Source organism: Castor canadensis, chromosome 16 (genome assembly GCF_047511655.1).
Source record: "Castor canadensis chromosome 16, mCasCan1.hap1v2, whole genome shotgun sequence".
Lineage (NCBI taxonomy): Eukaryota > Metazoa > Chordata > Mammalia > Rodentia > Castoridae > Castor > Castor canadensis.
This window is the reverse complement of record NC_133401.1, coordinates 9921646-9979006: the sequence shown is the minus strand read 5'-3', so window position 1 is coordinate 9979006 and position 57361 is coordinate 9921646. Positions and strand designations below refer to the sequence as shown.

Below are 57361 nucleotides of genomic sequence, written 5' to 3'. Positions count from 1 at the left end.
CCCTGGTGAGAACCTCCCACTCTCTTGCAGGTGCAACTGATGCTTTGAGGGCCCCACATCTGTAACCCCACAGTGCTGAGTCCCCCTCGGCCTGTCCCTGGGGCCCCAGGAGGAGCTTGCTCTCTGCTGCCGGCCACCCCGCCTCGTCTATAATATAATCCTTGTCAACTTGACACAGTCTGTCATCTGCTGTGCTTTGGGTCCCAAGTCTGCCCTGGAGTGGGTGGGATTGCAGGAGAGAGCAGGGTGGTCAGGCCTGGGTCAGTCCAGACCTGGGACGGAGGCACAGCCTCAGACTGTGACTTGTAGTCAGGTGTGCGCAGACACCCACAGGAAGACAAGCCCGCAGCGTGGAGGGCTCTGCTCATTGCCAAACATTCAAATGCTTCCTACCCTTCTTGGTAAATAGCTCGTCTCTGAGCTGTGCCAGCTCCCAGGGATCTCCACACCCTCCTAATTCAGGCCTGACAACTAGGGGCCTTCTAGGACCCTGTGGGGTGGGGTGGGGACGATGGAGTGATCTGGTAGAGTCAAGGCCCTTGGATAATTAAATGCTTTTTTTGTTTATATTGGTGGCACTAGGGTTTGAACTTAGGACTTCACAATTGCAAAGCAGGCGCTCTGCTGCTTGAACCACTCTTCCAAACAATTTTGCTCCCGTTATTTTATTATTATTTTGCGGCACTGGATCTTGAACTCAGGGCCTACACCTTGAGCCACTCCACCAGCTCCCCCTTTTATTTGTGATGGGTGTTTCCAAGATAGGGTCTCAAGAACTATTTGCCCTGGCTGGCTTTGAATTTTGATCTTCCTGATCTCAACCTCATGAGTAGCTAGGATTACAGGCATGAGCCGCTAGGATTACAGGCATGAGCCACTGGGGCCTGACTTGCTCTGGTTAATTTGGAGATGAGGTCTCTCCAACTATTTGCTTGGGCTGGCCTTGAACTTTGATTCTCTTGATCTCAGTTTCCCAAGTAGCTAGGATTTCAGGCATGAGCCACCAGTGCCTGGCTGTTAAGTACTTTGAATTCCCTCCCTCAACACATAGAGGACACTTCAGTTCAAATTTGCATGTTTCTGTTCAAGCCTCAATCCCTCCCAACTCCCACTCTGTCCACAGAGATTGGGGCTCTTGATGGATAGCTGGCTTTGAGGACTCAAAAGAGACAGAAGGGTCTTGGGAGAACAGGGGAGTACAAGTCTTGGCGAATGTACTAGGGATCGTTGGAGGCAGGAAGGGGATTTGGGGAGATTCTGAGAGTTAAGGGACAAGGAAGAAGAAATAAGTGGAGATGCCAAGAGGGCATACACTAGGGGAGGGGCGAAAAGATGAGCTGTCAGTCTGGGCATGGTGGTACATATCTGTAATCCAGGCTACTCAGCAGGCAAAGGTAAGAGAATTGAGGTCCAAGGCCAGCCCAGGCAAAAGCTCAAGACCCTATCTGAGAAACAAAACTAAAAGCAAAAAAGGGCTGGGAGAGGGGCATGACTCAAGTGGAAGAGCCCTTGCCTAGTATGTGAGGTCCTGGGTTCAAACCCTAGCACCACACTAAAAAAAAAAAAAAAACACTCAAGTTTGGTTGGAAAAGTGCAGGGGTTGTGAAGCTCACTCAGCTAAGATTTATTGAGTGTCTACTATGTGACAAGCAGTGAATTTGCAAGGAGTGGCCCCTGCACTCCTGAAGCTGAGATATTCAGGGCTGTGTGAAGATGTGTGCAAAGAAAGGGCCAGCAGATATTAAGGCACCTGGGAGGTGGCAACAGCTCTGAAGTCACAGAGCTGACATGGAAGCCAAGGTTGATGTCAAGGACAGAGAGAGGTCAGGGCCAGGGAAGTGCTAAGGATGCTAGAAATGCCAGGGGACAGAGAGGTGCCCAAGGGGACCTCCAAAGGTCAGGGAGGGAACATGGAGTCAGGGATGGCTCAGAGAGGCCCCAAGGCAGACTGTCACTCCCTGAGTTGCACAGACACGGAGGAGTCAGTCACCCTCGTCCTCCGCAGGCCCCCAGGCTCCATGCGGTTCTTGGCCTTGTGCAGGAAGTGGACAAAACGCAGGCCAGGGCCGTACTGGTGGAAGACGTGTGACACCTGTCGCACAAGGAGGAAGTCCTTAGGAGGGCCCCACCACCCTGGGGTCCTCCTTCCTCCCTCTGTGAGACCAAACAACACCTGTCTGGGTTGGGGGCCCTGACAGCACGTCTCACCTGGACCCAGCGCCCCGGGGGGCCTCGCCCAGAGGTCCGGGGTGCCAAATGGTGCTGAGCAATGACCGTGCGACGGTCAGCCGCCAGCAGCCAGACGTGCAGCTCATAGACACACTCGTCCAGTCGGCTGTCCTCGAACCTGGAGGTGGGGTCCAGGCCTTCACTGTCACCGAAGTCACAACATCCCAGTCCCAACCAGTCCTCATTCAACAAACACATGCGCCCTGCACCCAGGCTCAGAGCCCCCGGGAGCTGGGTGGGGCTGGTCACCTGCCAATGACCTTGACCGCCCCAGGCCTTGTCCTCAGGGGGTCCAGAGTCCAATGAGGGGCAGACATGTCACCTGCAGTGGCAGGGGAGGCACAGGCAGAAGGGGGGAAATGGGGGAAGCCAGCTGGGGTGCTACCGACTCCTTAAAATAAGGAGGAATGAATCTGGAGAATAACAGAGAGGCCAGGCATCCAAAGAAGGGACAACCTGGGCAAAACCTGGCAGTTCAACCCCTTAACTAGGCAGAGGTGTGGGCGGGGCTAGAGATCGGAGCGGGCCAGAGATTGGGTTGGGGAGAGATGTGGGCGGGGCCAGAGGTGTGGGCGTGACCAGATTGGGTGGGGTCAGAGGTGTGGGCGAGGGTCAGAGGTTGGGTGGGGATTGAGATGTGGGCGTGTCCAGACAGTTGGGCGTGGTCAGATTTGTGGGCGGGCCAGGCCTGCAGCGGCTGCCCATCTTTGCCAGGAGCTCAGGACCCAAGACCGCAAGGCGCGGGCGGCTTGTGCTCTGGGCAGCCTCTGGTTGACCAAGGTCAAGCTGTGGGGCAGGGCACGCACCAGTCCATGACGGTGACATTGGGCTGCTCGTCATCCAGCAGCTCCTCCCACAGGCCTTCGGCTAGGAGGTTCACGCACTGCTGTTTCACTGTCCAGCTGCAGAAAGAAGGCAGAGACAAGGGGTCTGTGATTCTGAGACCTCCCGGGGAGCAGGAGACCTGGTCACAGGGCTCTGAGGGACAGCAGCTGCACCTCCAACACGGGTGCTGCTGCTCCCTGGGTGCCTGACATCTCAGCTCCATGAGCCTTTCAGAGGATGATGTACTCGAATGGGGAACAGATTGGGAAACTGAGGCTGAAGATAAAGACTCGCCCAGTGTCAAGCAGCAAAGACGTGACAGCCAGGATCCAAACCAGGGCGTATGTGATTGTGAGGCACTGAATTACAGCCTCTGGTTCAGGGCACAGAAGCAGGCCTGGGTTTCTTGGAGAACGTATGGGGGCCCTCCCCGGAAAGAGGTCAAGAATAATCAGGATAGGTGCTATTTACTGAATACTTTCTATGTGCCTCTATGCTGGGTGTTTTGCAAGCAGGACAGAAAATGGAGGCCCAGAGAGACCAAGCCAGTTTCTGGAAAGCCCCACAGCAAAGAAGGCGGGAGGAAGGGGTGAATGGCAGAGCGCCCGGGCCCTGCGCTCACCTGAGGTTTCCCTGGAGCTTCTCAGATCCAATGTACCATCCTCGGAAATTGCCTGGCGGTGGAGGATCGAAGCGTTAGAACCTGATTCTTCCTGGGGGACCCCCACCCTGTGGTCCCCAGCACTTACCCAGAGCCTCCAGGGGTTGCTGGGTGGGAGCTGTTGGGGGAGCTGGCTGGTAAATATTGATGCCTGAAACCACAGGTGAGCAGGGCCTCAGGCCAGCGCCTAGGTCTCCTCCCCTTCCCCCACCCGGGGCTACACTGGAAGGGCAGGACCTGAGCCAGGCCAGACCAGCCTGGCAGGGATGGGTGAGTCAGCCCGGGGGAGAAGAATGAAGCCAGGAAGAGGGGCAAAGAACCCAGGGAAACATCAGAGAAGAGAGAGCCAGAGATAGAGGGTGAGATAAAGAGAGGAGAGATGATAAGACGTAGAGACAGGTAGTTGCAGGGAAACTGAGGCACGGTGACAGAAAGGGAGGCAGAGAGGGATGCAGAGAATGGAGGAGGCAGACGAGGAAACCGGTCCGCACCCTCGGGGTTGGGCGAGCGCAGCAGGTTGCGGTAGAGCGGCCGCCGCAGGAGCAGCAGCTTCCAGGTGAGGCGCGGGGGCAGCTCCAGGCCCCCGCCCAGCGGCCCCCACTCCTCCAGCAGCAGCTGCCGGGCGTGGGCCTCGGACGGCGGCTCCGATTGCAGGGGCTCGGGAGGCTCCGGGGTAGCAGGAGACGGCGGCGACGGCGGGGCTGGCGGCGACGGGGGCAGCGGGGGCGGCAGCTCCGGTCCGTCGCCCTTCATCCCGCCACCCAGCGCGTCTGCCTCCCGCACCTTCTCCATCCCGCAGGTCCAGGCAACTGAGTCCCGGTTCTGCAGCGATCCGGGTTAACTGGGGCAGGAGGGGGCGGGGCGGCCCAGCCAGCGTCTAAGAGAGGGGTGTGTTGGGGGAAGGGCCTGGGCTCTGGGGCCTCCCACCTCCCACTAGGAGTCCTGAGCCCCACCAGACACAGCAGCTCAGTCCAGTTCCCCCAGCCTCCTCCCCCAGACCCAGAAGTCCAGGACCCCAGCCTCCTCCATCAGACCCGGGGGTCCAGGCCCCAGCCTCCTCCCCCACACTCAGGAGTCCAGGACCCCAGCCTCCTCCCCCAGACCCAGAAGTCCAGGACCCCAGCCTCCTCCCCCAGACCCGGGGTCCAGGCCCCAGCCTCCTCTCCCACACTCAGAAGTCCAGGACCCCAGCCTCCTCCCCCATCAGACCCCGGGGTCCAGACCCCAGCCTCCTCCATCAGACCTAGAAGTCCAGGACCCCAGCCTCCTCCATCAGACCCGGGGATCCAGACCCCAGCCTTCTCCCTCAGACCCAGGGGTCCAGGACCCCAGCCTCCTCCATCAGACCTGGGGGTCCAGACCCCAGCCTCCTCCCCCACACCCAGGAGTCCAGGACCCCGCCTCCTCCCCCACACCCAGGAGTCCAGGACCCCAGCCTCCTCCCCCACACCCAGGAGTCCAGGACCCCAGCCTCCTCCCTCAGACCCAGGAATCCAAGCCCCAGCCTCCTCCCTCAGACCCAGGGGTCCAGGCCTCATCTCCTCTTCACTCAAACCCAGGAATCCAGGACCCCAGCCTCCTCCATCAGACCCAGGGGTCCAGACCCCACCCCTCCTGCTTCCCACACAGCCTGTCCCAGTTTCCCAGGGCCAGCTGAGGACCCATGCAGTGGCCTGGGATGGTGGTGTGACAAATGACTTAATGCCAGGGCTCTGTGTCTCTAATGAGGCCTGTGGTTTTGTTAAGATGGGGCAGGGCAGAATTAAGAGGTTAATTAATTAAGACCCTCCTTCTTCCCCCCTCACTCTGGAGCGGGTTGTGGGGTTCAGTCTTCGCCACTTCCTCATCTGCCTTCCCTCACCTGGGACACACCCTGGGCACGGACATTTCTGTCCTGGAAAACAAGGTGGGGAGAGCAGAGAGAGCCCAGGAAGGAGAAGGGGGGAGCCACAGAGGTGGGGGACCCCAGGGTGGCCTGGAGGAAGTGGACTCCAACTGGGTTTTCTGGGTGTCTACGCCCCTTCCTGCTTCCTCCCTCAGAGGTCATGGGGAGTCTGGAGGGAGGGACGGGTTCATGGTGGAGGCAAGAGGCTGGGGTGTGGGGGAACCAGTAAAGCCAGATACCCCTGGCCACTTCCTGCCAGTGGCCACATCCCACAGCTGGCCAAGGCCAGCCCAGAGTTGCTCAGCGGTGACCCATAGCAGAAGTCACGGAGCATTCTGCTTGCCAGGCGATGCTCTGAGGGATCTCGGTTCACTGCATTCCCCCAACAAGGAGGGGGAGTGGGCCAGGCACAGTGACACACTTCTGTAATCTCAGCACTTGGGAGGCCGAGGCAGGAGGACTTCAAGTTCCAGGCCAGGCTAGCAAGACCCTGCCTCAAAAAGCAAAGAAAAGTCAGGTTGGCGGAGTGGCTCAAGTGGTAGAGCACCTGCCTAGCAAGCGTGAGGTTTGGGTTCAAACCCCAGTGCCACCAGAAAAAAATAAATAAAAGAATGTACTAAGAAGCTGGTAAGCAGTTCACACAGGTCACAGGTAAAATGACCGAAGGTTTCCTGGCTCCCCTTCGTTTCCATGGCACTTCCTGCCCCACATTCCCCTGACACACGAGCTGGGACTGTCACAGACACTGAGGAGCAGAACTTACACTCCAGTGACATTGATCATGTAATTGAGGCTGCCTGCACACCAGGTGTTGCTCCCAGATGTGATGGGGCAATTCCCTCATCTGCACCTCCACCCCAGGACGGAGGCACAGAGAGGTCTAGTAACTCACCTGAGGCCGCACAGCTGGAACGGGGTGAGTTGGAGACAGTCCCACAGAGAATCTCAGATGAGGTGCACAGGGACACAGAGTCACAGAGTCACACAGACTTGATTGTCTTGAACTCATTCAACCCAAGAACAACTGTGCAGGAAATGAAACTGGCAATGGCACCTCCAGGTTAGGGTCAGGGAACTGAGGCAGGAGAGGTGACATGACCGGCCCTGACAGAGTTGAGAAGTCACTGGAGATCTGGGGGCTGGGAGGGAAGAGGAGGGGCAAACCAACCAATGCCGCATCAGGCGTAATCCTGCCGAACACGGAAGTCCCAAGCAGATTTTCAGAAAAACACGAGCTGAGCCCATGGCACACCCATGACCAGAGACTCTCCCCGGGCCACCGCAATGCACAGCTCACACCCCGCTGCCCTCCCGCCCTGCCTCAGCCCTGTCATCGATGATGATGGCAGTGGTGATGGTGGTGATGAAGAGGAGGAGGAGGACAAGGGAGGAGTGTTTGGCAGAATCCAGGACAGGGAGTGGCCAGGAGCCACAAGTGACAGAAGGAAGCACATCTGAGAGTCTACTGATGCTTCCTTTTGAGATAGGGTCTCACTGTGCAGCCCAGGCTGGCCTGAACTCATGAACCTTCCTTCCTCAGCCCCCCAAGTGCTGGGATTACAGGCTTGCACCACCACACCTGGCCAAAGGCACTGAGAAATTTTTGTTTTGTTTTATTTTGTGTTGGTGCTGAGGATCCAGCCCACAGCCTCATCTGAGACATTAGGACTTTTGCTTGTGATATTCTCTCCACCTGGGATACCCGTCCTTCCCACCTGTGTCCCCACATTTAGTGGTTTCCAAATTTTGGGCCATGTCCAGTCCACCAGGGAGTTTAATAAAAAGTTGGACTCGCCAGGTACCAGTGGCTCACACCTGTAATCCCAGCTACTCAGGAGGCAGAGATCAGGAGGATCAGGGTTCAAAGCCAGCCCGGGCAAATAGTTTGTGAGACCCTATCTCAAAAAAACCCATCACAAAAAGGGCTTAAGGTATAGGCCCTGAGTTCAAGCCCCAGTACTGAAAAAACAAACAAAAAACCTCCTCTAACTGTATATTTTAAGTGGGTAAATTTTATGATATGTAAATTATACCTTGATAAGAAACAAAAAGAATGCAGCAATTTTCTCTACCTTCTAATGAGGCAATATATCTAAAATTTAGAAGTGAAAAAAACAAAAGCAAAAAAACCAAGGTATAGAACAGTGGGACTCAGGGTTGGGAGTGGTGGTACACACCTATACTCCCAGCTACTCAGGAGGTGGAGGTAGGAAAATCCTGGTTCACCAGTCCCAGGCAGAAATTGAGACCCTGGACTGGTGGAGTAGCTCAAGTGGTAAGTGCCTGTCTCAGCAAGCATGAGGCCCTGAGTTCAAACTCCAGTCATGCCGAAAATAGATAATATATAAAAATACAAATATTCAAAAACATATATAAATTACAAAATAAATATAAACAAAGGAAGGATTTGTCAGGCTGTTGGAAGGGGACCTGTGCTGGCATTCCGTTACTATGACAACTACCTGAAAACAATCAAGTTTGAAGCAGGACACCATGGCTCATGCCTGTGATCCCAGCTACTCTAGAGGCTAAGATCAGGAGGATTGCAGTTCAAGGCTAGCCTGGGAAAAATATCACAAGACCCCATCTCAACAGGAAAACCTGGATGTTATGGTGCACGCCTGGCATCCCAGCTATGGTGGGAAGCATAAATAGGAAGATTAAGGTTTAGGCAAAATAGACTGGTGGCGTGGCTCAAGTGGTAGAGCACCTGTCTAGCAAGCGTGCAGCTCTGAGTTCAAATCCCATTGCCAAAGAAATAAAAAGTAGTCTCAGTGACCAACACCTGCACAATGGGGTGTAACAGTGAATGATCACACAGGGTCCCTGTCCCAAGGCCTTGCAGGCTGGAGGGGAAAGGGATGGAATCAAAAAGTCAATGAGTCGTATCAGGACAGTTGTCACTGAGCATCCACCAGGGTCCCTAGCTTAGCTGCTACCTGCAGAGACCTTTTTTTTTTCTAAATAAAATACTATGGCCAGGTTCCAAGGATTAGGATACATCTTTTGGGGGCCACTGTCTGCCCACTACAGATAGGGACCCTTAAGGGGATGGGGACATGCCTTGGGGAGGCAGGAGGGTGGGTCAGTCCCACAGCTTGGTGACCATCTTCCATAGGTAGGTGGAGAGCAGTCAGGGCCTCCCCGCCTGGAACCTCCCCTCCCATGGTGAGGGCCCTTCTTGCACTCATCATGACATGGCTGAGACCATGGTCTGTCCCCTTGGTCACCATTCAGCTCAGCCTGCCTCACCAGGGCAGGGCAGGGCAGGGCCTGGGCAACTTTGTTTATTGTTTGTCCCCAGCTCAGGGCTGACAGGGACTGTGGCTCTGCTTGCTGGGCAGGGAGGGCCAGGCCAGCCCCACAGCAGGAGGTGGAGACGGTTGTGCAGGGAATAACTGCTCTGCTGAGATACCATTATCATCCCATGAGCCAGCACGTCACAAGGTCCCGTCCTGCTGGAGGCGGTGCACAGGGCTGTCCACACAGGTCCTGGTCCTCCACTGGGTGGCAGGGATTGGGGGGAGACAGGGTGGAGTGGTGCTTGGTGGGGTGGAGGTGGCAGGTCAGTTTCGCCCCGCAGGAGGGACAGAGAGGCGGGGATGAGATGGGGTAGGAAGGGAGAGAGGCAGGAGGAGGGGTTCAGAGAGAGCCAGAACCAGAGAGTCAAAGCTATAAGTAGTATTGTGGCATACGCCTATAATCCCAGCACTCAGGAGGCTGGGGCAGGAGGATAGGGGGTTCAAGTCCAGTCTAGACTATATAGTGAGACCCTGTCACAAACATCATGCACACCCAAAGATAAAGAAAGAGAGAGCAAGGAGAGAGAAACAGAGGGCCAGAAAACAAAAAGAGAGACAGAGATAGAGGCATAGAGACAGAAAGTGACAGTCACAGAGTGGGGTGGGGTTGTCCAGAGAAGGACCCAGAGGGTCTGAGCTACCCAGAAGGCATCTCGCAGGGCAGAGAATAGCTGAGCATCTGGTGACAGCTGAGGAAGTGTCCATATGCTGGACAAATACATGTGCCAAACCCTTGGTGCGTCCATGGCGTCACTGTGGCTTTGTTCAGAACTCCTGAACTGTGGCTTTGTTCGGCTCCCTGGATGTCCAGCCACCACACAGCTTCAGCCAAGCATGGCTCACGTGCTTGAAGGAATACTACACAGCCACTAACAGGAGTGTTAAGCACCAACAGAGAACAACCACCAAGATACATCGATAGGTGGGAAGAAGCAAGCTGTGGAAGGCGGTGCACACAGCTGGACGCTGGTGGTGGCTCACACCTATAAACCTAACTACTTAGAGGCTGAGATCAGGAGGATCATGGTTTGAGGCCAGCCTGGGGAAACAGTTCTCAAGAACCCATCTCCAAAATAACCAGAGCAAAATGGACTGGAGGTGTGGCTCAAGCAGTAGAGCTCTTGCTTTGCAAGTGTGAAGCCCTGAGTTCAAACCCCAGTCCCACCAAAAAAAAAAATGTACATAATGCTAACATTTGCACAAAGCTGAACACATACCTACGTGTGCATGCTGGTACATTATGGTATTTCCTGGGCATGCGCAGTTTTTTGAAAGAAGGCTGCAGAAACTTGTACCAGCGCTGGCTCGCGGAGGGGGTGGGAGAGGAGAGGGTTAGGGAGGGAGGGAGGGAGGGAGAGGGAGTCTGGCTTTTCAGTTTTTTTCCCCTTTTACGTTTTGTGCCCTGGGCTTGAGCTACCTGTTCAAATAATGGAAAAGATTAAACAGTAGAATGAAAGATCCGTGCAGACAAAGGAGTCAGAGACAGAGAGGAGGGGGAGAAGGAGGGAGGGCAGAGGGGGGAGAGGCGATGAGCACTGTGCAACTCAGCGGTCCTCAGACTTCTGAAGGTGACTTTGGTCTCCTGGGGAAGGGCTCTGAGCTGTCCCCAGCCCTGGCTCCTCTCGACCCTGCACCCCCAGAGCACCAGCCCCCCCTTAACATCTGGTTCTTGGGGCCTGGGCCTGCTGGAAAGACCCACTCCCTCTCCTACCCCACCCTAGGGAGGAAAGAGGTTGACATTTTTCTGTCCACACTTGTGGATCAGTGTGGTGGGGTGATTTTGTGCAGGGATGCCAGGACAAATCCCTAAATGCAAATCCTGCCTCTACTGCTTTCTTGCTGGGTGACATCTTTGGTCTTCACTGTCCCTCCCATCTGTGGAATGAGACAAGGAAGGGGCTTCCTGCAAGGGCTGCTGGGAGGGCTGTACCATGTCCTAGCCCCTGGCCCCTATAAGCCAGTGAGAGTTTTCACTTAGTGACATCTGAACTCATAGGTCCCAAGAAGACTTACCTTGGGGGCCACCACTTAACCCACTTCAAGGGTTAAAACTAGGAGTTGGTGGCTCACACAAGAGGTCTCAGCTACTCGGGAGGTGGAGGTAGGAAGATCCCGAGTTCTAGCCCAGTCTGGGCTACATAGTGAGACTCTGTCTCAAAAATATAATAAAAGGGCCAGGCGTGGTGGTGCTCACCTGTGATCACAGCTACAAGGGAGGCATAGGTAGGAGGACTGTGGTCTGAGGTCCAGGCATAACCACAAGACCTGGAGGATGGCCCAAGTGGTAGAGTGCCTGTCTAGCAAGCTTGAGTACTGGGTTTACCCAGTACTCAAAAAAAAAAAAAAAAAAAAAGAAAGAAAGAAAAGAAAAGAAAAAGAAAAAAAGAAAAGAAAAACAGAGTTTTCTCAAAAAAAAAAAATTGAGCAACACAGTGCTCAATTTGGTCAAGGCCACAGCACCCTGTGCTCCACGGGGTTGCACCTGCCACACTTGCAGGGGTCTCACACATGCTTACTGATGTCACCTGCCTGGCCTGCTGTGGGCATTTGCATTGCAATTCCCGGGCCAGTCTGAGGGCCAGCACACGGAATGTCAACGAGGGACCCAAGACTTGGAGCCCAGCTAGGCTGTGACCCCGGGAAAGTTCCTTTCCCTCTGTGGCCCTCACTTTCCATATCTGTGAAATGGGTCTGCCAGATAAGGTTTGCAGGAGGTGGGTGTGAAGTTTGGGGTTCACAATGACTTACTGTGGCAGACGGACTGTGGGGTGGCTCCCCAGGTCTGTTCTCTTCTCAATCGTGGCTGCAGATTAGAATCATCTGCATGGTTCTTATCTTAGTACCCGTGACCAGACACCAGCCCACAACCCTGGAGGCTTTGCATGGCCCCCAATGCCAGTGTCCTCCAAGGCAGGGAGTGTCCTCTCCTGTGGTTCCCGTTCTCCCCCATGCTAATATGTAAATGACTTTTTTTTTTTTTGGCAGTACTGGGGTTTAGGGCTTCACACTTGCTAGGCAAGGTGCTCTACCACTTGAGAACTTTTTTTGTGGTAGGTTTTTCAAGATAGGGTCTCGAGAACTATTTCCGCCCAGGTTGGCTTCAAACCGTGATCCTCCTGATCTCTGCGTCCTGAGTAGCTAGGATTACAGGCGTGAGCCACTGACGCCTGGCCATCTTTCTTTACATGCTCCTTTGGAGTTCTGTTTCAGAAGACCTCAGCCACATGGTCACCAGGTACTTTCCTCTGTCAACTCTTCTGTTAATCACTGTGACAAAATACCTGAGAAAACAACTTAGGGGAGGAACAATATTTTGGGTTATGTTTTCAGTCTGTGGTCACTTGATGTTGCTTCCAGGCCCGTGCGTGGTGAGGCAGAGCACTATAGCATTGCTGGGAAGCAGAGACAGAGAGGAAGGGTCTAGGGACAAAGTACACCCTTGAAAGGTGCCAGCCCCTCCCTGCAGTGACTTACTTCCTCCAGCCGGGCCCCACCTTCTAACAGTCCAGCCAGCTACTAACTCAGATAGATTAGTCTGTTGATGAAGTTGGAGTCTTCAGGATTCAATCACCTCTCAAAAGCCCATGGGGGGACCAAGCTTTTAACACATGCGCCTGCAGGGCACTTTTTTTTTGTTTTGTTTTTTGTTTTTGCAGGACTGGAGTTTGAACACAGGGCCTACAACTTTGATCCACTCCACCAGCCTTTTTTTGTGATGGGTTTTTCCAAGATAGGGTCTTGAGAACTATTTGCTCCAGCTGCCTTTGAACCATGACCCTCCTGATCTCTGCCTCCTGAGTAGCTAGGATTACAGGCGTGAGCCATCAGCACCCGGCTTATTTCATCTTAATTAAAAATTAAATAGTCATATGGTTCCTGACCCATCCTAATAGCACAGGTCCAGGTTACCTTTTTGTTTGGTAGAATTAGGTAAGGACTCCGTTTTCTTTCTCTCCATAAAAGGAGTCAATTTCCCCAGTGATATTACTCAACAATTTCTTTCTTCTTGTTGCTGTTGTTGAGATAGGGCCTCACTAGGTAGCCTAGGCTGGCCTTGAACTCCTGATCCTCCTGCCTCAGTTCCCAAGTGCGGGGATTCCACAAGTGAACCACCATGTCTGCCCGTCTTCATCCTTGTATGGAAGCCCCTGCACACGTCTGGGCTGCCTCTGGGCGCTCTGTCGTCATTTAGTCAGAAGTTAGGTGAAGCCGAGCAAATCCGACGAACTACACAGGGCTAGAGCAGCACAATTTCATTGAATTTTTTTAGACACGGCTGCCCAGAATAAAGACTACATTTCCCAGTGTGCCTTGCCTCTGGACATGGCTATGGGACTAAGCAACCTCTGGGTTGAGTCCTTAAAGGGGAACGCCCTCCTTTCCTGTGTCCCTTGCACATGTGAGAGGCCAGTCTCAGGATGAACAAGGCTGGGATTCAGTGACTCGAAGGGCTGAATCCTCACAGCTTGGTGTTTTGCACAGAGCAATGTTTTGTCTCAGGGATTGCCACAATGGATCAGTCATCAGAATCCTCAGAGGGCTCGTTAAAATACAGATTCCGGCCACTTATGGTGGTGCATGCCAGTAATCCCAGCACTCAGGAGGCTGAGGCAGGAAGATCGTGAGTTTGAGGCCGTCTTGGGCTACATAGTATCACCCTGTCTCAAAAAAACAAAGTCTAGGTATGGTGGGTCATACCTGTAATCCCAGTATGTGGGGGTGGGGGTGGGGGTGTGGGGTGTGGAAATCTGGAGGACCATGATTTGAGGCTACAGGGGCAAAAAGTTAATGAGACCCCAACTCAACAAGCAAGCTGGGCATGGTGGTGGGTTTATGTGATCCCATCTATGTGGAAGGCAGAGGTAGGAAGAGTGTGATCTGAGGTTGGCCCAGGTCAAAAAAAAAAAACCCAAAAACCCAGGATTGGTAGAATGGCTCAAGTGATAAAGTACCTGCCTAGCAAATGTGAGGCCCTGAGTTCAAACCCCAGCACCACCAAGGGAAAAAAAAAAAGTAAGACCTTATCTGAAAACTAACAGAAACAAACAAGGGCTGGGGTAGTAGCTCAGGTAGAGCTGGCAAGGGTGGAGTCCTGAGTTCAAGCCCCAGTATTGCATCCAGATTGCTGGGCCCGTCCAGGTTCTGATTCAGCCTGGGTAGGAGCCAGGTCCTCAGGCCGCTGCTGGGCGGAGAAAGCACTTGGAACCACTGCTCTGACATGTTTTGATCACTCACTTTGGGTCCCAGCCCATCCCCCAACTTGCAGGCGATGCCCCTGCCTCACTGTGGGCGCTCTGGGCCCCAGCACTACCACAGCAAGTAGTAGTGCTGCTGCTGGCTGAGTTCATATTGGTTCCTGGGAGAGGGCCAGGTCCCAGGAACAAAGTGGACAAAGTGGGTCCCCAGCAAGGAAGTGAGACCGTAACCAGTCTGTAGAGCAAGGCTGTGGCGGGAAGCCAGGAGAGGCCTGGGGTAGCAGCATGGACCCTTTCGGCCCCTCCAGTCACAGGGGTGGCAGCAGCCAGCTGCCTCCACTGATCAATGAGTGCCCAGCATTCTTGAGCCCCTCCAGCCTTCCCTTCCCCCCCAAAAAAAAATGGGCAGTGGCTGTCCCATGGGGTCTCTAGGGCACAGGTGACAGTGGTAGAAGGCAAAGCAGTGGGAGGACAGGCCTCCAGGAGCAGCTCCTGCTGGGCCACCCACAACCATTCCTTCCAACTGCAGCGACAGTGTCTGAAGGTGCTGGACACGTGTGCACAGGCAACACCTCCTGTTAGGTAATTTCTTTACCTGAAGTGGGTGAGCCCAGCAAGACCACAGGGCACTCTGGTGGTCAGCCATGGGGCTCTGGAATGTTCTGCTGCTTACCGCTACCTGGTTTTGGGTCCCCGTCACACCAGCTCCTAATGAGTGGGGTGGTGTTATGCTGGCCCTATTTTCTGGAACTTAAACAGGGTAGGAATCACCTGCTCTTTCAATGTTTGGTAATCTCACTTGTTGGTGTTTAAACCTCCAGCTTTTCTTGGGGGGCAGTACTGGAATTTGAACTCGGGGCCTTGCTTGAGCTAGGCAGGGGCTCTACCACTTGGGCCACAACCCAGCCCTGTTTGCTTTATTTTTCAGATAGGCTCTCAGGTTTTTGCCTGGGGCCAGCCTCAGACCGTCATCTTCCAATTTCTGCTTCCCAAGTCTCTGTGATTACAGGTATGTGCCACCATCTCCAACAAGCCTAAGCTTTTTTTTTTTCTTCTTCTTCTTTGTCAGTTCTGGCCTCTTTCTTTCCAGAGCATGTGCACTTTACCTAGTTCTTGAACATACTCCCATAAGCGTTGTGTGATGTCTGAGTCCTTGACCATTCACGAGGCACTTGTCACGGCTCTACCCACGTGCCCTGACTCTAAGGAGGCCAAGACTGCTGAGTGAGGGCCCCATGGCAGTGGAGGAGAGGCTATGTGGACTGACCCGAGCCTCTGCCCTCACTCAGGAACAGGTCCTGGTACCAGGCGCAGTCAGCCCTGGAGGTGCAGCTCTGCCCGAGCTGGGGGAGGATGCAAGGTCACCTCCGCCCTCTGCTGGCGGGCAGTTCAAGCAGGCAGCTCCAGCTCCCCAGCCTTTAGGCCCCAAAGAGCACACTGACCAGTTTGCTCAAGCCCATGTACAACTCACCAGGGGCCCATTCCTACCCACTGAATACGCTTGGGGCAAACCAGCTTAAAGTTTCCAGGACATCAGTTAGTCACCACGAATCGAATCATGGATTCTGGCCAGCAGGCTGCTTCCAGGGCTGGGGTCTGCCTGTCCCCTCCAGGGAGTGTGTGTGGGGTATCTGCCCACAGAAGCCTGGGTCCCCAGGCTGCAGCCCTCTTAATTCCACCCCCCCCAAGATGGCCAGGCAGAGGCCTATACACACACACAAAACAAGAAAGAGTTTTAATTGTAAAACTAACTTGGGGGTGTGGGAGGGGAATCACAGGACAGGAACCTGACACTCTGGCAGTGGCTTCTGTCCCCAGGCCACCCCACAGGGCAGGGGTTACCTGTCCCCAGGCGGGGGCAGAGGCTAGTGTTATAAAATGACAATATAAATAGACTTGTAGAAAACGGAGGAGTCCGGTGCAGTAGTCACTTGCTGCGGAGGCTTGTGGGGGTGGGGCTGACTGGTCCCCTTCCAGCAGCAGAAAGGGAGCATGGGCTCCCGGGAAGGCCACTCTTCAGACATTCATGACTGACCCCCACAATGGCTCAGGGGGCGGGGGCTGGGTGCCAGGCAGGTCTCAGAGATCGCTACTTGCATGCTGAGCAGAGTAAGCTGGACTTGTTCTGCACGTGCACACACGCACACACACACACACTCTCACACCCCTCTCCCAGTGTTCTCTCTGCCCCCAGTGACCCCTGCTGCAGGTTTCCAGTGCTGGTGGCTGCCTTCCTCCCTGGGGAGAGAGCACCAGGAGGGCCTGTCCTGGAGAGTGGGGTTCTGGGAGCCTCTCTTGCTCCCACAGGTCCCTGCGGTGTTTGAAGTCCAGAATCAAAACCAGAGCTCAGTAGTAGGGTCCACAGAGCCCCAGGGAGGAGTGACTGGCGGCTGGCAGGACGGGCTGGCTCCTACTGGCCTCCGGCAGGGCAGGACAACCCCAGGGGCTCTTTGGTTCAGGGCCAGGGCGCGGGCCTCATCTGTTGCGGTGCTGGCGCATGAGTGGCACAATGCTGGCAGGCGGCCCCGCCTTGGCTAAGAATGGGTGCTTCAGCAGCTCGGCCGCTGTGGCCCGCTGGGCGGGGTCACGTACCAGCAGGCGGTCCAGGAAGCCCTTCAGAGATGGCGACACCTGCAGGGAGGAGGCAGGGTCAGGGTCTGTGGTGCCAGCCCCTGGGCTGCTGGCACTTACTGCCTGGGGAGGGGAAAGGAGTCTCGGGGATCCACAGCTTGGCTGAGGGGTGCACGCTCCTCCCACCGGAGTCCACCAGAAGGCTCACGCCGGCTGGCCTGCCTCTGGAGGGTAGGGTGCAGGGCCCGTGGCTCTGCTGTTTCTGCGGTGTGGTGTCAGCGCAAGGCTGCGTACACAGACACCCGCGCTGGGGGCCGGGGACCAAGCACCCAGGGCTAGGAGCACTAATGCCACAGGACTGTCCACGCCAGGCCCTGTGTGCCGCCCGGCCATGTGCCTGCATACATGCACGCGCTGTCTCCCTGCCAGAGGGCCCACCTTGTGCAGGTTTTTCAGCCGGGGTGGCAGGTTGTCTCGAATCATCTTCATGGCTTTGAGGGGTGGCTCATTGAAGTAGGGGGGCTCCCCGTCCACCATCTCGATCACCATTACCCCCAGCGACCAGATGTCCACCTGGGGTGGAGGAAAGGATGGCAGGGCTGGGCTGCAAAGTGACAGCCAGGCCTCCAGAAAGCCCAGAAGAGGGACGGCCCCAGTTCTACCTCTGCCTCTTCACTCCTGGAATCCTGGACCAGAACACTTATGGATGGTAGCTAGCCACACCCCACTGCATTCTTCCTCCAGGAAGCCCTCAGAAGAGTGCTATTCACCAAGCACCCAGCCGCCAGCTCCCTGCTAACCATACCCAGGCATCTGCTGGCATCTCCCTCCCTTCCTGAGTTCCCAGAGGTGGGTTCAGGATGCCCGATCAGCAGATGGGACACAGGGATTGGCTCAGGCAGGCACACATGACCTAAGATGAGCCAATCAGAGCTAGTCACAGGCTTCCCTCAAACCATCAGGGAACCTAGTGGAGTTCACTGCCCCTGTAAGGGACCAAGATAACCCTGAGGAAATCAAGGCCAGGGCAGATGGCTGTCTGAAGCCAATTTACTGGAAGTTCACAGTTGTAGGGACTGAGCACCTTCCCGGTTTGGTTTGTGCTTGCTTCCTGTGACTCACAGGCAGTCCTTACTAAGATGTCCCTTCCTCTTCCAGTGGGCTGCTCCCGAGTCCTCCAGAATGTGCTTCTCAGGGTGCCTTACTCCTCAGCAGGCACTGGTTAAGTCCCCGTGCCAGGTAAGTAACAGCAGTAAGTAAAGCAGGACAGAGGGGGCAACTGGGATGGGTGGGGACTGTGGCCAGAACAAGGGCACACCACTGCTCAGCACCACTGACTGGTGGGGGGACATTTGGCCTCCTGTGCCAGACCTGGTTTCCAACAGAGGGTGGACACCGACATTTACGCATAAGCTCTCATTTTAAAATGTCACAGCAGCCAGAAGCCTGCCCACGTGCAGCCTCTGCACCATCCTTCTGGGCGGACTAATGGGCACTTCTGTTGAGCATTCTTTTCCCACTGCCAAGCCCCCAGCCTGGCTCAGAACTAGTAGTCAATCAACAACGAGCAAATAAATAGTGCACACACATGCACACCCTACCTCCTCTTCTTCGAAACCATCCCCCAGGTGCTCCCCCGTCAGCAAGACAGCTGGGCTACCACATGGCTCACCTCTGGTCCATAGGGAAGGCGGGAGATGAGTTCAGGGGCCATCCAATAGGGTGTGCCGACAAGTGACTTCCTCCGTGGCACCTCCTTGCTTACTTGGGCGCAGAACCCAAAGTCGGACAGCTTCACCTGAGGTTGGGGCAGAGGCAGCAGGTCAGAGACGCCAGGGCGTGTCTAACGGCTTGGCCTCTGCCACTCTGGCTCCATCCTGCAGCCCAGACACCAGGGCTGAGCTCTGCAGCTGGACTGATGGGTGATCCTGCTGCCTGGCAGGGGCCACCAGGTGCCCTGGGCCTCTTGGGAGAAGTGACTGGAGGCCTGCAGGTGCCACAAGGTGGGAAGGGGCTGAGACAGGCCTGCTCTAAGAGCTGCCGTCCTAGGCCCATTTCCCTGGAGGGAGTGTGTCTTCAGTTTGCAGGTTTGAGAAACAATGGACCTACCTAGTATGTGTGTGTGTTCCAGAACCAGGGATCAGGGATTTACACCATGCTCGGAACTGTGGAGGGCCCTTTCAGACTCTCACCCCCAGAAAACACCCACACACCACAACTTCAGGAAGCTCTGGCTGTCCCCTAACATCTGCATACAGCCTGGGCTCTCTCCTGGGCTCCACTGATGGGGGGGTGTGGGCGGGACACTAAAAAGGAGGAGTGTAGTCACTGACTTCTGCAGAAATGCAGTGGGCTCAGGGCTCTCTCCACAGAGGGTCTCAAGCTGCAGAGCACACACTGTGTCCCTGCTGTCTCTCAGGCTGGGCCAGGAGACATCCTGGAGTTGATGCATGAGTTTTTTTTGGGTGGGAATTTGAATTCAGGGCTTTGCACTTGCGCTGTACCACTTGAGCCACACCTCCAGTCTCCATTTTGCTCTGGTTATTTTGGAGATGGGGTCTCTCAAACTATTTTCCCAGGCTGGTCTTAAACCATGACCCTCCTGATCTCAGCATCCCAAGTACCTAGGATGACAGGCACAGCACCCGATACATGACCTTTCTAGTTTATGGCTCCAGGCCTCCCTCCCAGCACTTAGTCCTCCATGAATATTGCTCAGCTCCCTGAACCTAGGGCTGACCCAGTGGGCACTTCGGGCTGTCATTAGTGCTATCTGTTGTTGCCATTTAAGTATGCAGGGGCCTGGCGGAGTGGCTCAAGTGGTACAGCACCTGCCTAGCAAGCATGAGGCCCTGAGTTCAAGCACCAATGCCACTAAAAAAAAAAAAAAAAACAAAAGTATGGAGGGAACAATGTCAGCCAGTTTTCGGTCACTGTAACAAAATACCGGAAGCAATCAGCCAACAGAGAAGAAAAGGGGTAGGCATGGTTAGCATAAAGATCATGGCCCCATGAGTACAGATGCAAGCCCAGCTCAGGCATGACCCCAGATTCAGAACACCAGTCCAAAAGAGGGGAGACAGCCTACCCTGACTGCTTGGCTGGGAAGCATTGCTGAGGCTGTGGTCCAGGGCTAGTCAGCGCCCAGCTCTGTGCTGACAGGACAGCCCCACCGACCTGGGTCCCCATGGTGACTGCTCTTCCCGTCCCTGGACAGGGCTCAGCGCCTGCCTTCCCAGCAGAGGGGCCCGCCTGCTCACCCTGCCATCGTGGGTCAGGAGGATGGAGTCACTCTTGATGTCCCTGTGGATGACGCCCTGGGCGTGAAGCACCGACAAGGCCTGCAGCACAGCCAGGCACACGGCAGCGATCTGCTCCTCATTCATCCTGTGCGGTGGAGGAAGTGACTGGACAGAAGGATGTGGCCCTGCCTTGGGGTGGGGAGGGCGTCCAAGGAGCGGGTGCCCTGCCTTGGGGTGTCAGTATCAACCCTGGGGTCTGGCAGCACTGCTCACACGAGGCCCTGCCTGGGCGGCCTGGGGGCCTTGGTCCTGTACTAGGGGAGGTGGAGGGGCCCGATTCCAGCGGGATGGAGCCACCTGCAGTACCTGGTGTGGGTGACGATGTCAGTGAGGGCGCCTCCCTCCAGGAACTCCATCACCACCCAGAGCTCGTCCCCCACCAGGTAGCTATTGTACATCTCCACCACGTTCTCGTGCCGGTAGTCCCTCATAATGACCACCTGGGGGAGGAGCAGAGCCCGGCCTTGGCCTTCACACCCAGCCCAGTGGCCTCCCACCAGCCCCCCTCAAGCCCCTCGCTCCTGCTCCTAGGGCTGCTCCCTGCTACTAAAGTCAAGCAGCCCTCACACCCAGCTTGAGGCCTGGCACCTCCGTTCCGGGGTGCAACCTTTACCCCACACACCACCACACTTTCCCATCCCAACCTCTGACTGGTCCTGGCTGGTCTCTGAGGGACCCTGATGATCAGCTGATGCTGGGAGAGAAGGGAAGAGCGTCTAACACAGGGGTGAGACCAGAGGGACAAGCGGTTAAAATAAAAGGTGTGTGTGTATGTGTGTTAGAATGATGAAGAAATCCAGAAATCCAGGAGCAAGGACTGGCAAGGGAAAGGCCTGCAGGCTTTGGGGACACAGCCTCTGGGGACCAGTAAGCATGGAAAGGGAGCCAGCCCTGCCTAGCTTCCAGTCCAACCTCTGCAGCCTCCTGCATTGGAGCCAAAAGATAATTCTCGTAACAGGAGGCTGTCAAGAGCCGGAGCTGGAAACTGGACAAACCCAAATGCCTAGCTGGAGGCTGGATGGAAAAGGGCCTCAAAGTTTGGCAAAGGGGCCAGGGCTCTTATCCTGAGGGCCCAGGAGGTGCTGTGAGGGTCTGAAAAGCAGGGATGGGGACATGACAGGCCTGAATGTTGAAGACTCTTTGGCTGTGGTGTGGGGAATGTCCAGAGGATGGCCAAGAGGGGACCTGGGACAGGAGCCTGAGGGTGAGAGGATGAGGCCTCATGGAGGCAAGGGCCAGGGGCGGTCAGCATCAGAGTTCCAGTACGGAGTTTGGGACCTGGAGGGAGACAGGTTTGGAGGGGAGACTCTGCAAGGCCAGGTGAGAGTCGGTGGGGGAGGCTGCGATGGCACTGGGATGGGGGCAGAGGAGTGGGTACTGGGAGGACAGAGGCAGGAACCTTCTGCTGGGCCGACCTGGCCCAGGCAGTGAGAGGGCCCAGGGTTGGGCTGTAGCCGCCTGCTCCCACCCTCACCCACCTCATTGAAGAGCAGCTCGCGCCGCTGCTGCTTGCGCAGGTCCATTTTCTTCACGGCCACCAACTTGCCTGAGCTGCGTACGGTGGCAATGCACACGATGCCTGTGGAGCCCTCGCCGATCTTGATGAAGTTGTCCAGGTAGGAGCGAGGGTCCCCTGGGTCCACCACCAGCTGCAGGGCAGCCCGGAACTGCTCATGGGACACTCGCTGGGGCTCTCGCTGGGGTGAGCGGGGCCCAGGAGGTCCAGTCGCAGGGGGCACGGCAGGGGAGGCAAGGGCATGGGCTGGAGGGGCCAGCTGGGGCTCCGAGGCATGGGGGCCCAGCACACCAGGGCTGGGGGTTCCACGGGCTCTGGCAGGAGGCCGGGAGGACTGGGGGGCAGCCAGGCCCCCTGCTGATGGCCCATTAGGAGCCATGTCGTGAGTCTCCCCCTGAAACAGAGGAAAGAGGCAGCCGTGAGGTAGGGTCGCCCACTCTCTCCCTGAGCTGAGGGACAGACACATGGGTGGTCAGGATGAGCGATGACAGGCACTGGGCCAGGGCAGGTAAGTGGGGGAGGGGGGTACAATGGGCAGGGGATAGTGGGGTCCTGAGGTGGGAGCAGGTTACCTGGGCCCCCCGGGGTGGGTGGTCCGTGTCGGCCCGTGGGTATGTGTTAAAGGGCCTGCCAGCTGCCAGTTTCGCTCCGCTGGCCAGACCGGCAGGTTGGGGGGTGCCGACGTCAGGCCCGGAGAGGGGACGTTTGTCCCTGGAGGACTCCTGGGACCCTGTTGGGCCCTCCTTGGAAGACTTGGGCCTCTTCTCCGGCCCCACCCGCCGCCTGTCACCGCTGCCACCACCCGCCTCATTGCGACTGGTGGCCCGGCCTCGGCCTCCAGCCTTCTCTGGGGACCCTCTGGCCGTGGGGGCCCGCTCCTCTGGCATCCCATTTTCCTGGCGGGGGCGGCCGGGGGGCGGCGGGCTGTCTCTCCGTAGGGAGTTGGAGCGTGTCACCGACATATTCTCAAACTCGTCGAGCAGCAGTGTGAGGGCCCCATCCTTGGCACCTTTGCTGCCCCGCACGATGGTCTGGGGTCCAGGGCATGGCAGGGTGGGGGCCAGGCAAGGAGGGGACACAGTACGGGCATCCAACACAGAGACAGGACAACACAACACACACACAGAGACAAGACAGAGACGGAATGAAGAAATGCTATGGTGGTGATGGGTGGGCAGGTGGGGAGAACTGGGGGCCCCACAGCCCCCCGGCACTCAACCACGGGTGAAGGAAGTTCCGCAGCCAGGCTGGTGGACCACACTGGGGCTGGCTGGCACCCCTGAGAAGCACCCTGTCTTTCCCTGGCTCCACAGACTGAGGGAGAGCCCTGGTCTGTGGGAGGGAGAGGCCAACCCAGCCTGTAATCAGCCCTGGAGAGCCACAAATTACAGGCCTCTAGGGCTAGGGCTGGCGGCCCTTCTTCCCCTGCAGGCTGCCAGGGTCGTTAACCCCAACACTGTGCTCTCTGCTCCCCTGGAGGCTGAGGGTCAGGTGCAGAGAGAGTGAGAAAGGCCTGGCCTTAAGGAAGAGGGCAAGAGGCCCTGGGAGCCACGTGCAAATGTGATGCTTCCCCACGCTTGCTGGCTGCATCCTGGCCTCCGAGTCATGGCCTTCTTACTGTTCCTCAAACACACCAGACACGTGCCCCCCACTCAGGGCCTACGCACTACTGTTCCCATGGCCTGGAACTTCTCTCTTCCCCCAATGTCCCCATGGTTCCCTCCCTCCCTTTCCTCCTTAGGTCTTCGCTCAAAAGTAGGCTTGGCTGACAATCTTGCCCCCACCCCAGTCTACCTGCCAGCCCCGAGGTGGGGGTGAAGCTTAGTGGTAGAGGCTTGCCCAGTGGTGTGAGGCCCTGGGTTCCATCTCCAGAACTGGGGTGCGGGTGACAAGCCAGCCCCTGACTCCCTGCTTCCTTTCCCCCAGGCATGTACCCCAGCTAACAGAGTATGTGTGGGTCTGTCCATTGCTCTGCTTGGAGAACAGTGATCCTTCCAGTCCTGCTACATCTCAGCCCCTAAAGCAGAGGCTGGCACACAGAAGGGACTGAACCAGTGGGGAAAGGACTGGGAAAGGAGAATGGGCCCTGATTGCTACCAGAAGCTGGCACACAGGGCCATGGGCCCAAGGCTGCGTCTGACATGCAGAGAACCACACTCCACAAAAAGCGCCTGTAGGCCCCAGAGCCCCCGCTGGCCTGCTGCTGCCCTGCTCTCTGGGGCACTGCCTGCCCGCTGTAAGTGTGGTACTGCCCAGGGAGCCCAGGAGAGCAGTGAACACCTGTTCAGGCTTTGGTGTTACAAGGGTCAAAAGGGCCCTGGGAAGATTGAGGAGTCCCAGCCAAGGGTAGAAAACCCAAGGGTCCCCGGGGTCTAAGGCAAGGACCAGCCCAAGAGGCCCCTTTGTGTGACTTAAGATAAGGGTCACTTCCTCCTGGGGGATGCTGTAGAGGGCTCCTGCTGGTGAGTGGACAGGACTAGATTTCTGGAGACAAGTCTGTGAGCACAACCTGTAGCCAGTGGCCCAGGGCTAAGCATGGAATGCAGTGAGGGTATACAGATGGTATACAGAAAAGCCTGTAACCACTTCAGTTGGTATATGGAGTGAAATGCCAAACTTACAGCCTTGGACATGAAGACTTGCTTTGATGTGTGGCACAGAAGCCAAAGAACTCAGTACCCCGTGGACACTGAAACACCTCAATGGGCCCAGAATGAGACCGGGTACTGTGGCTATGTATGGTCACCTCGCTAACCCTGGGCCTCCTCCTGGCCAGGTCTGGGACCAGAAGAGGATGTCATTTGCAGGCTTTCCTGACTCCACCCACCAGGGACAAACTTGGTAACGCCAGGTTTGGCCCTTACCAGGTTTGGCCTTCTGGCTGCAGGCCACACCCAGGCATGGGAACCAATGTCACAACTCTCACAACTTCATACATGTGCGTGTGTGTGTGTGTGTACAAGCTGGGCCCTTGGGTTGGCATGGGCAGGCGTGTGGTGACGCACCTTGGGGGCCCCAGGCTGGATGGAGGTAATGCAGGCAGGGTCGACCAGGGGCTTGGGCCGCCGAGCCGACTCCTCGATCAGGCTCTGCCACTGGCGGGGCAGCCCTGTGAACTTCTGCTCATGCTGGTCGAAGCCAGTGTGCACACGGTGCTCAAAGTTGGAGGGCGCTGAGATCTCCACTCGCTTCTTCCTCTTCCCGAACATGGCTCTGGGGCCTGGGCTCCTGGTGGGTGCCTGCAGGAAGGAAGCACTATTGGTGGCGGGTCAGCAGTCGGTGGACACTCACCCAAACCTGCCCAACTGCCCTGGTCCCTGCAGCCTCCCCTCCCACCTGGACCACCAGGGGGCAGCAACTTCCTCTTGCTTCCACAGCCCTGGCCTGCTCAGAGCACTTGTGGCTCTTCCTCATTTAGGGTCATGGTCAGAGTCCTCCTTCTAGCCCAAGAAACCCCACACAGACCATGTTCCCACCCCTGTCTCGTCTCTCCTTCACATCACATCAGTTTTCATACCTCAGGGGCTTTGAATGGGCTGATTCTTCTGCCCAGAACACCGTTCCCCAGGGCTCCCTCCCTCTTTCCCCTCCTTTAGTTCTGAGTGGCTGGTGAATCCTTTCCCAGCCACTCCAGTTAGAGCAGCCCATGCCGTCCCGTCCTGTCCAGTCCTGCCAGGCCCCCACTGACTCACTTTCTTTTCAGAGCAATTATGTGGTTGGTTCTCCTGTTCACTAATCTGGCGCCCCCTTCCCCACTAGGCCAGTGCCAGGCCAGGCCCACCACTAGTCTCTCCCTGGACAAGGCACACTAAATGCTCAGGGAAGAGCTCAGCATGCCACCCGGCTTCAACCAATGGCTACTGCCATGTGGGCACCAGGTGCCCTCACCCACCTTCAGGGCCTGGACCTGCAATCGGGCACTTAGAACAGTACCAGCATCAAGGCTGAGGGGAAGCTGAGGGTGGCACCTGCTGGGAGCCAGGTGGCCAGAGCATAACTCCCTTCGCCACCCTGTGATCCTTCATGCCACAGAACAGCCCCACAAGATCGCTGTGAGGGATGATGGCGCAAATGCAGGTCTGCCAGGTGGGTGGCTATAATTATCAGAATGGTCCCTTTGGTGTCCTGCAGTATCCCACACAGCCTAGTCACACACACCTGGTCTGAGGTTGGCTGGGCTAGAAGTGCCCTTGGGCAGGTGACGTCTCCTCTTGGGGTCTTGGGTCACTCATCTGCAAAATGGGAGAAAGACCTGCTCATTCCTTCATTCACTGACTCACCAACAGGCCTCTGTTGGCCGGTGTCAGGAATACAGGGTGATCATCCAGATAGCTTTTGACCTCCTGGGGTATCCATGGGGCAGGGTGGGGGTGGGGGATGCAGAAAGACCTGTCCTAGATGGTGACAACCCAGAGTGGTCAGGGACCTGCAAATGGCAAGGGGTGGGGGGAGGCTAAGGGAGGTGTCCCAGGAGAAGGGCACAGAGGTGAGGTCTAAAGGACAGGAGAGGTGCTGTTGGGACTTCTGTCTTGTTCCCAGAGAGCACCCCAGTGTCTGGCACAGTGCTGGGGACAGGCTAGGCCCAGCCATGATGACAAGTGGCTGCCATCCTGAGAGAGCTGGTTGGAGGGGGAGGGGGGCAGCCGAGCCCAGAGATGGAAAGCCAGCCAGGGAGCCAACTGGGGAAACCGGTTTGGCAACTGGAGTCCAGTGGGAGGCAGGTGAGGGCCCAGCAGTCATCCTGTCTAAACTGGTCCCAGGAGGCCCTGAGTGGTCAGAGCCACCTGCCCAGGACTCTCCCCTAGCTGGCCCAGATTCTCTGCTTGCCCAGGCCAGATGCCCAGATGTGGGCTGGGGCAGCCAGGCAGGAAAGGTACCTCTGGCTTCTGCCCCAGCCAGGAGCCCTCTCTCAGGGTCTCCCTCAACTCAGGTTCTTCCCATGCCTGACCAGTCCTGGGAGCCTCAACTTGACCTATCTCCTAGTCTTCAGTTCCAGCTCCCAGGGCTGTCCCCAATAGTCCCCTACCTCCCCAGTGTCCTCTGCATGGCCTCACTCTGGGCCAAACATCCTGTGGCCTCCTGCCATCTGTGTCCAGTCTGTCCTTACTTTGAACTGTTGGTGATGCCTGTCACTCCCCACCACCACTCCCAGGTAGCTCCCAGGCTTCTGCAAGAGCAGGGCTAGTCATAGGATCCCTTAGTAAACCCAGGGTGGGAGGGCAGATCCTAAGGTGGGAGGAGCTCAGGATAGAGATGGGCAGGGCTGTATAGACAGCCTGCCCACCCATAGTGTAGAGTCCCCACCCATCACCCCCAGTCTTGCCTGCTGGCTGAAGCCACGGGTGACCCTGCAGGGAAGGGGAAGAGGGGCACACCTCCGGATATCTGCCCTGGCCACCCCTTTCCTCTGGGCACTGCATGGAGGGCAGGACAAACAGAGGAACTGGCCATGTTTATAATGACCAGGCAGGGGCCCCACCCAGGCAAGCTCCAGGCTCTGCCACCACCGCAAACTACTGACTTGTGAGAGGGCTGGGTCCCCAGGCCAGCTCAGCTCAGAGCTCCAAAGCCAGGCAGCACTGAGCAAGAATTCCAGCTCACTGATAACATTGTGCATCCTCACTTCTCTCTCTGTGACCTAGGATAACCCAACCCAGCCCACACCACGAAGCTCAATGCATGGTCCTCGTCAAGCAACTCAGCCACTCTGTGCCTCAGTTTCCCACTCTGTTAAGTCAGCGAGGACAGCATAGTTTGACAATGAGTGGCACAGAACACAAGTGAACACAGTGCTGCAAGCGGGGCCCAGAGTCACTGGGACTGGAGTCAAAGCAGACAGCACACAATAAACACTCAATGCCAGACACCATGACAACAGCAACCAGCATGAACTGTACACCTACTGTGTGTGTCCCTCTTCTAAGCACTTTATCTAGCATCTCTCGTTTAAACTGTGCTCTTGGCTCAGGAGGAAGGGGCCATTACAAGCCCATGCCACAAACAAGGAAATTGGCAGAGAGGGCAACCCAGCTTGTCAGGTGACACAGCAGGAGTGGCAAGGTGGACATCAGACTCTGGAGCCTGTGGCAGCCACTTGTGCAGAAATCAGGGTGTGCTAGGTAGGCCCTGCCACCCTGTCATAGGGGCTCTCATGGCCCAACTCTCAGATGAGAAACTGAGGCCCAGGGAAGGCAGGCCCCTATCCAGGGTACCCAGCCGGGTTGGTGAGAAGCTGCCAGAATTGGAACCCAGATAGTTGGGCAGCAAAGCTCTGACCCGCCTGTCCAGAGCTGTGGCCAGGCAGTTGGTTCTGTCTGTTATTCTGGTCTCCAAGGCTGGTCCTGCCCACTGTTCTGTCTTCTCTGGCCATGCCCAGACCTTGCCTTTACTCTCTTGCCCTTGTCTGGGGGAGCACAGGGACAAAGGGGAAGGAGGGGCTCCTATGTGGCCTGGCCTCTGCAGGCAGTGGCAGGCAACAAAGTGGGAAAGTGGGGTGCCTGGCCCCCCTCCCAGGGCTGCTTATCTGCCTTTCCTGAGGGCCTTTGACAAGACAGACTGCAGCAGAAAAATGTTTAAAAACCTGTCCCTGCCACCACATGTGGCTCACCAGAACTCAGTTCCAGTACTTCTGGCACTGACATCATCCTTGCCACCTCGAGGGGACCCACGACCTTGGGCAGACGCTGAGGTGGAACTCACAGATTCTGCAACCTCGGTGCAGTGGCCTTCCTGAACCCCATTTTACATACATGGAAACTGAGGCTCTGAAGTCACCCAGCAGAGTTGCTTGGAGACTGACTGATCTCCTATAGATTCCATATCCTTTAAAACCACCCACCCTGCTGGCCCCCCAACTCCTCCTCATAGTCAGAGTCCCTGCGGGATCCGTCCATTACCTCACCGCCAAGCTCTCCTCTCCTCTCCAATCCTGGCCCCCACTCTTCAGTCCCTCACTCTGCATGGCCACGTGCCCCCCCTCCAGCTCATCACCAATCCCAAACCCAATCCCTCAGTGGGGTTGTGCTCCCCCCAGCGGCAGGCAGGGCCTCCACCCACCGTGTGGCTTTTCAGCCTTTCTCTGCACTACTTTCTTCACTTGTCCCATACAGATGGCCTATGTGCTGTGTACACGTGCCTGTGCCTGCTTAATTCTTTTGTGGCTGTCTCTGCCCTAGAAGGTCAGTGCCACAAGTCTAGGTCACCCGTCCTTGCTCCTGGTGCACCCCCTCCCCCTTACAGCACTGTGAGCCACCTCAGGCAAGGCCTGACAGTGGGGAAAGTCACAGAGGGTGACCCAGTGACTGCAGGGAACAGAGTCTAGAGGTAGAAGGGAGTAGTGTGGAGTGCAGCCAGGGGACACCTCTGAAGTCCAGGGTCTGATGGGAAAAATGAGGCACCCTCTGTACCCCACTTAGAAACGCTTACTTCAGTTTGGGATAATCTCTTGAATTCTTTAGCATGAGACAGTCGAACTTTCCGGGCACCCCTGCACCCAAGTGTCTGTTCTCTACCCTCTGACCTTCCAAGAGGAGATAGTGGCCCATCTCCCACGCCAGGTTATCACCCCGGTGGCAGGGCAAGGTACATTCGTGCATCTGGGTTGTGTGCAAATGCTGTGTGTGCACCTCTGGCCCTCGCCCCCACCCTGGCTTTGAAGCAGGCAATGGATGGCAGTGGTGCAGCTGGAACCAGGGCCCAGGTAGGTACGAGGCTCGAGGCCGGGGTCCTGGTCTCCCTTCAGCACCACCCAGAAACCCCATCAGGAAGAGACAAGGAAGAAGTGTATGCTTGTGGTCTCCAGGCTGGTCCCTTACTTACCTTCTACCATGGTCTTTATTGACCAGCTCTGGGAAGACCCAGCCCTGACTCAGTTTGCCCCACCCCCCACCTTCCAGGGCTGGGCTGTGACAACAGAGGGACACCTGGCTCCCTTTCACAGCCCACAGCAGGCTCCTTGCTGCCACTCTACTGCCTCACTACCACCAGGCCCAGCCACACCCCTGCCTCCCGCTCCTAGCCTAGCTCCTCCAAGGTCTCTCAAGATCCCGGAGGCCACGTCTGTCAGCCCCTTCTTTTTTTTTTTTTTTTTTTTTTTTTTATAAATCACCAAACTAGTTTGTTGTTGTTGTTTTCGGTATTTTTTATTGTTTTTTTCATGGGACTGGGGTTTGAACTCAGAGCTTTTTACTTGCAAAGCAGACACTCTACCATTTGAGCCACACCTCTAGCCCTGTCAGCCCCTTCTTCTCACACCCCCGACCCCTGCCCCTTACAACCTAGACCGGTGCCTGTCAGGCCTAGAGCCCAGGCTCACAAGCTCACACTCAATGAACGAGACCCACAGGAGACAAGTGGGTGGTCCCATGAGAGTACTGAGGAAGTGCTGGAGCATGGTTGTCAGGGCTCTCAAAGTGGCTGGTCAGTCCTCGCTGTCATGGGATGCCTGAGCAGAGAGCAGGTGTGGGAAGAGCCAAGCCCCTGACCTGCACACCAGGGAGGCGACAGGAGCTGATGGTTGTGGGGCTCTAGGCAGGGAAGGACCTAACTCGGAGTTCCCATGGCTCCCTCTGGCTGCGGGGCAGGTTGGGAAGGGTGACCAGAGGTGGATGGACTCTGGATACCAAGAGGCGGTGGTGGCAGGGCACACCGGGGCTGTACAGCATCTCTGCCAGGCCTGGAATCAACTTCACAGTGACACTTGGTGCAGCTCCCAGCACCAAGCCTGCGTCTACAGGCCTGGTCACCAGTCCCTTCTCTCCAGAGCCTTCAGCATCCTGTGGTGTGGCGGGCACAGGGAGGGACCATGCTTGGTTAGCCACAGCTACAGGCCCAGTGTGGGGCTGGGTGTGGCCATGGCGGCACCCCCTTCCTGACTGCTGACTCGGCCCAGCCTGTGCCAGGCATGTAGACCAGGCCAGGATGGGCCCTCTGAACAGTCTGGGTGGGTGGGAAGTCTTCTTCCTTCCTCCTTCTCAAACCAGGAGGCCCAAAGAGGGAAGTCACTGTCGAGGGCCACACAGCACCCACTGTCCCACATGAAGGCTTCCTGCTTCCCAGTGGCCCCAGCTCTGGCCTAGGCCTCTACTCCAGGAAAAGGACAAGAGCAGGGGCAGAGCCAAGCTCAGTCAGAAAGGCTGCCTCACGGAGGAGGGGCCTGAAGGTTAAACACGGGAACCCAGCTCTAACCAGGCTTGCCACCCGACTGGAACATGACTAACACGGCCCTGCCTTTCCCGGGCCCAGACAGCCTCACACACCTGTTGCCTCCCCTCCCTTTGCTCTGGCTGCCTGGGCCTTCACTTGGATAAGTCTTGGATACCTCGAAGCTTGGCCCAGCCTCAGGACCTTTGCACCTACTGTCTCTTCTGCCCCGAACTGCACAGCTCATCCTTTCTTGATGTTCAGGTCTTAATGCAATAAAGCCTCTTCAGAGAGGCTGGTCCTGACCCCTCAACAAAACCTGGAACCTTGCTTTCTACTTCCCCAATTCCCATCGTCACCAGGAATCACAAACCTATTGGTTGTGGGCCCCCTTCCTCTGGCCCCAGAAGGATAACAGCTCCCTAGAACCTCGAGCAGTGCCTGGCACATAGTAGGCACTCAGTAAAAATTCTTGCCAAAGTGAGCACTCCTCACTCTGAGACAGAGGGCATCCCCAAAGCATCCCCAAAGCCTCTGTCCCAACTGCCTCAAAGTCTGACCTTGAGGCCTTAAGGAGCCAGTAAGGAGCCTGGTGTGTGTGTCAAACTTTCTCAGTGGCACCATAGGGAGCCATCCTGGTTCTCCCTATGGTGTGGAGATCTGCTCACCCAAACCACGTGGCCTAGATGGTGGGTGTGTGGACTTGCTGTACATTTCAGCTACAGCCAGGCAGCAAATCGCATAGAGGATGCCTCCAGAAACTCAGGAGACTCCCTTGTCCCACAACCCAAAGCCAGGGTGCCCTGGCCTTGGGAGGTGCTCATCTGGGGCGCCAGAGCAGCCCTGTGCTCCTTGTCCTCCCCCATTAGGCCTTGAATACACTGTGCCCTTGGTCTGGGTCCCAAAATGTCCCCACCCCAAACTCTGCCTTCTTACCCCCTCCTCTCCCTTCAAACTGCCATGTCCCTTGACTTTTCAGGGGCATCTGTCACGGTGATCATTTTGCATCTGCCTGTGTGGCCCTCTGACAACTACCAGTCTATCCCCACGGATAGTTACCGAGGCTAGGACCTGTCTCCCCTGGCCACTGCCAAGCCCAGAGCAGGCCCAGCACAGGGGTTCAGTGGGCAGACCTCCCAGTCCCTGGTGCTGACTCCACTGTTCCCAGCTGTGTGCCATGGACAAGTCACTCAACCTCTCTGGACCTCAGTGTTCCACCTGCAAACTTTGGTAATGGCAGTTTCTTGATCGTGTTTGGATGAGCAAGGGAGACAGCACAAGTATAGCATGTAGAACAGGGCCTGGGCCCAGTGGGTCCCCACTACAGGCTCACTGATGTCATTACTACTGAAGGAATGCATGAAGGAACAGGCCTGGGAAAGTAGTCCTTCCCTGGCCGTGCAAATGTGCTAGTTTTTCTTTCTCCAGGGCTGGCAGGGGGAAGCACAAAGGGCTGCCACTGTCGCAGGACTGGGAGCCCCAAGAAGGCAGGGCCTGGGGTCCCCCAGCCCTGTGCAGCCTGGGGTGGGGGCAGAGTGTAGCTGAATGAAGCAGTGCTCCCATTACCCAGCAGGGCCCAGTCAGGCTCAAAAGGACACAGAAATAAGGGGTTTAACCCTAGAGGGGCCACTCAGACTTCGCTCACTCCTCCCAGGTAGGGAGGAGGCCCAGAAGGGGTCTGGAGCCTCCTTTCTGCCTCCTCCCCACCACCACACCACGTGCGGACGCCAGGAGTCACATTTCCGGCCCTGACGCCCACCACATCCACACGTCCTCTCATCACACGGGAGTCCGACCCCCAGGAACAAGGCAAGGATGCGCGTGTGTGCACCCCTCCCACTGCACTCAGGACGTCTGAGCTCACAACTACAGAGCACAGCCCCAGGGACCACGATACAGACTTGCAGACTGAACCTCTACCCGCACAAAGCCACAGACCGAGTGACACACGCTGGTCACACAGCACACCGCTGACTAGCCAGAAACTGCAGCACATTCCAAACCCTGGTGAGGCCGTCACAGAAGTGTGGGCACTAGGGTTGGTGGCCAGGGGCCAGTGCCCTGCTTGCTGAGAGGTGTAGGGAAGGGACACATTTCCAGAACCTGAGTCGCTGCCTCTGGAACACAGGGTGCCAGCAGAGCACGGCCTGGGGGGAACTTGGGAAGCACCAGTGGGAAAATGTGTGTGTGGGGAAAGCAGCTCTGCAGGCCGGGAAAAGCTGTGAACTACAGACCTTTCTGCACATACGTACAGATCCCCACACCCGAGAGGAAGGGACTCCTGGAAGAGATCCATACAGGTATGTCATGTCCCCAGGACCCTAGGGAGCCAAGGAACCCCACTACAGCCCCCAACCACCCCTAGAAACTCAGGAGTGCAGTGCACACACAACCCCACAGGCACTGTGATTACCACACTTGCCTGGGCAGATGAACTCCAAGACACTCACATGCCTAGGACTATCCCGAGATTTGAGGCCAGATCACAGACCCACCCAACCCTAGACCCACGCATGGGAGGTAGTGAGTCCCCAGACCAAGGGCCACCCCCAGTCAATGTCAGGGCCACTCCAAGTGACAATACTCAGTGAGGCACAGCTGCACAGAAGCTCCCATGCACACCAGATCCCAGGATGGTGTTGGCATGGAGGTCAAAGATCTGCACAGGAAACCAGCCAAGTGCCCAGCAGGGCCTGCCACCAGCACACATGGAAGCAACTATGGCCCCACCCCTGGTCCCAGGAAAGGAGTGGCCCATTCTATGTGCTCCCACTGGCCCCAGTGCCTGGGCAGCAAGACTCCCCCTACCAGGCCAGCCCTCTCCTGTCCTCCCCTTCAGCCCAGGCCCAGACAGCTCACCTCCATCTTCTTCCTATTTCCTGGGCCACCCTCCAGGGGCAGCTGTGAACAGGGCCTTCCAGCTGGGGGGGCAGGTGGTATGGGGACTCAGGGTCCCCACCCAGGGCAGCCAGATAGCTCAGCACCCTGGGCTGCCTGGCAGCGATGGGGACGGCCCTGCCCTGGCACCAGTCGAGCCTGACTGTGGCTCCCACCCACGGAGGGCGGAGGCAGGAGGCAGGGAGGAGGGGCGAGATGGAGACTAGAGCCTGGAGCTGGCCAGCCAGGGCAGACAGAGGTGGGCTGGCCAGGGACCCCAGCCACAGTCCTGGCGTCAGCGGAATCGGTCTGTACTGTAACAATGCACACTCCTCACCCCCACCAGGCAGGGGACAGGGGCCCGGGAGGCCAGAGCAGCCTGAGTGAGGGTGGACTCTCTTGAGGTGGGAAGCAGAGCTGGCTGCACCACCCCTCCCCGCTCCCCGCTCCCAGGCTGGGATTCCAGAAGTGCTGCAGGAGGGTGAGATGAAAGGGCAGCAGGGAGGGAGGAGGGGATGGCCGGCCTTCTGGATGCTGCCCTGGCTCTGCTCACAGGGGTAGGCACAGCCAGGGCTAAGGCGCCTGCCCTCACCATGGCCTACAAGGGGCAGGTACTTTAGCAGGCCCGTTTTACCACAGAGAAACAAGAGCCAGTGTGATTTGCAGGGAGGTCAGGGGCTGGGATTCCCAGGCAGGTCGTCCATCCTGGTGACTGTCCTTAGCCAACTGCTCTGAGTATGAGGCGGGCTTGCTCAGAATTTCCATCCTGAGCAGGAAAAAAAGTGGCTTCGCAGGAGGGGGCAGTCACAGCTTAGCCTCTCACCTCTCTCCCCTCCAGATCCCACCTCCTCTGCAAAGCCCTATGTGTGTATACAGCAGTAAGTACACCTGGACTAGGCTGTCCTCCCAGGGTGAAAGCCCCACCTCAGGGGCCTGCTCAGGTCCAGGGGGAGGGCCTCCTCCGGGCCTGACCATGACGCCCTATGCCTCCCCATGCCAGCTCTGACCTCTGTCCACGTGTCTGTCTTTCCCATTCATTACACATTTACTGAGAGGTCAGCAGTGAGCAGCCAGACAAACTCTCAGCCCCAGGGACTGACATCCTTGAGGAGGGACTCTGCTGGGGGTTTGGTCCAGTGAGCAGCAGGGACTGGGCTGCTGGGTGGCTAGGCCCAGGTCAGGTGCCCAAGCCTGGTAAGCAGTGAAAATAGTGAGCAAATGACCTAGCAGGCAGAGATGCCTGTGCCCTTGCCAGCCCCTGCTCTGCTATACCCACCCCTGCCAATATCCTGCCAACAGACACTTCCTCACACGCGGAACACGGAGGGCAGCACTGCTCCAAGGGCCTGGACCCCCCTCTTCCCCTCTGTCCACCACCTGCGCACCCAGCCAAGGACTCAGCAGGGGCCTGCAGGGCAGGTCTAGGGGACCCAGAAGTCCCAGCTCTCTGGCCCTCCCCCTCCCCTGCAGGGGTGGGGCACTATCAGGACAGGAGCCAGATAGGGTGGCCTCCCAAACCAGCCCAGCAGGTTTGGGCTCTGGAGGGGGAGCAGGTAGGATTGGGCAGCTTTGGCCAGCTGTAGGATACCAGGTCCCACGGGGAGGGAGGGAAGGGAGACGGAGAAACAAACTCTCAACTAGGCTCACTGACCCCTTTCTGGTCCATCTCTCAGCCTCTGTCTCTGATACAAGGAGGTGATTCCGAAGCCAAAAGCCACCAGAGGGTAACAAGTGGTTGGATGTCCTCCTCTTGCCCCACCCCCAGTCCTGGAGGCCACCTCTACCTCCAAGAGGTTCCTTTCTTTCTGAGAGATCGCACGCATGCGCGAACGAAGGCACCACCACACATGCTACTCTGCACCTTGGTTCTCCCACGCTGCTGGCGCCCTGGGAGGAGTTGGGCAGCATTCAGTCAATGGAAGACACACTTGGGACCTGGCAAGTGTTCTCCTGGAGACAAACCCAAGCAAGATGCAGCCCCATGGGCCTGTGAGAAGGTTCAGGCAGCAGTCTGAACCGCTGGAGCCTAGAAATGAAGACAAATGCCCATTCATAGGGGATGGGTCCCAGAAGGGTGCATGCAGTGGGAAGGGGGGTTGAGGACCCACACAACATGCAGATGGTAGGAGCCAGGTGAGGTAGTGGGTGCCTGCACTCAGGACACTGAGGCAGGATGAGGCTGAGTCTAGGCCAGTCTGGGTTACATGGCAAGGTCTGTCCCAAATACAGACCAAAAAGAAAAAAAAAAAAAAAAGGAAAAAGACGGTATTAGAAGGAAAACATTAACAATGCAGCCTAAGAATCTGTTTAGGTAAAGTACAAAACTCAGCAGAGGGACAAAAGGTTGCTTCAGGACACACCCAGAGGTGGCAAAATCAAGGAGATGGTCAAGGAAGTAGCCCCAAAAGTCAGAAGTGGAGCCCCTGGAGGAGGCTGGCACCTTTTCCCCACCTACAGCAGGGCACGGGCTTCCCCTGGTTCATGATGCTGACAATTTTGCATCAAGTTACAGGAAAAAAGATACATTATAGCCACCTGCACACCCGTGTTTATCACAGCACTAGTCACAATAGCCAAGCTTTGGAAGCAGCCCAGATGCCCCACTACTGATGAATGGATTAAGAAAATGTGGTCCATATACACATGGAGTATTATTCAGCCATAAAGAATGAAATTAGGTTGCTTGCAGGTAAATGGATGGAACTGGAGAACTTCATGTTAAGTGAAGTGAGCCAGGCTCAATCACCTCATATGTGGAAGCTAGACTTGAAAATTAAACGTATATAAACACACACATGATCTTTTATACGTATGTGTACAAATAGAGAGAGCAGGACTATTAGTGGGTACCTCTGAAGGGCTATATGAAGCGGGAGAGAGAATGGCAGAGGTACAGAAACCCTCGATGTTAGGGGGTTCCATCTGTGTGTGGAGATAATACCACACAGTGCACTGTAAGCTGCTGAAAAGTGGGGGAGCAGGGTGAGAGAGGAAGAGTAAGTAATGGGGGGGTTCATCTGATTACAGCACAACATATATGTCTGAAATAACAAGGCGAACCCCCCCCTTGGACTATCAATATAATATACACTTAAAAAAGTGAAGGACGGGAAGTTAAACAGGTCCTTTTAGGGGTGGGTACCAATGGGAAGGCATAAGGAGAGGGTAATGGAGGGTGAATATGGTGCATGTATTTTGGTTTTTGGGTTTTTTTTAACATTTTTCTATTATCATATTGTTGTACTGGGGGTACACTGTGACCCTTGCAAGTTCTTACAATATATTATAGCTGAATTTACCCCCTCTGGTGGATGTATTTTGTGTTCACGTATGAAAATAGAATGAAACCTGTTGAAATGGTTCTAGGAGTCTTTGCTCCCATTTTCTGTGTGAGGAACAGGAAATGTTTCTCTTTTTCTCCCTCCCCTGTTATACTTCATTCTGTTGTAGGAAAATAAATCCCTGCTAACACTTAAACAACAAGAAAGAAAGAAATTGTTCTGGGGGTGGAGGGTGAGGGAGAAGAAGGAAAAAGAAAAGGAAAAGGATGTGTGTGCATGTTGCTGTGTCCTGTGGCTTTTCCAGCCTTGGGCCCCTGCCTTAGGGGCCATGTGGACTGGTGGAAGGGCCGTGACCCACAGCCAGCTCCCATGGGGCCCGGCCGGCAGTGCTGGCTTTTGCTGCTCCGCACAGTCTGGCAATGCTAACAGGGTGTTGTCATGGGCGTCCCAGCCCCAGCCCTCAGCTCACAGCAGCACCAGTCAGTTTTGATCTGTGCGACAGGGGGGCGCTGGCCCCTTGCCTGGCTTTCACTGCACTTTGCACTTGGTGTGCCCAGCCCCCTTTCAGACTCATTGAATAAGTGGCCACTCAGAGCGGCCACCGTTTTCCTGCTGGCTCAAGCAGTCCTTTGTAAGCCTAATCTGACCATCCCTCTCCCTCCTGGGGCCCCACAGCTAATGCCCACCAGGCATCCGGCCACAGCCACATCTGTCCTCATTTCCCCAGTCCCTGTTCCAGTCCAGCACATGCCACTCCTGCCCCAGTGGTTCCTTTGCAGGAGCCCAATGCAGGTGCACCAGGAGCAGCCTGGCCCCTGCCAGTGGCACACATCACACAACTGAAATGTGCAATACTGGCTGATGTGGGCTACCAGGAGGGGGCAAGGAGGGGGGGCAAGAAGGCTGGTGTGATGGAGGCATACCTCAGTCATACGGAGACCGTGGCAGGCAGTGAAGACAGACGTTAAGCTTGAAGGCTATAACTCTGGCTGCCAGGGAGGGTGGCACAGGAGGGGCCTGAGTGAGTGCAGAACAAGAGGTCAGGAGGCTCAGGGAGCTGAGGAGAGGGATGGCTTGAGTTCTGTCTACCAAGAAAAAGCAATATTTGCTTTAAGACGGACACATGGTCTACGGATGAGGGAGGGGATGAGGGAGTCTGAAATCCCAGCAAAGTACAGCGCCACTTTGCCCTGGGGAGTCCCAGACATGCAGGCCCAGGGCCCGGAAGAGCTCAGTGAGGGAGGCCAGCCTTGCAGCTGTGGAGGTCAGGGCCTTCTCCTTATTAGACATGCACTCTACCTCTTGAGCCATGCCCCCAACCCTTTTGGCTTCTTAGGCTATTTTTCAGACAGGGTCTTGATTTTTGCCAGGAGGTGTCAGACCATGATCATCCTACCTATGCCTCCCCAGTAGCTGGGATTATAGATGTGCCCTACCACACCTGGCGTATTATTACTTGAGATGGAGATGGTCTCACTTTTTGCTTGGGCTGGCTCCCAACCTCAATCCTCCCAGTCTCTGCCTCCTGAGGAACTAGGGTTACAGAGGTGTACCACCATGCTTGGCCTCTATATTTAGCCTTTAAAAAAACGTTAAACTAGGGGCTAGAAGAGTGGCTCAAGTGGTAGAACATCTGCCTAGCAAGTGTGAGGTCCTGAGTTCAAGCCCCAGTACCACAAAAAAAAAGAGAAAAGAAACTGCTAAACTGTTTTCCACAGTGGCTGCACCATTCTACATTCCTACCAGCAACTCATGGGCTCCAGTTTCTCTATACCCTCCGTTGCAACACTTTTTTTTTTTTGAGACAGGGTCTCACTATGTAGCCCAGGCTGGTCTTGAACTCATTTTTTGTGGATGTGTGGGAGGCAGCACGGAGTTCGAACTTAGCACCTCAGGCTTGCTAGGAAGGCGCTCTACCACTTGAACCACTCTGCTAGTCCTTATTTGTGCTGTTTTGTTTTTTTTCTAAGATAGGCAGCCTGGGGCTGCCTTTGAACCTCGAGCTTCCTGATCTCTGCCTTCTGAGTGTAGCTAGGATTACAGGATACCAGTAGGGCACCTGGAGGCCTAGAACTCTTGATCCTCCTGCCTCAGCCTCCCAAGTGCTGGGATCACAGCCTTGGGCCACCACACCTGGCCCTTTTGTCTGTTTGATGGTAGCATCCTCACAGGTGTAAGGTGCCTCTCGTCATGGTACAGATTCTTGACAAAGCAGAGGAAAGCTGAAGTCACTGTAAGAAAGACAGTGTGCTAGAACTACACTTCCACATGCAAAAAAAAGAAAAAGTGACCCTTGATCTAAACCTCACACTTCGCATGAAAATCGCCCCCGGAATGGGCCATGGACATAAATGTAAAACTATAAAACTTTCAGAAAAAAAGGCACAGGAGAACACCTTCGGGGTCCAGCACAAGACACAGGCTTCTTAGACTTGAAAGGAAAAGGGAATCGAGTGGCCTCAGCAAATGCAAGACATGTGCTCTGCAAGAGCCCATCCCCACAAAGAGGCAGACATAAGCTGCAGATGGCCTCGTACCCCACCAAGGCCTGGGATCAAAGTCAGATAAAACGCTCCAGAACTCACACAACTATAGGAAAAGGAGCAGAAGCCAGGAGACGCTGTGGCTGGCAGATGGCAGATAAGCACCGCACCATGGGAGGCTCAGCCTCATGAGCCACCAAATGACAGCAAAGCTGCGGTGAGACAGCGCCACTCACTTACTGAAGAGTTAAAATAAAAAGTGACAACACAAGTGCTGGTGAGGCTGCAGACAAATTGGATGGAACAGTGTGGCCGTTCTGGGGAAGTCTGGTGACTGCCACCAACAGGCAACTGCCGCAGTGTCCAGCCAGCTGCACTTCGGAGTGTCTGCCCCAGAGAAACAACTATTTACCTTCCACACGAGACCATTTGTGAATGTGTACAGCACTTTTGTCTGCAATGGCCCCAAAGACAGAACAAGCAGATGTCCTCCGATGGTGGATGGTTATACACTAGTGCATGCCCAGAGCGCCACCCAGTCCCAAAAGGAAGGGACTGTGACATGCACAACTGTGCGAGGCTCCAGAGAACAGTGCCGGGGAAAAATGCCAAGAACACCAATTCCAAACGATTTCCTACAGCAGGACAGGACAGCACTCTCATTCCTGAATGGCAGAGTTATAAAACTGGGCTAACGGTGCTGTCTGGGTTGAGGGGCCGGGCAATGAACAGGCACAGGAAGGGTAAGGGATGACGTCCTGACTTCTGTCTTGCCTGTATCAAGGTCAATATCCTGTTACTTGGGATCTTCACTGGGAAAACCCAGTGAAAAATGTGTTAGATCTTCCTTACAGACTTACAACTGCACGTGAATCCAGTTATCACAAAAATAACACGTCTACGTGAAGTATTGCTAGTTTAACAAAAATGCAAGACCCCTTCCCATTTTAAAAGATCTGATGGCAACCGGATGCTGGTGACTCACACCTGTAAACCTAGCTACTCAAGAGGCAGAGATCAAGAAGATTGTGGTTCGAAGTCAGCCTTGGCAAATAGTTCGTGAGATCCTATCTTGAAAAAAATCCAACACAAAAAAGGGCTGGTGGAGTGGTTCAAGGTATAGGCTCTGAGTCCAAACCCCAGTACCACTAAATAAATGAATAAAAATAAAAGATCTTACAATGCTGTTCTCCTTGGCCCACCCCTCCACAACGATCTCATGCTTCTCTTTCAGGCCTCAGCCCAGAAGTCTCTTCCTGCAGGAACCCCTTGCTGGTTTCCCAGGTATTGCAGGGCCTGCCAGAGTCCTTGAGGCTTCCTCATCACAGCCATCACGCTGGCTATCACCGTCTGATACAGTAGACTCATCTTGGGACTATGAGTTCCATGAGGGCAGGGCCTCGGCCCAACAGGTCACCACCAGCCTGTGGGGTGGTGCCATGGGGCAGATGCACAGGAGGTGAATAGTGAACAGCTACCAGACGAGTGGGAGAATGGCAGCAAGGACAGATGCCTGACGCCAATGCAGAGAGGGGCCCTGGACCAGCCCTTCTGTGTGCTATACCCGGAAGAAATACCCTCAGATAGCTTGTTTCCAAAACAGAGAAACTGAGGCTGGCAGAGGTAGGGCAGTGGTGCCACACGCACAAGGCCACTCGACTTACTGGCAGAGCTGGATGGTAAACCTGGGCCAGCTTGGGGTCGTCACATCCATGGCAGAGCAATATGTGGTGGAGGCTGCGTGAGCCTGGCTGGCAGGGAAGGCCTCTCTGACACAGACAGCCCTGGGCAGGTGCTTGGGGCCTGAAGCTGAGTTTCATTTAGTGACCTGGGAGCCAGCAAGGTCTCCAGGGACAGGAAGTACCACCTAACATTCTTGTCGGAGGCTGGGGCCTGTGGCAAGAGGAGCCCAGAGTGCCCTCCTGAGTCCTCTCAGAGCAGAGCTGCTTGCATGTGGCTATGGAATCACCTCTGAGCCCTGCAGGGGAGCACCCCTCCTGGCACAGGGCCTCCTCACCCTGCCAGCAAGCACACGCAACAGCCAAATGCCTAGCTCCACTGCTTTGTGTGACTTCAAAGCAGCAGGAGGCCTGGGTTCCTGGGGAACCGCCCTGGGTTTTGCCTTTTAGCTGGGCACAGGCTTGTGCCCTGACTCCCTGGCTCTCCAGGCTGAATGCTCCTGCTGGGACTGCTCATGGAGGAGGGGCGTCAGAAGGGGGACAATGCTGGTCGGCTGTAATTCTGGTGGTATAGGGGTGCCTGCTTGATAATTAGTCACTAGATGAACATGAAGGCTCCTTGTACTTTTCTGGCCTTGGTCAGATTTTACAGCACTACACAGGAAAGCACTGTGTGCTGCGGACAGGGTCGGGCTCTCTCCCCTCCCTCCCTAGCCTGTAGCTGCTACTGGATTGTCAGCCTGAGACCCTCGCAGCTCTTGGCTTGTCTCCTGGGAGAAGATGTAGCCTGGAGGCAGCCTTCAACCTCAGCTACACTGCTCAGGCCTCTGCACACGCTGAGCACTCTGGTGTCCTGCTCCTGCCCAAGAAGCCTTGGGACAGCCTAGGAAAGTGCTGGGTACACACTGGTCCAGGGCGTTCCTGTCCTAAGGCACACTAGGTGGGAGAAGTTACTAGTAGTTAGGATCTGGGAAAGTGTCCCCAGGGCAGGGACAGGGCCCTGTGCTGGAGGCCAGACAGCAGTGAAATTCCAAGGTGTGGTGCAGACACCATGCAGGTGCACAACACAGCAGAGGGGTGCAGCTAATGCTCCATTTTTCAGAGGGCACTGAGGCCCAGAGAAGGGAGGTGCCACCTCAAGGTTACACAACATTTAGGAGGGCTAGGATTCTGCAGTACATCTGCCCCTGGTCAAAGTGTACCCACTTCGCCATGCTCATTCTTTCACTCATCTACGCCCTCAACAACTTTTTGTTTTGTTGTTTTGATTTTTTTTCTTGAGACAGGATCTGGCTATGTAGTCCAGGCTGGCCTGGAACTTGTGGTCCTCCTGCCTTAGCCTCCTGAGTGCTGGGATGGCAGGTGTGGGCCACTGTGCCAGGCTAAGCACTCTCATTAGGCAGTTAGTGGGTACCGGTACTGTTGTAGGTGCTGGGGACACAGTGGTGATGAAGACAGAGTCCTGGCCCTCCTGGAGCTGGCACTCCAATGGAGAACACAGACAGTCCACTGAGATAATTCACAGAGGCGGTTCTTAAGGTCCCTGTAGAACACTGGGGTGCAGGCTCAGGTCAGTGTGGACCCAGGAGAGGAGCACACAGGCCTGCCTGGTGGCTAGGGGGAGGGGGGATGGAGAGGAGAAGCAAGGTCAAAGGGATCTGCCCTGAAATGCAGAGCAGCCACAGCAGCTTGGGAGCAGTCCTCACCAGTCTTCCAAGGACTCGCAGAAAGGCTGGGAAGGCTGCCCAGGGTGACACAGCTGGCCTGGGCAAAGCTAGGCGGGAGCCTCTTCCGCCTGAAGCTGACCACCAGCCATGCAACAGCCCAGGGCTACATACCCACAAGGGTCCATCCTTAGCACGGGCCCAGGCAAGCCCAGTGCAGCTCCTGGCCTCGGTCCTTCAGGTCCCTCCTGCCCTCCTGCTCTCTCTAGGCACACCCTCTGATCCTGCATCCGATGGAGCCTCTGACCCAAGTCCCAGCCCACAAGGCAGCTGAGAGGACAGAGGGATATGAAAATCGTCACCATGGGATGGAGGAGCAGCACCCAGACAGGGGAACAGTCTGGGACAAAGGGCCCGGACCTTCCATGGACTAACCCCGGATGCAGCCACCCCTGAGGTGAACCAAGTGCCAAGGGCAGACCAAGTATGGACCAAATCTGTCAAATGAAAGAAGGATTTTAAGAAAATCAAGAAGTGGGAGGGGGCTGGGATGTAACTCGGTGGTACAGGGCTTGCCTAGCATGCTCGAGGCCCTGGGTTCGATCCCAGCACCAAAAAAGAAAAGCCAAAAAAAAAACAAAAAAAAGAAGTGGGAAGGCACTAAGGACTCAATGGACAAACCTGAAATACTCCTGGTGGAAGTACATGATGCTCAAGTAGGGTTAGGAGGGTGGCTCACGTGGCAGAGTGCCACATTTCTACAGCACAGAGGTGTTAAACGCTTTGTAAAAGGAGATGGGAACCAATCACAGAGTCGCTCCTGAGCTCAGGTCGCTGGCCCTGTGAATCCTAACCACCACATCCAAGTGCACTCGGCAGTGATAATGACAGTAACAGGGACCCCAGCCATGCACAATGACTCACTGTGCCTCCAGCAACCTGAGAGGCAGGGAGTCATTACCCTCCTGCTCCAGTTATGGGAGGAAACTGGGTTGGTGCTGGCCTCAGCACTCAGCGCGCAGACGGTAGCTATTATCCACCCCATCCCCATAAGATAACAAGAGCACCGCAGCCGGGCGCCAGTGGCTCGCACCTGTAATCCTAGCTATTCAGGAGGCAGAGATCAGGACTGCGGTTCGAAGCCTGCCCAGGCAAACAGTTCAAGAGATCCTATCTTGAAAAAACCCATCACAAAAAAGTTCTGGTAGAGTGGCTCAAGGTGTAGACTCTGAGTTCAAACCCCAGTACCAAAAAAAAAAAAAAAAAAAAAAAAAAACCAAAAAAACCCTTGCAATGCAATGCTCCCATCTTCAGCATGGCTTTGCTGGAATTAAACTCTGGGCCAGTAGGCGGTGCTGCCCACCCCCAACCCCAGGAGCCAAAGATGACCAGACTTAGGCTCACAGGGGCGTCTGGGTCCTCTCTCCAGTCCCCCACCCCAGCACTGTTCCCCCAGCTTCCAGGTCCCAGGAGCAGAGAGGGAGGCAGCAGGTGACACCAGTGTCCTTCCCATCAGAAGAAGGTCATCCCAGGTCTACAGAAGCCAGTTCCCCTCCACTTCAGTGGGATCTTGCCTCAAAACACAGACATCCATGAGCTTCTGCCAGGGAGGAAAGAGAAAAGATGCAGGCAAGAGGGAACAAGAGGCAGAGAACAGCCTGGGATGCCAGTTGCTCTGCCTGGATGATGGGAATGACAGTCCTGTCTTCCCAGTGTGGTGACTTCATCACTCGATGTCAAACACCTAGAAAGGGCCAGAATGTCACAGATGCTAACACAAGTGTCCATCATTCCTGCAGGCCAGGGGCTTCCATCTGGTTCAGATCACCAGGCACCAGGTGGCTTTACCAAACTCCAGTGCCCTGCCCCACAGCCGCAGGCCAGGAGTACCTCAAGTCTGTGGGTGAGGTGGGGCTGGCCACAGCAGGTCCAGGCCTGAGACCTGGGGGGAGGGATGCAAAGTGAGAAAGATAGGTGGGGGAGGGGAGGGGCAGTGTCCAGAAGGCCCTTCTGCTGGCTAACCTCCCCCACCTAGGACTACCAGGAGTCTGGGGCCTGCTGAGGAATGCGAGGAATGAGGCCAGGCCTGGCACGGCCATCTCTGGGCCCCCTCCCCCTTTGTAAACTTCCAAGAGCCTATGGCGGGTCCAGCCAGCCATCTTCCCTGAGGAGGCTTTGGCCATCACCCTCTCTCACTTCCTGCGCTCACCTCTCTCCTCAGAGCTCCACTGCAGAAGCCCTTGTCTCCTCGGGGTCACCAACCACAGGGCCCAGCCTGGGCAGCCCCTCAGGGCACTCAGCAATGTGAGTAAAAAGAGCGAGTGGGCAGCTGTAACCGCAGTAGGCTAGGGTTGCAACAGATCCCTGCAGGAGAGCACCTGCGAAGGCTGGGGCAGGGAGCTGACCTTCAAGCCGGGACCCACAGACTGAGTCAGAGAGACTACTGCGCACTATGCAGAGAGTAGCTGGAGGGGCCCTTGCCCTGCCCCGAACCTCAGGGTACCTGCTATCTTCCCTCTTATGTCTCTCACAGGGATGACCCTCTGCTGACCCTGTGGAGGGCGCCAGGGTATCTCCAGATCCTGCCATGCCTATGGACTGGCTCCTTCCTGCCACGAGGCAGGGAGACCCCAGCAGAGAAGCTTCCCCACATCCCTGAGCCTAGTCCCTGATAATTAAACCGTAAGCTGATTAGTCAAGGAAAACCTTTAATTAGCCCTTGAAATCGTTCAGGAAAATTACAGCCTCCTCTCTGGGCACCCTGCCTGCCCACCCTCTGCAGGGGCCCAGGGCAGTGCCAGGGAAGACACAGGGAATGGGGGGGGCATTGCTCACCCTGCCGGAAGCCTTGAGGGAGTGGAGGGAAGAGACGCCCTGCTGTATCACCAAGTACCCTAGTTATACAACAGGAGGCAGGCAGGGCCTCAGCTGGAGGAGGAACCCCCTTTTCTGTGAGAATCTGCGTTCAGAGACTGGGAGACTCAGTGTGAGGGCTTGCACAGGCATTACGTGTGTGCGTACCCCAAAAGGCCGCTTAAGATCACCAAAGGCCAAGATGGCCAAGAAATGCCTTGAAGAAGAACAAGAGGGAGGGCCTGCTCTCACCAGTATGGAGACTACAAACTAAAGAAATTAGAATGGTGTGGTATGAAGCAGGACAAACAGAGCGAGAGAAACAGAGGCAGCACCCAGACACAAACCTGCTTATGTACAGATGTAATTTATGGTAAAGACAGGGGTGTAACGCATGTGCATAGATGACTGGAGAGCTGGTGGAAAACGTGCAACTTGCCTACCTCATATACAGACGCACACGTTAAAAGCAATAAAGGGTGCTCGCTTCGGCAGCACATATACTAAAATTGGAACGATACAGAGAAGATTAGCATGGCCCCTGCGCAAGGATAATACGCAAATTCATGAAGGGTTCCATATTTTTTTTTACTATCTCTTATGTTTTCTCTTCAACAAAATCAGAGAACAAGATGGCAAATCAGGTTCTTGCTCAGAAGTGGGGGGTGGGGGAGGGAGGCGGCCCAAACAATATATACACATGTGAGTAAATGTAAAAACAATAAAATTTTTAAAAATTTTAAAAGATTACAATAAAGGCACCTGCACAACCTTAAAAAAAAAAAGAAAAGCAAAAGCAATAAAGGCTGAACACAAGAAGCACAACTATAAACTATAAACACTGAGGGACAAATTTGATGCCCTTTAGAGTTAAGCACTTCTGTTCATCAAAAGACTTAAATTTGAAGAGTGAAAAGACCACTGGTGGAACCAGGGTACCACCTCAAAAGGGAGATTCTCATCCAGAATCTGGATTTTAACTCAAAGAAATAAGAAGTCAAAATAAAAGGGCAACAGCCAACAGGAAGACAGGTAAGTAAGGACTGACCTTCTGAGGAGTTTCTAAAGGAAAAGGAGAAGCTGCTCTACCTGACTGCCACCAGGAAAAGGCCACCCCTCGGTTGAGGAGACATCAGGGTTCTGCTCAGCACCAGGCACCCCAATGCGACCAGGATGCCCAACTGATGCCAGGCTCGCCTCCTCACCCGGGAAATGGGGCAGATGGATGTGGTTGTCCCTGGGATTTCAGCAAGGATGGGGCCACAGGCTGTGCAGGGCACAGGGCTGGCACGCGTACATCCTTGACTATTTCCCTATTAATGAGCCTAAGGGGGACCCTGCCTCCAGATTACAGGCCATCCCAGGCCCAAGGTCACATGAGGCCTTCTCTTGCCTCAGGCAGCAGAGAAGCTAGGAGACAGGTTCCAAGTGGACAGCAACTGGGTCTGTGTATCCCCCACCATGGCTCTCTGGAGATCACAACAGGCCAGCAGGCATTTGTTGGGGAAAAAAAATAAACAGTCCGTTTCTATTTATACGACAGGTACCAGGAGGAACAGATGTAGAGCAACGCACCCGAGAGCCTGGCTCTAGACAGGAAGACACCGAGGCACTGGAGCCTGGGTGGCTGCCAAGATTCCAACATGGACCAACTGAGGCCTGACCCCCCCCCCCCAGTCTTCCTTCAATCCTCAAAGGCCCCTTCCACCCTCCCCAGGAGACCTCCTTATGCATGGGCGGCTGCCTGGGCCTCAGGTGCCCATCCCTCCTCCTTTAGCGAGGCCAGTTTGTCCTTCAGTGACATTTCTTGGTCAGAAAAGCCTGCCTATGCTCCTGCCCATGGTGGGCACCCCCTACCGGCAACAGACATTGGCAATGACCTTCAGCCACTACAGCCATCTGTCCAGCAGTGTTACTGAGGGAGTTCTGCACACCAAGCTATGGGAACACAGCACAGAACCCAGGGAGGACCCTGTTCTTCCACCCCAGTCCCTACCGCTAGGGGGCACACAACAAACCAACAGACCACAACTTAACCTAAGTAACCAAGATGAGTGCTGGAGAGAAAGGCAGGCCAGTGGGAGGGTGGGGGGAGGGGAGGGGTTGCCACCATAGACCTGTAAGCATCAGCAGAGAACTGCTTGAATGGAGGGATCAGGCAGACTGAGCAGGAACAAAGGCCTTGAGGCAGGACCAGCCTGGACTGTTCAGGAGCCCTGCCTGAGAGGAGAGGGGAGAGGAGGCAGGTGAGGTGAGGTAAGGGCAGGCAGGCAGCTGGGGCCAGGTCTCCTGTGGCAGGGATGGAGCCACAGGCAGGGATGTGGGTCATCTATTAACCCAACCCACTCCCCGCAGAGTCAGCATGTGGTGTAGACGGTGTGTTCTCGGAGCCTCCCTCTGGCAGCAGGGAGGAGGGAATGAAGAGGCTATGTGATGGTCCAGGAGGAAGATGAAGGCAGCCTGAACGAAGGGATAAGGACAAAGGGTACCAGGCACCACTGGGATGTGGAGAAGAGGGAAGGACGAGGGCAGGTTTGGGGCTCAAGTGAAAGGATGGAGAAGAGCCCACTGTGGACACAGGGGTCCAGGGATGACAGCTTAGGATACAGCAGTCTGGTCTCTGTTACCTGTCCTCATGTTGTTCTTTGGTTAAGGCCTGCATCCTCTGCTGGTCTGAACTCAGCGTTGCCTGACGTTTGGGTGCCCCCAGGTCCTGGGCCCAGCACAGGCTTATCATTCTGTCAGTACAGAGAGCTGGACAGTTCAGAAACATGGACCGAGAAGACCCCAGAGGGACTGGTCCTCAACACTAACCAAGCGTGACTTTTGCAGGGGAAAAGAATAAAACTGGTCCAAGGTCTACCTAAAAGTCTAATAGTACCAGATGTTGGCAAGCAGTGGAGTAGCGACACAAACTCACCCACTACTACAGGGTGTACGCGGCATGACACCTTGGGAAGGGGTGCAGTGGGTCCCCTGGCAGAGATGACCCCCTGCCCTGGCTGACCGCCCCAACAACATGCTCCTGGATGTGCTCCCTGGAGAAATGCGTGCACACCAAGGGACATAGGAGACGCCTGCAAGAGGACATATACACCACATGAGGGGACCGAGAAACAGAAGTGACACAGCGACAAGGATGAAGGAAGTACAGCACATGTGATCACAGGGACAGATCTCACAGACCCGAGGAGGGAAGCAAAAAGACACAGGCAAGAACAAGTTACTGACCAGGCGTGGGTGGCTCATGCCTGTAATTTTAACTACATGGGAGGCTGAGATTGAGAGGATCAAGGTTCAAGGCCAGCCCAGACAAAAAGTTCGAGAGATCCTATCTCCAAGATAACCAGAGCAAAAAATGGACTGGAGGTGTGGTTCAAACAGAGCGCCTGCTTTGCAAGCGTGAAGCCCTGACTTCAAACCCCAGTCCCACAAAAAAATTTAAAAAACACATTACTGAAAGATACCATTTATTTAAGTCTGAAAGCAGTCTGGGTCATTCCGTAGTTCAAGGAAGAACACCTGGTGGCAAAACTATCAGGTAAAAAAGGACACCATGGCCACCAAGGTCAGAGAGTGGCCACTGCGGTCGTGAGTGGGGGGGCTCCAGGTGCTGTTCTCTGCACTCTCAGGTAAGTTAAGGGGTTTACCCACCTTATAGCACCCCCCCACCAAGGGTAGCAGGGAAGGGGGGTCTCTCAGAGGAGGGGCAAGGACTGCCTGCAAGGGTCCCTCCCCTGGGGGTGAGTGTAGAGGATAGCAGCCTTCGAGTGCTGCCTTCTCCCCACACCCAGCGTGAGTGCTGACTGGGAGCGGGCAGGCAAGGAGGCCCTGGCATCTCTCCTGGCCAGGATGGCAGGCCGCTTGCTTTCTGTGGTGTGGGAGAGGCGAAACCAGACTGGGGACGGAAGCTGGAAAGAGTACAATGCTGCTTTATCAGGAGTTTCTAGGGCTGGCCCAAGGCGGGAGCAGAGAGACACAGAGGAAGGGAGGGAGGAATGGAGGCTCTCTATGGGAGGACCTTGCCCAAGCCCCACCTGCCCAGGTGTCCCCCAAAGAGCTGCTGCAGCCTGTCTGGACTGAGGACATACTAGCAGGGGTGCGGGACGGAAGCAGACCCTTCTTAGCATGGGAGGGGCCACAGCCAGCAGGAGCCAGACCTCCTGGGTCCAAATCCCAGCCCTGCTGTGCTGACCCTGTGACCCTGGGAAGTCTCCCGGATCTCAATTTCCTGCCCTATAAACAGGAGATAATAGTGACACCCATGGGAGCGGCCAACAACCGTCCACATGGAGCACCTAGAAGAGCATCTGTAAGTTACTTGCAGCCACAATGAGCCAATACCACATCGGTCCTTTCCGCTGTATTCCGAACACACGTTTATGGATTGTGTCCCTGAAGCCACCTTAGGAGGAGGTACCATTATCTATTATTATTACTGTTATCAATTTTTTGAGACAGGGTCTCTCTGGTACCCAGGCTGACCTTGAACTCAAGACCCTTCTGCCTCAACCTCCTGAGTGCCGGGATTTCAGGCATGCGCACCTTGCCCAACAAGGAAGCACCATTAATATTCCCATTTTACAGATGAGGATGCCAGGGCAGACAGGCACAGTGACTTGCTTGGGGTCATACAACAGTGAGTAAGTGACAACACTGCCTCCAAAATCCATGTCCCTTCCCCACTATGTGGAGCAGGTTAAGAGCTCCAGAATAAGCCAGGCATTGGTGGCTCATGCCTGGAATCCTAGCTACTCAATAGGCAGAGATCAGGGGGATCATGGTTCAAAGCCAGCACAGGCAAATAGCTTGGGAGATCCTATCTCGAAAAAAACAATCACAAAAAATGGCTGGTGGAGTGGCTCAGGTGTAGGCCTTGAGTTCAAGCCCCAGTACTGCAAAAAAAAAAAAAAAAAAAAAAAACTCCAGAGTAGAGCCAGTAAGCCAGGGTTTCAGTCCCAGATCTGTCACTTGCTTGTGGGGTTGTGGCCTATGACTCAGTTTTCCCTTCTTAGGGAAAGGAAAATCATTAGGTATAGACAGTGCCCAGGTGGGGACACTCAGATGGCCTTCAACAACACAAAGACCCACTTTCCTCACAGTAACCTACTCAGAGTAACAATGAGGGCCATTTGTCATTCTTCTCACTGGCAAAGGACCAAGTGTTGGAGGGCACCCTTCCCCAGGAGTGTAACTGGCAGGGCTGCAGGAGCATAGCTCAGGCCCTCAGCCCACTTCTAGAAGGCAGTCACAGCCATGCTCATACTTGATCAGTGTGACCCTGTTTGCAGCAGGCAAAGACTGGCACAGCCTGCACAGAAGGGGGTCATCAAACATACACAGGCCATAGCACACTTGAAGATGCACTGTGTCCTGGCCCCAAACTTCAGAATAAAAATGCAAAATGCTGGGCTGGTGGAGTGGCTCAAGAGATAGAGCGCCTGCCCAGCAAGCCCAAGGCCCAGAGTTCAAACCCCAGAGCTGCAAAAAGATAAATTTTTTTAAAATGCAAAATGCAAAGGGCAGGATGGCTGTGAAGGTAACCTGCTACTGTTTGAGTGCAAACAGCAGTGGAGCATGCACATGCAGGAGCAAATGTGGCAGGAAAGAAGGAAGAGAAACTGAGAGCAATGCCCTGCCTCTGGGAAGGGGAGGGCAGCCAGGGACAGGCTGCCCCTTCCCTGTGGATCCTTTTGTGCCTTGCGCAGTTTTCCAGAAATTATTTAGGGGACAAGGCAATCTGCACACATGCAGCAGAAATGTGCCTCCTTAAAATGCAAACGCAGGAAGAGAAATGAGGTCAGTAACACCTGGTCCTCAGGGTGTCTGAGCAGAGCTGGGCAGTGAGCGAGAAGAGAATGCTCACAGAGCGCACGGGCCTGAGCCCAGCCAGGAGCACTAGCAGCACACAGGACAGGGAGCCAGGAGACACACTGCCAAAGCCATTCCGTTCAATGCTTGCCAAGAGCTCACCCAGGCTTACCGTGTGCCAGGCAGGCCCTGGGTCACGCAGATTACATGCACCATCCTCTGCACTGGAGTTGGAAACCCTCTCTCTGCATTCCCCAGGGCTTCCCAACTGGTGGGGTGAGCAGCTGAGTGATAAGTGTGGCTCCACCCCTCACCCCGCAGGGGGAAGTTCCCAAGGTCACTGGGGAAGAGCAGGGCAGAACAAGAGGGCCCCAGGACAGGCAGCAGTGAGCAGTGGCCTCAGTTGCATCCGCAAAGACTGGCTCCCCTGGGACCTGGGGGAGTTCCCCTTCTGACCTTCCTTGGCTTACCAAATCTTCCTGAGAAGAGAGCCAGGGCCAAGACGATGTCTGGCAGACAATAAGCCCTGGCCCTGGATGAACGGCTGGGGCGTGAAGGGTCCCATTTCCCTGGCTGTGACTTGGAAGGGGATGGCTTCCTGCTGGAAGCATCTGTACTGCCTGTCTGTCCTGCTCCGGAGGTAGGAGACACAGCTGCTTGGGACACCCCTGACCGATGGATGGTGTCTGGCCAGGAAGTCTAGCTCGCCAGGATCCACAGGCTAGGGAGCTGTCCAGTGCGGTACAGAGCAGCACATAGGAAGGGCAGGGGGCTGGAGCCCCAGGGAGGGACAAACTCAGGGCCCAGAGACAACCCGTGTCTAATGGGCCCTCAGGGAATTCTATCTAAAGAAGAGCCTGAGTAAGAAGCAAGAGGACAGGAAAGGCCCCAGCCTGTCAAAGCCACTTCCAAATCACTGGAGGGTAACCACGATGAAAGTGACTCTAGAGTCATAAGCTTGAGTTCAAATCCTGCCTCTGCCACCTGATGCTGGGCAACCTCTCTGGGCCTCCATTGTTTCACCTCTACAGTGGGGACCATAACAGTACTTGCTGCCCAGGCAACCGTGAAGATCACAGGAGTTAACACAGGTACTCACAGTTCAGCCAGCACACAGGCCCCTCCATCACCATCACCTGCATCCTACCTTTCACAGCAGCCTCCACACACCCTCCCTTTGGCCAGCCCCCGTATCTGCCCTTCCCACAGTGGTCTGGCGATCTTATAAAAGTGAAACCAGATGACTTCCCGTTACGCAGACAGAAACCCACCTTGGTCCACCAGCCCTGTTTCCTCTGCCCCATCCTTCCCGCTTCCCACCCAATGCCATTCCCAGCTCAGCCAGACCGGCCACTCTGCCGGTCTCTAAAACATCACAAGCTCACGGGGATCCCCTACCTGTTTTCTTTGTCCAGCTCTTTTCCAGACCTGACACTCCTGCTCATCTATCTGATGTCACTTCAGCCTTGGTTGACTTCCCAGGCTGGCTCAGAGGCCTCCTCTCTCTGGCCCTTTCCCCTCCACCAGTGCCTCCAGTGCCACCTCCTTCACAGCCCTGCCCTCTCTGGGTTATCACTGTCAAGAGAACAGCAGGTCCACCAGGGGCTGTGTTGGTCAGCACTGGGACAATGACCACACAGGAATGTAACAATGTAACGAGCCTGAGCCCAGCGTCTCCCACATCTACTTCCTTCCAGAGGAGTCTCGGGTCAGTCAGTCCCTCTCCCAAGTATCTACCCTGGGAGCTGCCCCCAAGGAGAGCCCTGGCTGGTGTTCTGCATGCCCTGGAGGATAAAGGTCAAGGCCATCCCTGGCCTGCCTCCTCTAAGGGTAGAACTTGGTGATGTCAGGCCCCACTAAGGCAGCTATGTGAACACGAAACATCTCCTTGGCTATCCCCAACTGGCCCATCGTCTCACAGCCAGGGCCACAAATGTGCCCACAGCAGGTCAGGGTGCAAGGGACCCTTCACGTGTGGCTGGGAAGCTCAGGGAAGGGCCCCAGTTGCCCACTGCAAGGATGATGCCAAGACAGACTCTGGCCATGGTCCACAGGAAACTCATTCTAGAATGTTCATCACAGCACAACGTCAACCCCATAGGAACCACCTAAATGGCCACCAAAAAGGCAAATGGCTAACTCCCGTGTGACACCATCGCAAAAAAGAAATCGTCAGCAGCAGGGAAGATGATGACCTGTCCCAGGCCCCACACGTCCCCACGTTCCTACAGAGTAACAGCCAAGCCCTCGTGTGAAGCAAAACACCAATTGCAGGAGGTGACCACCGTGACACCGCCTCTATGCACTGGGACACACACCACTCAGCCGCAGCTGGCCATGAGAGTCTGGGGCTCCTGAGGCACCGAGGCCATGGCAGCCCAGCCCAGGGTGTCCAGACGCCCACCACCTGCCGCTCACACTCCTCTCGGGTGACTCCAACGTGGAGCCAGGTGGGGACTCTGGTCTACACTCTGTGAGTGCCTTCCCAGGTGGTAAAAGTTGGAGAGCCAGGCTGCCACCAAACAGTGATTCCACCAGAAAGAAGGTAGGGGAGAGGGAGACCCCCCCCCCCAGGTGTTAACTGTATTTATTGCCTCTTCTATCATTCTGAAAGCTCTTTTTTCACTAGTATAAAATGTATACTAAGGAACAAAACTGGCAAATAAGAAATTGCTGCCAGAGGTCCCAGGCGGCAGTGACCAGTGAGAGACCTGATCTGAGTCTTCAGTGGCAGAGCCCATTCACTCATTATCTGTCCAAGCTGGGAGGCCTCCCAGGCTACCTGACCCTGCCAGGCCCAGGGGAGGGTGGGGTGGTTGCAAGAAAAGGTGAGAGGCATGGGGTGGCAGCAGCAGGGTGACTGATGTTCACACAGCATGCAAGCGCCTAGTGTATGTCTGAGTGCCTACTGTATACCTAGCCTCCAGCCCTACACTGTGCACTCTGGCATGTCTCAGGGCAGCGTGTCACCAGGCCCCCACAAACAGCAACTAGTCCCTTCCTCCCTGCTGCGCCTCTGGGGGCTCCCACTTACCCAGCGCCACTATGACACAGTCAAGGGACTTTCCAGAGACAGCCAGGGTGTGGGCACTCTCCAGCCCCCCATCAGCATTTGCACAGATGTGGACGGTGTCAGTAGCTGGGGGACCTGGATCAGGTCTACTCCAAGGGACCAGAGGAGGCCCTTGGGGGTAGGGGCTCTGTGGGTCTTGTCCCCTGCTGCAGTTCCAGCTCCCAGAACAATGCCCAACAGCCACCCACCACCAACAGAGCACTCTGCAGCTGGGCAGCACTTCAGGAGGCCCAAAAACCAAGGGAGGGACAACATGCAGGGCTGGGAAGCCCAGGTGGGAGAGAGAGCGCCTGAGGGCAGGGAGAGCTAGGGTGGTCCAGATTGGCTGAGAGGGGAGGAGGGGCGTGGTGAGGAAGGATTCCTGGCAGAGGGGATCCAGAAGGTCAGAACCCAGGAGAGAGGCGTGAACCTAAAGTGCAGCTTCGGAGCCATGCTGAGAGCTTCAGGTAGCAGCCACTGAGGACCACAGGGGGAGCAGGGAGTTTTAAGAACAGAGAACACCCAACTTTGCACAGGGTACCACCCATGAGACTCACTGGCCTCCAGGCCACCCACCAACACCAACTCCCACAAACCATGGGAACCTCCCTTCCCAGATCACACCCTTCCAGGGAGGTCAAACAGACACTCCGTTCCTGGCTGGGGAGTGGCCCAGTCTTGCTGAGCTGGCTGCCTGTTTCCAGGAACTTCCAGCCCTCCTGGGAAATGGACAATCTTGGTAGCTAGGCACAGGATCTCTGGAATTATCTAGACCCAGTTCCGAGTCTGCCTGTGCCCAGAGCAGCAGGTTTCTGGGTCTTGCTGATTCTGTCTGGAAAGTGGGTTTAGCTGTAGTCCTCACGCAAGATCGAGAGACACAGTGCGAGCCCTCATTAAACATTAACCAGCATTTAGATTCTTGCATAAGCACAGAGGACTGTGGGATCCAATGGGAATCCCTGTCTTTTGCACTTCATTAGCTAACCTTGGGCAAATCACTTAGCGTTTTAAAAATAGGTTAAGACCCCTTAGACCTGCAGCGACAGCTAAAAAACTATATATTATACATATATAATTATTATATATATTATATATTATATAACTATATTATATATATTATTATATTATATATTATTATATACATATATATGAGTCGAGGCGCAGAAAAGAGGGTCTGGTACAAGGTTGTGCTTTATGCGCGTCTGCTACTGACGGCATTTGCGGGAGGGGGGCTCCCCTTTACCCACCACCAGGAAGCACTGCTGATCTCTTTTGGATGCCCTGGGTGCTCCCCCACCCAAGCAATGTGTTCCACTTGAATTTGAGCATTTGATCTCCTGGTATATCTCTCCCACTGTCAGATTTTTGACCTTTGTACCCTCTAGCCACGCCCAGTTTTTGAACCCCTAAAATACCTCCCCAAACCTAAAAATCATTTATCTGTTCTGTTGTTGCTGGCCTTTAAATCTCCGACCCGCTAACCCCGTGGTTGTGACCTCTGACCCTTACAGGTGCACCCCCTCGATAAAAGTACTAACGTTGACAACCCCCCTTTTTTGAAAATCGTTTCGATTCCCACGAAGGCGCCCCCAACTCAAATTTCAAACTTTGCACTCCCCGTCGGCACGCCCCCTCGGCTAGTTTGACCTCTGCCCTCCCTACGCCTCTTCCCCCTCAGTTTTGACCCTCGACTCTTCCAACGCGACCCTTCCCTCCACGAATGAACTTTGACCCCAGCGGCCCCGCCCCCTTTCGCGTGAACAAGCTCCTACCGCCAGCACCCAGCCCACCCCAAACCTCGGAGCAGACCACCTAGCTTACCGGCTCGGCGCCGCAGTAGCTCGCGGCCTAGCTACTTGGCGCGGAACTTCGCGACCTCGCGCCGCCTTCAGCTTTCTCGCACCGCCTTCCCCGCGGCCACTGCCGCCGCCATGTTGAATCCTCAACGAACATCCGGGGCTTCCCCCCCTCCCGCCGCCCACCAGTCCCCATAGCAACGCCGCTGGCCGAGCAGGGGTGGGGCCTGCGCAGAGGCGGAGCTAGGCACCGGCCTTGGCCGCTCCAGCTTCCGATTGGTGCAGATTGTCCAATCGGAGACCTTCGGGCAGAAACTGCCGAGCAGAGATTGGAAAATTTGGAAAAGGTGCGGGAAGGCCGACTCCCTCCTACTCGGGTTCTTAAAGGGGAAGTGGCGATTTTCTTGGCACACAGAGTCCCATCTTCTCCCAAAAGGAGTTAAGAGGTGGAAGCCAGTTCGCTTACGGTATAGTCTGGATTAGTTGGGTGTTTTCGAGATAGGGTCTCCCGAACTTATTTGTCCGGGGCTGGCTTCGAACCTCCACCTTCCTGATCTCTGCCTCCCAAGTAGCTGTGATTACAGTCGTGAGCCACCAGCACGCGGCGTGTTGTATGTTTGAGAAAACAAGATTATACATAGCACCAGTAGCTTTCCCTGTCATGAAATATTCTCCAAGAAGGTTATTTTTAAGGACCGCACAAGAAGCCAGCCTATCAGTGAACTCTAAGTTGTTTAACCACTCCCAGCATCTACACTGTGATAAGTATTTTGCTATTATAAATCATTTTTCTCAGAAAAAAAAAAAAAACAGGCGGGTAAATATTTGTTCATATCTCTAATTATTTCCTTTGAATAGATTATCATAAATGGAACTGTGAGTCAAAGGAAATATAACTCTGTATAGATGTAAAACTGCACATGTATATTATAAAATATATGATTAACTTAGGGCTTCGTACTTGCAAAGCAGGTGCTCTACCACTTGAGCCACACCTCCAGTTCCTTTTGCTCTGGTTATTTTGGAGATGGAGTGTCCTGAACTGTTTGCCTGGACTAACTTCAAACCTCGATCCTCCCAATCTCAAGCCTCCCAAGTAGCTTGAATTACAGGACTGAGCCACTGATTCCTGGCCACACATATATTTTATACTTTTTTTTTTCAGTGCTGGTGTTGGAACTCGAGGCTTTGTGCATACTAGACAAGCACTCTAGCACTGAACTACACATCCAGCCCAT

At 55.4% G+C, this 57361-nt stretch overlaps 2 protein-coding genes and 1 non-coding gene across 6 annotated transcripts; 1 reads left to right on the top strand and 2 right to left on the bottom strand.

Annotated features, from left to right (window-relative positions):
- Positions 1 to 649: 649 nt before the first annotated feature.
- Positions 650 to 4671, bottom strand: Nccrp1 (NCCRP1, F-box associated domain containing). Its single transcript, XM_020156963.2, has 6 exons — positions 4207 to 4671; positions 3804 to 3866; positions 3677 to 3728; positions 3036 to 3131; positions 2209 to 2347; positions 650 to 2092 (listed from the first exon to the last, which is right to left on the bottom strand). Exons 1-6 carry the CDS (start codon positions 4505 to 4507, stop codon positions 1952 to 1954), a joined length of 792 nt encoding a protein of 263 aa, XP_020012552.1. The 5' UTR covers positions 4508 to 4671; the 3' UTR covers positions 650 to 1951.
- An 11144-nt stretch (positions 4672 to 15815) lies between these two features.
- On the bottom strand, positions 15816 to 56284 carry Pak4 (p21 (RAC1) activated kinase 4). 4 transcript variants are annotated; one of them, XM_074058398.1, is made up of 10 exons: positions 56149 to 56284; positions 25645 to 25718; positions 24492 to 24725; positions 22059 to 22517; positions 21449 to 21880; positions 20277 to 20410; positions 19929 to 20055; positions 18341 to 18466; positions 17107 to 17241; positions 15816 to 16728 (listed from the first exon to the last, which is right to left on the bottom strand). In XM_074058398.1, the coding sequence occupies exons 3-10, from the start codon at positions 24693 to 24695 to the stop codon at positions 16573 to 16575; spliced, it is 1773 nt and encodes a 590-aa protein (XP_073914499.1). In that variant the 5' UTR covers positions 24696 to 24725; positions 25645 to 25718; positions 56149 to 56284; the 3' UTR covers positions 15816 to 16572. The 4 variants fall into 4 exon arrangements, with proteins under 4 accessions (XP_073914499.1, XP_073914501.1, XP_073914500.1 ...); XM_074058400.1 differs by lacking the exon at positions 56149 to 56284 and adding an exon at positions 51448 to 51536; XM_074058399.1 differs by lacking the exon at positions 56149 to 56284 and adding an exon at positions 33487 to 33678.
- On the top strand, positions 45944 to 46050 carry LOC141418258 (U6 spliceosomal RNA). Its single transcript, XR_012442942.1, has one exon. It is a non-coding gene; the product is annotated as a U6 spliceosomal RNA (small nuclear RNA).
- Positions 56285 to 57361: the final 1077 nt, after the last annotated feature.

Bases quoted from the DNA above. Each gene is read 5' to 3' on its own strand.
- Pak4 (XM_074058398.1), bottom strand. From the start codon at position 24,695: ATGTTCGGGAAGAGGAAGAAGCGAGTGGAGATCTCAGCGCCCTCCAAC. The intron at 21,881-22,058 runs GTAACCTGCTCC...CCTCTGTTTCAG, and splicing joins ACCCACCCCGGGGGGCCCAG to GGGGAGACTCACGACATGGC. The intron at 20,411-21,448 runs GTGGGTGAGGGT...CTCCTCCCCCAG, and splicing joins GCGAGCTGCTCTTCAATGAG to GTGGTCATTATGAGGGACTA.
- Nccrp1 (XM_020156963.2), bottom strand. From the start codon at position 4,507: ATGGAGAAGGTGCGGGAGGCAGACGCGCTGGGTGGCGGGATGAAGGGC. The intron at 3,729-3,803 runs GTAAGTGCTGGG...CTCCACCGCCAG, and splicing joins GCAACCCCTGGAGGCTCTGG to GCAATTTCCGAGGATGGTAC. The intron at 2,093-2,208 runs GTGAGACGTGCT...CTTGTGCGACAG, and splicing joins CCCCGGGGCGCTGGGTCCAG to GTGTCACACGTCTTCCACCA.